Genomic DNA, 72089 nt, shown 5'->3' with positions numbered 1-72089 from the left:
AATAAAAGGATAGACTATTATTATTATTATTAAAATAAAAAATATTATTAATTGATAATTAGTTTAATAATATATTAAATATTGATTTGATATAATTAAACTGAAAATATTTTCCTAAAATAATATAATCATACATTATTCATAAACTAATTATAATGCAATTAAAGATATTATTATAGCATAATATCTACTTACTATATTTCTATTACATTTTGTATATATCATCAAAAGATATATGTTTCATTATTTTTTCTAGATAAAATCTGTAACACCCTACCATACAGAGACTTATGCTTAAGTCATAAGTCAGAGATGGCAAGGTATTACGACCTCTAAAACAAAAATTTAGTACGTATAGTAGTATGAATGATTGATTATAACTAGGAGCCTTGTAGAAAAAGGGGTAAACAAAAAACCGCAACTCGAAAGCGCAACACTCCGATCACTAACACAACGAGCAAAGGATAAGCTAACGCAAGATCATATATATAAAGAGTATCAAAGACAGGAATATCAAGACTCAAAATCCGGCTGCGAAGATAACCGGTCCGAGCATAATAATATATACATATAATAAAATAAGAAAACCCCAAAGGAAACCCAAAGGGACACAAATACAGAAAACCTATTCTCCAAAAATCACCTCTAGAAGGAGTCATCACAGTTTATATTATTTAATGGAGATAAAAGTATCTAAACAAGATATATAAACCAAAACAGAGTCCCAAGAACAAAGGATCTTCGCTAATCCAGAAGTCTCCAGCATGCCTCAACGAGAAGCCTCGCGTCCTGCATCTGAAAACCACAAAATCTGCATGGGTGAGAACCAGAGGTCCCCAGTACGGTAACAGCTTCCACATATATAATACATAATAATAGAGGAAAGCCGAAGGCAATCCTAGAACTTCCTCCAGAAAATATCAAAGCTTATAAACAAGCTAAACCGTAAGTGGCAACTAACTAAAGATCCTTCAGTCTAACTAATACTTCCTTTTCTACTTCCTTCAGACCTCCCAACAACCAGCAGGAGTATAATATAGCAAACACAGTTATATCAGACAAGAGATTTACAAATAGGAACAAATAAGGCATTTAGGCAATTAGCAAGTAATATGCAGTCAAATAGGCAATCTCAAACAATTCATGTAGTATGCTTATGATGAATGCCTGTCCCTAGTGGCTGATGATATCATCTGTCGGTTATAGAGCCAACCCGACAAGTCCTGGTAGCTAACCATTGGACTGTCCCTCTGTCGTGCATCCTCAATTCGAGTTATACTCATCATAAACTTGATCATAATCATGATCCATATCCATCACCCTCACTGGTGAATATTTATCCATCACCATCACTGGTGAATATTTACGGGGGCGAGCTCATCCGGGCCTTTCACAGTGCCCGGCCACACTTACGACATAGGGTCAAAAGAGCTTCGAGTCTCAACCTGGAGCACATGGTGGCTAGCCATTGCTACTACCCAGGGAAACCCTCATCTCCAATGGTGGAAGTGCAAACCTTCACAATTCAATCAACATCATATATGCATTTATACTTGGCCATAAACATGGCTCCGCCGTAACACGGCAATAATCTAGCCATCCGGCTCACGGTTAAATCCATAACCAGCCAATTCATTAACAATTACGGCCCTTCGGCCCATGGCACAACAAGCACTTCCACCGCCATTCTCCGCATCTCACATAATCATCTTTGATCCTCAATGATCATTCATTTTTTCCCTTGCTTCACTCGCAAGTTACCACATTCACTAGCCCTTTTTCTCATGCTAGGCATATCATAATGATTTAAGACATAAGTGGTGAGATCGGAGGCTTAGAAGTATGAAATTTGGCTTTTAAAACTCAAAAATCAACTTTGGGATGAAAACAGGTCCACGCGTACGCGCACTCCACGCGCACGCGTGGATGGCGCTTTCTCGAAGAACGGCGCGTACGCACCAAGTGCGCCTATGCGCGAGGGGTCATTCTGCTAAAAATTTTCTAAGTTAAAAGCTGCAGAATTTACAGATTCAAACCCCAATCTTCCGACGGACATAACTTCCTCATTTTAAATCGTTTTTCACTCGTTCTTCGAACGGCATGGACATCCTGGATCCAATTTCATTTCTAAACAGATTTGGCACAAATCAGAGATCCGTAGTCCAAGTTATGTCCCGTCAAAGTATGCCCAAAAACCATGTTTTCATACAAAACCACAAGGTGCCATTTTCAAAACAAGCCACTTTCAACTCTTTTCAAAATCAATCAAACATGCCAATTTCAATCCTTCTCTTTGAAATCATTCAAAATGTACCAAAATCAACAACAAGCCATCCTCAACTCACACATTGACACTTTACCAAGGTTTCCAAAACCACATCCAACCATTTTAACACTTCTCAATCAAATGGCTAAAGGACAAACACAATATCATGTCATACATCCTTCCTCATCCCAATTTCCAATAATACCATTTCCAATTAACCATCATTATACATAATCAACATCATACTCACCATCAACATGGTACCACCCATCAATTCAACCTCAATCATCCATCAAGCATATATCACAACATGCATTTCTCATATTTCACACAATCAAGGCATCAATATTCATAATCACATATATGAACACATCATATATTTCAACCATTCAACAACACCAACAATTCAATGCCTATCTTAGGGCCTCTAGCCTAAGTATTTCCTACCACATTACATATTAGATACGGGAAACTAAAACCATACCTTAGCCGATTCCCCAAGCTCAACCGGAGCACTTCCAAACCACTTGTCCACAAGCTCTCAAGGTATCAACACCTCCAAGAACAGATTTTATCACACAAAACCCTCTTCCAAGCTTTCCAAAATCACCAATCAAGCTCCAATATTCACATATACACAACCTAAGCCACAATCATCATACCCATACACAACATCTCAAAACCCAAACATCATAGAACAACAAAATCACACTAGGGTTGAGAATCTTACCACACCCAAGGTCCAAGGAGACAATATTAACCTTCTCCTTCAAGAGAGTTGGGTCCTATAACATCAAAGAACCCAAAATCTCAACATTTTACCCATGAAACTCGAAAATAAGGGCTGGAATTTCGAACAGAAACACGTGGCTTACCTCAAGATTAGTTGTATGGGTTTTGTAGAGCTCTCCGCGGTGAACGCGTGGCCGCAAACGGAGCGGCAATCGGAGCTCTAGATCAAAAGTTATGGTGGTTTGAAGATCAAGTGAGAGAAAGAACTTGAGAGAGTGTTCTTCCTCCCCTCTCTTCAATTTCAGCGTGTTTGAGTGTGTTGTGAGGAGAGAGAGTGCTGAAAACTAGGGTTTTGGTTTAGTTATGTTGGACCAAGGGCCCACTTTGGATCCGGTTGGCCCGGTTTGGCCCGTTTGGTCCAATCTTGGTCCGATTTCTATAAAATTGGTACCGAAATTCTCGTCTCAATCTCCTCTATCACATTTAGCCATAAAAATAACATTTTTGGCTTTCTAGAATAAATTCTCATTTATGGGTTAATTAGCCGTTAATTAACTGGGTCTTACATTCTACCCACCTAATTGGGAATTTTGCCCACAAAATTCAAATGCAATTACCTGAGAATAAGTGCGGATAATCCATTCGCATCTCCGACTCAAGTTCCCAAGTGTGTTCCTCAACACCGCCTCGACTCCAAGCCACTTTGACTAATGAAACCTCTTTTCCACGCAGTCGTTTGATACTAGTATCATCAATTCTGACTGGAGCCACTGGAAGCGTCAAATCTTCCCTTAACTGAACCGATTCGGGTTCTAACACATGGCTAGCATCAGGGGTGTACTTCCGAAGCTGCGACACGTGAAACACGTCGTGCAGGTTCGAAGGATGAGGTGGTAGAGCCACGCGATACGCCACCGGCCCAATCCTCTCCAGGATCTGAAATGGACCAATGTATCGAGGATTCAACTTCTTTGCTTTAATCGCTCTACCTATTCCTGTGGTCGGAGTAACCTTAAGGAAAACATGATCTCCTTCCTCAAATTCCAAGGGCTTCCGCCTTTGATCGGCGTAACTCTTTTGGCGACTCTGCGCCGTAAGCATCCTATCTCGGATTTTCTTAACTTGTTCAGTAGTCTCAGCTATCATTTCCGGCCCCAACAAGCCTTTCTCTCCAGTTTCATACCAACATAGCGGAGATTGACATTTCCTCCCATACAATGCCTCATACGGAGCCATTCCGATGCTCATATGGTAACTATTATTGTATGCAAACTCCACTAACAGCATATACCAATCCCAACTTGCCGGTTGATCCAAAACACAAGCTCTCAACATATCCTCTAGTGTTTGGATCGTCTTCTCAGATTGACCATCTGTTTGAGGATGGTAAGCTGTACTCAAGCTTAATCGGGTTCCAAAAGCTTTCTGAAATGCACCCCAGAATCTCGAAGTGAAACGAGGATCTCTATCAGAGATTATAGTAGCAGGTACACCATGGAGTCTCACAATCTCCTTTATGTATAACCGAGCTAGCTCCTCAAGGGTGTAAGTCATCCGAATGGGCAAAAAGTGAGCTGACTTCGTCAGTCGGTCCACAATCACCCAGATAGCATCAAAACCAGTCCTAGTCCTTGGCAATCCCGACACAAAGTCCATTGCAATACTTTCCCACTTCCATTGCGGAATCTCTAAAGGTTGCAACATCCCGGAAGGTCTTTGATGTTCAATCTTTACCTTTTGACAAGTTAAGCTCTTTGAAACATATTCCGCCACATCATTCTTCATACCCGGCCACCAAAACATCGCCTTTAAATCATGGTACATCTTAGTACTTCCCAGGTGAATGGAGAATCCGCTTTTGTGTGCCTCCTTTAAGATATCTTGCCACAAAGTGCCAATATCCGGCACAATGATCCTACCCTTGAATCTCCATAACCCATCTTTTTCTTCCGACACTCTCCACTGTTTTCCTTGCTCGATAGCCGGTAACACCTTCCATAACGCTTCGTCATTTTCATGAGCCTTTAGGAGTTCAGACTTAAAGTCACTCGAGATTTCTAATCGGCTCAAACACAAGGTTCCAGATACTTCTCGAGCACCAATTTTTAGACTCTCGAATCCCTTGAGCAACTTCTCCTCTTGAAGCATCATCCAAGACGCATATAACGACTTTCGACTTAACGCATCCGCCACTATATTCGCCTTTCCAGGATGGTAATTTAACTCAAAGTCGTAGTCCTTCAACAATTCCATCCACCTTCTCTGCCTCATATTAAGCTCTTTCTGATCAAAGAGATACTTCAAGCTCTTATGATCAGAGAAAACTTGGAACTTAACCCCATAGAGATAATGCCTCCACACCTTCAAGGCAAACACAACCGCAGCGAGTTCCAAATCGTGCGTAGGGTAACTAACTTCATGAGGTTTCAACTGTCGTGAGGCATACGCCACCACATTATGGTGCTGCATCAGCACGCACCCTAGGCCCTTTAACGATGCATCACAGTACACCTCAAAAGGCTCGTTCGGCTCAGGTAACACTAACACAGGTGCAGTGGTCAACTTTTTCTTCAATGTCTGAAAGCTCTCCTCGCACTCAGGAGTCCAAACAAACGGAGTGTCTTTGCGAGTTAACTTTGTCAACGGCAAAGCTAATTGCGAAAAGCCTTTGATGAACCTTCGGTAATAGCCAGCTAAACCCAGAAAACTCCTTATCTCAGTTACTGTGGTTGGTTGCTTCCAATCCATCACAGCTTCTACCTTGGTTGGATCTACGGCTATTCCCTTCTTACTCACCACGTGACCCAAAAACTTCACCTTATCCTTCCAAAACTCACACTTAGACAGTTTCGCATAGAGTTTCTTCTCCTTTAGAATCTGCAACACGGTCCTCAGGTGTTCCGCATGCTCTTCTTCAGTCTTGGAGTAAATCAGTATGTCGTCAATGAAGACAACAACGAATTTATCCAAAAACGGACGGAATACTCTATTCATGTAATCCATGAATACTGCAGGAGCGTTTGTCAACCCAAAGGACATTACAGCGTACTCGTAATGACCATAACGAGTCCTGAAAGCGGTCTTAGGGATATCCTCACCCCTCACCCTTATCTGGTGATAACCGGATCGCAAATCGATCTTGGAGAAAACCCCAGCTCCTTGTAACTGATCCATGAGATCATCAATCCTCGGCAATGGGTACTTATTCTTTATGGTGACCTTGTTCAGCTGCCTGTAATCCACATAGAGTCGCATACTTCCATCTTTCTTCTTTACCAGTAACACTGGAGCACCCCACGGGGAAACACTTGGTCGGATAAAGTTCTTACCCAACAATTCCTCTAACTGAGACTTTAGCTCGGCCATCTCTAACGGTGACATCCTATAAGGAGCACTTGAGATTGGTCCCGCCCCAGGCACCAATTCAATAGCAAATTCGACCTCTCGGTTAGGTGGAAATTCCTCAATATCATCGGGAAACACTTCCGGAAACTCACACACTACCGGAATCTGATCCAACCTTTGATCATCACCCGAAACACCCGCGGTTAACAACAGGATACCCTGACATTCGATTCCAGAACAGTTCACCATCATCGAATTCAAGTAATAATTATTCACCACAACCGGCCCTTCTGTATCTTCCGGCATAAAGTACACCGACTTTGTAGAACAATCAAGCAGGACATGGTTCTCAGATAACCAGTCCAATCCCAAGATAAGATCAAGACTGATCATCGGTAAGCAGATTAAATTATGGACAAAATCACGCTGCTTGAACCTAAACGAAACTTTCGGGCATCTTAGCCTAGTTACCATGGCCTCATGGGTAGTATTATACACTTTTAAGTCATAACCTAAGGTTACGATCTTCAATCCTAACTCATGGGCTTTCTCAAATGCAATAAATGAATGCGATGCTCCCGAATCAAATAAAGCATTTAAAGTTTGACCAGCCATTTCACAGTTACCTCGAATGAGTGTCTCAGATCCCTCTGCACCCACAGCTGAGGTGGTGAACATCCGACCAGTCTGTTGTGCTTTTCCAGCACCTTGCTTTTGCTTCTCCGGACAACTTGTGGCTTTATGTCCCGCTTTTCCACAATTGTAGCACAAACCCCATCCGGCTTTGCATGGTGCTCCCGGATGGTGACTTCCACACCTAGTACAAGCTTGATCATTCTGAGGCTGCTTCCCAAACCTTTTCCATTGGGAGTTGTTGTTGTTGGGCCTCCTAAAAGAACCTCCCCTCTTGAAGGGCGGACCTCTAGGTGCAAAGCTCTTCCCTCGATTTTGTGAAAAAGATCCTTTGTGACTCCCTTTCTCAGTGGCTGCCCTCTTCACACACTCTTCAGCAACCCTACACTTGTTCACCAACTCGGAGAAAGTCCTAATCTCCATTGACCCCACCGAACCAAAAATATCACTCCGGAGTCCTCCTTCGTACTTAACACACTTCCATTCCTCATATTCCACCGGAGTCCCTTGACACATACGAGAGAATCTGAACAGCTCCTCAAACTTGTCAGTATACTCAGATACGGACATAGTACCCTGCTTCAGCTACAATAATTCAAGCTCCTTGGCCGTCCTAGCAGAAGTCGGAAAGTACTTCTTATAGAACTCCTCTTGGAAGACATCCCAGGTGATATAATCATCACCCTGCTGCAGAAGGCGTCGGATTCCTTGCCACCAATGCGACGCTTCCCCAGTGAGCAAATAGGTAGCGAACTCTACACGCTGCCTTTCAGGCACCACCTGCGCTTGCAATGCTCGTTCCATGGCCTGAAACCATGTATCGGCTTCAGTCGGGCTAGTAGTTCCCTTGAACTTCGGTGGATTAACCTTAAAAAAGTTGGCCAGTGTCATCGGACCCTAAACTCCACCTCCGTCATTACCATGGTTGTTCATCTGTTGACCAAGAGCCTCAGCAGTGGCTTGCATAGCAGCAGCCATGTTCTCTAACGCAGTCATAAAGTTCACCGGATAATTAGGGTTAGTCTCCGACACACGAGTATTAGTACGACCTCTCTCACGACCTCTACCGCGTCCACGAGGCGCCATTTGGTTCCTATACACACCAAACAATCGATATTAAGTTGATCAGTCTCAATATCGGAAGTTCAATGCTTCAAAGTCCCAAATGCATGCTCATGAACGTTTATGCCAATTATATCAAGCAGATATACTAGTAGCACATAACACACACACAGAGAATGCACAGAAGCATAGTCAGTCCATTCCTCAGGCTCTACAGGAACGAACTGCTCTGATACCATAATGTAACACCCTACCATACAGAGACTTATGCTTAAGTCATAAGTCAGAGATGGCAAGGTATTACGACCTCTAAAACAAAAATTTAGTACGTATAGTAGTATGAATGATTGATTATAACTAGGAGCCTTGTAGAAAAAGGGGTAAACAAAAAATCGCAACTCGAAAGCGCAACACTCCGATCACTAACACAACGAGCAAAGGATAAGCTAACGCAAGATCATATATATAAAGAGTATCAAAGACAGGAATATCAAGACTCAAAATCCGGCTGCGAAGATAACCGGTCCGAGCATAATAATATATACATATAATAAAATAAGAAAACCCCAAAGGAAACCCAAAGGGACACAAATACAGAAAACCTATTCTCCAAAAATCACCTCTAGAAGGAGTCATCACAGTTTATATTATTTAATGGAGATAAAAGTATCTAAACAAGATATATAAACCAAAACAGAGTCCCAAGAACAAAGGATCTTCGCTAATCCAGAAGTCTCCAGCATGCCTCAACGAGAAGCCTCGCGTCCTGCATCTGAAAACCACAAAATCTGCATGGGTGAGAACCAGAGGTCCCCAGTACGGTAACAGCTTCCACATATATAATACATAATAATAGAGGAAAGCCGAAGGCAATCCTAGAACTTCCTCCAGAAAATATCAAAGCTTATAAACAAGCTAAACCGTAAGTGGCAACTAACTAAAGATCCTTCAGTCTAACTAATACTTCCCTTTCTACTTCCTTCAGACCTCCCAACAACCAGCAGGAGTATAATATAGCAAACACAGTTATATCAGACAAGAGATTTACAAATAGGAACAAATAAGGCATTTAGGCAATTAGCAAGTAATATGCAGTCAAATAGGCAATCTCAAACAATTCATGTAGTATGCTTATGATGAATGCCTGTCCCTAGTGGCTGATGATATCATCTGTCGGTTATAGAGCCAACCCGACAAGTCCTGGTAGCTAACCATTGGACTGTCCCTCTGTCGTGCATCCCCAATTCGAGTTATACTCATCATAAACTTGATCATAATCATGATCCATATCCATCACCCTCACTGGTGAATATTTATCCATCACCATCACTGGTGAATATTTACGGGGGCGAGCTCATCCGGGCCTTTCACAGTGCCCGGCCACACTTACGACATAGGGTCAAAAGAGCTTCGAGTCTCAACCTGGAGCACATGGTGGCTAGCCATTGCTACTACCCAGGGAAACCCTCATCTCCAATGGTGGAAGTGCAAACCTTCACAATTCAATCAACATCATATATGCATTTATACTTGGCCATAAACATGGCTCCGCCGTAACACGGCAATAATCTAGCCATCCGGCTCACGGTTAAATCCATAACCAGCCAATTCATTAACAATTACGGCCCTTCGGCCCATGGCACAACAAGCACTTCCACCGCCATTCTCCGCATCTCACATAATCATCTTTGATCCTCAATGATCATTCATTTTTTCCCTTGCTTCACTCGCAAGTTACCACATTCACTAGCCCTTTTTCTCATGCTAGGCATATCATAATGATTTAAGACATAAGTGGTGAGATCGGAGGCTTAGAAGTATGAAATTTGGCTTTTAAAACTCAAAAATCAACTTTGGGATGAAAACAGGTCCACGCGTACGCGCACTCCACGCGCACGCGTGGATGGCGCTTTCTCGAAGAACGGCGCGTACGCACCAAGTGCGCCTATGCGCGAGGGGTCATTCTGCTAAAAATTTTCTAAGTTAAAAGCTGCAGAATTTACAGATTCAAACCCCAATCTTCCGACGGACATAACTTCCTCATTTTAAATCGTTTTTCACTCGTTCTTCGAACGGCATGGACATCCTGGATCCAATTTCATTTCTAAACAGATTTGGCACAAATCAGAGATCCGTAGTCCAAGTTATGTCCCGTCAAAGTATGCCCAAAAACCATGTTTTCATACAAAACCACAAGGTGCCATTTTCAAAACAAGCCACTTTCAACTCTTTTCAAAATCAATCAAACATGCCAATTTCAATCCTTCTCTTTGAAATCATTCAAAATGTACCAAAATCAACAACAAGCCATCCTCAACTCACACATTGACACTTTACCAAGGTTTCCAAAACCACATCCAACCATTTTAACACTTCTCAATCAAATGGCTAAAGGACAAACACAATATCATGTCATACATCCTTCCTCATCCCAATTTCCAATAATACCATTTCCAATTAACCATCATTATACATAATCAACATCATACTCACCATCAACATGGTACCACCCATCAATTCAACCTCAATCATCCATCAAGCATATATCACAACATGCATTTCTCATATTTCACACAATCAAGGCATCAATATTCATAATCACATATATGAACACATCATATATTTCAACCATTCAACAACACCAACAATTCAATGCCTATCTTAGGGCCTCTAGCCTAAGTATTTCCTACCACATTACATATTAGATACGGGAAACTAAAACCATACCTTAGCCGATTCCCCAAGCTCAACCGGAGCACTTCCAAACCACTTGTCCACAAGCTCTCAAGGTATCAACACCTCCAAGAACAGATTTTATCACACAAAACCCTCTTCCAAGCTTTCCAAAATCACCAATCAAGCTCCAATATTCACATATACACAACCTAAGCCACAATCATCATACCCATACACAACATCTCAAAACCCAAACATCATAGAACAACAAAATCACACTAGGGTTGAGAATCTTACCACACCCAAGGTCCAAGGAGACAACATAAACCTTCTCCTTCAAGAGAGTTGGGTCCTATAACATCAAAGAACCCAAAATCTCAATATTTTACCCATGAAACTCGAAAATAAGGGCTGGAATTTCGAACAGAAACACGTGGCTTACCTCAAGATTAGTTGTATGGGTTTTGTAGAGCTCTCCGCGGTGAACGCGTGGCCGCAAACGGAGCGGCAATCGGAGCTCTAGATCAAAAGTTATGGTGGTTTGAAGATCAAGTGAGAGAAAGAACTTGAGAGAGTGTTCTTCCTCCCCTCTCTTCAATTTCAGCGTGTTTGAGTGTGTTGTGAGGAGAGAGAGTGCTGAAAACTAGGGTTTTAGTTTAGTTATGTTGGACCAAGGGCCCACTTTGGGTCCGGTTGGCCCGGTTTGGCCCGTTTGGTCCAATCTTGGTCCGATTTCTATAAAATTGGTACCGAAATTCTCGTCTCAATCTCCTCTATCACATTTAGCCATAAAAATAACATTTTTGGCTTTCTAGAATAAATTCTCATTTATGGGTTAATTAGCCGTTAATTAACTGGGTCTTACAAAATCTATTTTCATCGACAAAGAAATTATGTTTAGGTCAACGATTTACTATATGTTTAGGTAGAAATTTTTTTCGAATATAATGAAAATACAAATAAAGAAATAAAGGATAAAAATAAACTTAAATATATCTGACACTACTTTATTTTATTAAAATATTTAAAAATAGTATATTCACGAAAAATATTTATAATATATAAATTGAAGCAATAATTTAAAATTCTCTAATACTAATTTAATCAAATACTAATATTAAAACCAAATTACTTAAACAATGTTGAATCTATTTTAGTCCTTAGTCACGTATAGAATAGAGTCATTCTCGTAACGACAATCAACTGAAACAACATCGTAAGTTTGAACATTTAGAATTCGTACAAATTCAAATCATCCTCTTGTTAAATAAGCTTCATCATCCGCTATCCATGCAATGCGACAAGGTATAGAATTGCTACACCGAGAAACCAAACTAACCCTTATTCTCCTCAATGGCATTGCATGCATGCAAAAGAAAGTCGGTAATTTCTGAAAAAAAAAATCACAATATGTTATAAAATTATTCTAATAACGAAAAGTTTAAAATAAGAAAATTTAAATATATTACCAATCGTTGAAATTACATATCCGAGTTTGTCACGAATTTAGTGTCACGAATTTAGCAAAACTGAACTTAAACTGAGGGAATTCAATCTCATTATGTGCTCCACTTCGAAGATTTTCGGGCAGACGTAAAAAACATGGAGGGGATGGAACTTGAACTTGGCCTATAAAGTTCCGTGGAAACAATTCCTCAATAAAAAATTGAGCTCCTCCTAAGAAAGCTAACTTTAACCACATTCCATTAGGTTGGTCATAATAGGTGAGTAGATCCAACCATCCTTCGGTAAAGTAGAGATTATTGCCCTTTCTTTGAACGCTTACATCCATGTAGTTGGAACCCGAATCAGTGAAGACAATTCGATGAGGTATTTCATGGATGTGATGCATTGTAAACGATTGTGGCAAAAGACAATCAAATTGGAACATTAGATGATAAGAATAACTTAGAGTAACAACAATTAATAAATTATCCAAAAAATAATATAATAGAATGAGTATATGGAAAATATTATAAAAAGTTATAAATTGTACCTTAAGAGGATCAACTTCAATAAAAAATGAAGAATACAATCTTATTCCATGAAGTAGTAAAAAAAATATAAAATTATGAGTTGACTCTCAAATTTAGATTCATGTACCACAGAAAAACACTATATATAGACTTTAGTAAAACGAAAATAAATATGTAAATTATTTATTATTAAGGTAATTTTTTATTGTATATAGTAATTACGCATCGTATATATTAATTTTGTTAAAATTATATAATTTTGTCATATTATGATTAGAATCATTATCTTCTATCATGATCGAAGAAATCTCGGTTAATGAATAAAAATATTATACTTAATATACACAAATTGAAATAAAAAGGGGGTAGAGATATATTATCATGCACAGGTCAACTAACTTAAAATGTTTGAAATAAATATCCTAAGAAAATAGAATTATAACGGGTTAAAGTAATAAAAAAATAACTTGTACAATTATTATATGCTAATGCTAAAAATAATTTTACGTAACCCTATTATAATTTTTACGATTACCCGTGATAAATTATTATAATTTTAAGTTGTTACTTTATCCACGTGATAATTTTAATTTTATTATTATTATTATTATTATTATTATTATTATTATTATTATTATTATTATTGAATAATGAATAAGAATTAGAATTATATCAATATTTTTAAAATTAATATAATTAAAATAACTAAAAATATTAAAATTAATGTGCGTTATTAATATCATACGATTTAATCATTTTATTATTAAAATCAAATATTTTTATCATGATTACTATAACCGGTGTCATTATCATATCATTATTATTATTATTATTATTATTATTATTATTATTATTATTATTATTATTATTATTATTATTATTATTATTAAAAGTATTTTTAATTGATAATTAATAAGTAGTTTAATAGTACATTAAATATTAATTTGATATAATTATAATGAAGATATGTTCCTAAATTAGTATAATTATATATTATTCATTAAATATTAATTATAATATAATTATAATAAAGATATAAATATATTTTTTATAAAATAATTTAGAATAAAAAATTTCATTCATTTTAGAGGAAAAAATGAGTCACGAGAAATCAACACGTCACCTTTATTAGACAGAAAAAAAATCTAATTTTAATATATTAAGTAGATAGATAGAATAGATGTCTAAATTTATAAAATATAATATTTTAATTTTTATTTAAACTACTAAAACTTAACATATTACTGCCTATTAATACAATAATACATAAACGATACAATCAAATAAATGAATTTAGATTTTTAAAATAAAAAAGTTGATAAAATAATAAAATAAAAAATTAATTATCATTAATTTTATAATTTTTATAAAATATGTATTTTATTATTTTAATTTTAAAATAATTAATTTTTTATTTTACTACTTTACCAACTTGTTCATTTTAAAAGATGTTATCAAAAACAATAATAGGATTCTTCGATTTCCACATTTTCCATTAGTTCAATTAGTTGTTATTATATACTTATAGTAATACTTATATTTCACAACAATTATTATTATTTTAGTATTAATTCTTATGAATATTTACATTTGTTTTACATGAGCTTAAAAGTTCTCAAGCCCGAAACCGCCAAAAGAATGACTGCACTGCAATTCAATAGGGACCCAATAGAATTCGACTCGGCCCAATTGGCCAGGTTAATTAGGTCAGGCTACGGGATCAATCCCCAACCCTAATCCTTCGATTTAGTAATTGTAATTTTTTACTTTTTAATTTTAATATATTAATAGTATAAAAAATTTTATATAATCATATAATTACATCTATTTTTTTAGATGATAATTCATACGGTCAATAAAAATAGTAATTATTTTTAAGGTAAAATATACTTTTTGTCCCTGAAGTTTGTTAAAAGTTTAAAAAATATCTCTAAGTTTTGATTTGTTTCAATTTTGTCCCTCAAGTTTTCGATTTGCATTAATTTTATCCTTATTACTAATTTTCTGATAATTAATATTTTTCTTTCCAAATATACCCCTCCCTTATACCTATCATCATCATCACAACCCTCTGTCTCTCTTTCTTTCTCTCTTTTCATCTTCACCGTTTTCTCCACCACCATCATCATCACAATCCTCTGTCTCTCTTCCTTTCTCTCTTTCTCCGACTCTCCATCTCCATCACCACCATCTCCGTTGAGCCCCAATCTTCGATGACCACCACCCTTTTTCTTCTTTGCGCAAACCCAGATATAACAAAGCCATCGCTCTTCCTCCTTCTCTGTTAGCAAACAGAGAATGAGATGTGGGATAGGTTCTATGGAACCGGTTTTTGGAGGAGCTCTTCTCGCAGGATCCCTCTAGCAATGCTCTTACCACTTTTCACTCTCAATATGTTCATTGAAATTTCAAAAAGCATGCATTTTTGCCCAACAATGAAGTTTTAAAAAAAAAACCCATACTTTTTGATGATGCAGGTGTTTAAAGACGTGGTCTTTTCTCTCATCATCCTCTTCTTATTTTCTCTCTTTTTTAATTTTTTAATTTTTTTTTTTTTGCGAGAGGGGAGGAGGTTGGAGTATGATTATGGTCATGATGATAAATTTGTTTGTTTTGGATGTTGACATTTTTAGAAATGAGAAAAAATGTGTTGAAATAGATCATGTTTGGTTCTTTGTCATTTATTTTTTGTGTTATTAATTTTCCAATGAGGTATAGTACGAGTAAAGTTGAAAGGAAGAAACTTTGTTGTTGGGGTCAAGGTTTCAGGTTGGTGTGGCAGCAAAAGGATTTTGCTTTGCTTTGTGTTAAATCTGGAAACAAAAAAAAAAAAGGAAGAAACTTTGTTGTTGGGGTCATAGTTTCAGGTTGGTATGGCAGCAAAAGGATTTTGCTTTGCTTTGTGTGAAATTTGGAAACAAAAAAAAAAGGTATTAACCCAACTAGTACTAATAATTAATGAGGCTGGGTTTGCTAACAGAGAAGGAGGAAGAGTGATGGCTTCGTTGTTGCTGGGTTTGTGCGAAGAAGAAGAAAAAGGGTGGTGGTCATCGAAGAAGTAAGGAGAAAGAAGGAGAATGAGGGGTTTGGTCGGTGACGATGAAGAGGTTGACAGTGGTTACTCAATAATGATGATGGTGGTGGAGATGACGATGAGGATGAAAAAAGAGAAAGAAAGAGAGACAGAGGGTTGTGATGATGATGACGATGATAGGTATAAGGGAAGGGTATATTTGGAAAGAAAAATATTAATTATCAAAAAATTAGTAATAAGGGTAAAATTGATGCAAATCGAAAACTTGAGGGACAAAATTGAAACAAATCAAAACTTAGGGATATTTTTGAAACTTTTAGCAAACTTCAGGGACAAAAAATATACTTTATCCTTATTTTTAATGATGTGACGTTACATGATTGAATGCATATGTAAAATTACTTTACATAAAGGGTAAATCATACTTTTTGTCCCTAAAATTTACTAAAAATTTTAAAATTACCCTTAAATTTCAATTTGCTTCAATTTTATCCCAAAATTTTTTATTTGCATCAATTCTACTCATCAATTCTACTCCTGAGCGTTAACAGCGTTGAAATCACAAACAAACGTTAGTGACGTGGCAAAAAAGGGATTCTGATGTGGCAACATTGTGTGTGAGTCATTTTTAAAATATTTTTTATTTTTTACTTAAAAATTTATATTACAAAAATAAAATGGCTAAAAATTCCAACCTGAAATCCTAAATTTACTTCTTCATTTTCATTTTCGTCTTCATCTTCTTCACTCTGTAAAAACAAGAAACCCTAACTAATGGCTTCTTAAGGCTCTGTATCATCATCACAAAAAAGCAGTCGACAATGACGAACGCTTACATGCAACTGTGGTGAACCCCCTGTACTGAGATGGTCAAAGACATCAGAAAATTCTGGCCAGAAATTTTGGGGCTGTGTATACTTTTATGTAAGTTTGAGTGCTTTTTATTTTGATGTCTTCATGAATTTCTTCAAGTTTTTTTTTTGTTTTTGCTGTAGATTGGGAAGGAGTGCACTTTTTTTTCCTGTGCAGATGGAGTTGCGGGAGATAGAAGAGGCTGAGGTTGCAAGATTGAAGATAAGAATTTCTACCTTGAAGGCTAAATTAGTTTATGCTAAATGCAAACTGTTGGTGGCTGTTATTTTTAGTTTATAGGTTGGTTTATGGTAATTTTAATGTTTTATTTGTGGGTGAAGAATGGAACCCATTTGAGATTAGAATATTAATGTGCTTGGGACTGCTGAAATTAGTAGAAGTAAGAATAGGGTAGCCATTTGTAATCAGTTACAAAAGTGTACTCAACTCGAAAACCTGCTAATGTAGTTGTTCTTGAAGTTTAAATTATGTTTCAAAAATACTCCTGAAAGGATTAAAATAGTTTAGATTTAAAATCGGCATTAAGAACCTGTTGTCACAAATTATCTTACATGATACAGACAAACTCAAGTAATGAGAGATAATTTCAGCAGTGCACTAATAAAAAAATTGCATGAATGAATCAATCACATTAGTCATTATCAAAATAACATAAGTTGTTATTTAAGATAATCTCCAATTAACATAAATCATAACCAAAATAAAATTTTAATTACATAAATCTTTAGTAAAATAATTCAGTAACAAAAGAAGAGTTGGTCCCACATAGTTTAATACAAAATACCAACATTTTTTATTTTTTCAAAAGAAACACCAAATACAAGATGTCTGCCAACTAAGATCCTGTGAGAGCACTTTGAGTTTGACTCCCTTGTGATGAGGGTTGTCCTTGTGCACTTAAAGTTGAGTTGCTCCTAAGCATTCTAGTTGGTTTTGGTGGCTAAAATTTTTTGTGTCCTTTTAGTTGGGTGTTAGGCCTTGCTGCAACATTGGCCAATCTGATCCTCTTATGTACTGACCGAGTAGATCTAGTGTTCCTAGCAGTGTTGTTCTGGGCTGGCAATGTTGTAACGGTTGCAGCAGTTCCAATATTGTTGTGCTGGATTGGCGATGCTAAGGATGTTGCACCAATTCCAGCATTGTTATTTTGGGCTGGCGATGCTGAGGATGTGGCAGCAGTTTCCTATGATGCATCAACAAAAAATAGCAACAATTACAGTTATAATGAGGTAAACAACACAAGAAACAATGTTAAATATGGAACCATAATTAATGGACAAGTACTCATGCTTGGCCTTTTAAGAGGGTAGCCTCGCTTGTTGTGACCCAATTTTAGACAACGAGAACATTTTTGTTGTAACCCGAGCCTAGATGTGCTTAGCCCTGTGGTTCTTCACCTTCCCCTCTTGCTCTTTTCTTCTTAGGCCTCTCACTTGGCACTCTGTGTGGTAGAGGCATCACATCTGGATGAGTAGTTCTCTCCCACATAGTGTATCCATTACAAGGGTTAATCATGGAGGTATAACAAGCCACAAAAGCAGCTTTAGTGAAACAGCTTGCAACATATTTTCTAATATCATCTTTAGCACAATTAATTATACTACTGCATGTGGACAAGATAAATCAGTCATCTAAAACTTTCTACAAGTACATTCTTTCTTCAGAAGGTCTACTACAAATTTCTCACTGCCTCTTATGACTTCAAACTTTGAAATTTCGACAGCTACCGAAAATCACCACCTAAAAGCACCTATTTCCTTTTGTAACTTAAGCTTAATCCTAGGAAGAATGCCATCTTTATACTTCTCAATTAGTACCCTATTTTCAGCCCATCTCTTCATCAAATAAACTCTAATATCTTCTAGCATTGTCAATATTAGTTTTTTCTTTGATTCAACAATTGCAGAGTTAAAACTTTCACACATACTATTAACAAGAGCGTCACATTTGGGATAAAATTCAAACATTGATTTAGTCCAATACTTTGGACGAATTCCTATCAAGTGTCGATAGGCACCTTCACTAATGGCTCGGATATCCATCAACTCTTTTTTCCATGCTGCTAGATATGTACATTTTGCAGCTCTCCACATTCTTTTCTTAAGGTTCAACCATAAATTTTTTTTTTGAAGTTGGCATAAAGATGTCTCACATAGAATTTGTGATCAACACCTGAAAGTAATTCATCAAAAGTTGACACCAAACCCTACATATAGAAGGTGCAGAATTTTAACCAAAAAATATATAGTGTCGAATTTTAAATAATACAAACTCATCACCACTACGCACTAGTTACAAGTATCACAAGAATAAGCAAAATATTGGTGTAAAATCTCATTAACACTAAACAATACTGTTTAAGCTAATAATTAATCAGCAAAAAGTGTACACTCATAAAAGAATTTGTGACCTATATAAGCTCAGAAGCCAAGCGTAATCATTAAGCTCATCATAGAAACTGCGGTGAAGCAAACATAATCATTTAATATAATGATTTAATACAACACCAAACATAATCTGATAGTCATTTAATATAATAATTAATCACCAAATAAGAGAGAAGCATCCTTTAATTTATAACAACTCAACACTCTGACGAGATCCAATTGGTCAACAAGAAAAAATAAAATTCCATCAACATTTGCTCTATTAACATCTCAACAGTGAAAAGATTAAAAGAATACAATCATTCATGAGGAAATTTCAAAATGATGTAAGCTCAATAGCAGAAGGCAAATTATTAAATTTACAGCATTTTTAACTACACATTAATATATAGTGCATAATTTTAAATACGCTAAAATTAAAAGAATATCAATATATAATGCAGAATCTTAATTACACTAAAAATACAAGTTATTAGATTATCTTTTGTTGGTCAGACATGAACGTGCTTTGTAATAATTTATCCTTTCCTATGTCATTAATTAAGTAATTAAGTTTGAGAGAAACCACTTCCATGAATCTTTTGTCTCAGCTTCTACGATTGCATATGCGATCGGTAGCATCTGGTCATTCGGATCCCACCTCATAGCAACCAATAGCTATCCTCTATACGGTGTCTTCAAAAAACAACCATGAATCCTATCATGGGCCTACACTTCATGAAGCTCTCTTTGCAAGCTTTTAAACAAATATAAATCCTATGAAATCGTGGACTTAAGTCCACTGATGTATCGGGGTGCTTAGTTTGGGCTGCTAGAGGTAATTGGACTTGCAACTTCATAGACCAGGATTGGTGCGTAGCAACTCATGGCAATAGTCGTAAAGTCTTCTATAATGTTCTTTAAAAGTTCCATTAATGTCAACCAGTGCAATCTGTTTGGCCTGAAATGCCTTTGCTCTTGAAATTTGCACATTCCACTTCCTTAAAGTCCTACTTTGTATGGTGCCCAGCTTTAATTTCGGATTCTCTTCCACTTTTCTCCTGAAAACCTTCGCCAGCCACTTCGACTTCATCACTTTTATGTCAAATATAGTGTTACAAGAATGATGATTATTAACAGTTCTTAGCTGCCAACTATCTTCATTGGCCATCTTCACTGCATATGCAAACCATTCACACCCTTCTCCACACTTTTATGTTTCTCCTAGTGTGAACAACATATGATGTCACGGCTTCCTTGAAATCCTTTCTTGTTGCATAGAGAGTGTTGGAAATAAGTAGTATGACCACAATCCAATCAATCACGTGTCAAATAATTTGTTATTGTTATTATATTAAAATGTTAATATAATAACGTCCTTGATTAAATTTAGAGATTTATCATTGTGATAGTGATCATAATATTGAGAGATAAATCTTTTATAATTTAATCTAAATTGTTCTTGGTCATAGGATTATTAAAAAGGACATTAATAATCCGGAAAGATCAATATATATATAATGGTCTTCATTGGATGAAGATTAATAGATCTCATTTATTAAATTATATATATAGATGGTGCATATAGAGATATGACCATTGAACTGACTCACTTTGAGAATTTCTAATGGTTATAATTACGGCATATTTGTCAATAGGATATTCTCAAGATGAACATGGTAATAGAGTTTCCTTTGACCTGCGACTGTCATAGCAATTAACAATGTAGTTATTATACTTTGATTCCGGACACCTAATACCCTAGAGTGCTAATTGAATGGATATTGGGTATAATTTAAATACTTGTAGAATTAATGATTAGTCAATAAGGAATCCGTCAACTCTCGATAAAGAGTTTGAGCTCTATGATTATAATGACTGAGATGAATAAAACCTTGGTCAAGGGGATTGAATGAATGAAGAAATGAGTTTCTTAGGTCATTCACAGTTCAATATAATAATGGTAACAAGTTAGAGTTTGACAATTATTATAATGAATTGTGAATGACCTAAGAAACTCATTTCTTCATTCATTCAATCCCCTTGACCAAGGTTTTATTCATCTCAATCATTATAATCATAGAGTTCAAACTCTTTACCGAGAGTTGACGGATTCCTTATTGACTAATAATTAATTCTACAAGTATTTAAATTATACCCAATATCCATTCAACTAGCACCCTAGGGTATTAGGTGTCCGGAATCAAAGTATAATAACTACATTGTTAATTGCTATGACAGTCGCAGGTCAAAGGAAACTCTATTACCATGTTCATCTTGAGAATATCCTATTGACAAATATGCGGTAATTATAACCATTAGGAATTCTCAAAGTGAGTCAGTTCAATGGTCATATCTCTATATGCACTATCTATATATATAATTTAATAAATGAGATCTATTAATCTTCATCCAATGAAGACCATTATATATATATTGATCTTTCCGGATTATTAATGTCCTTTTTAATAATCCTATGACCAAGAACAATTTAGATTAAATTATAAAAGATTTATCTCTCAATATTATGATCACTATCACAATGATAAATCTCTAAATTTAATCAAGGACGTTATTATATTAACATTTTAATATAATAACAATAACAAATTATTTGACACGTGATTGATTGGATTGTGGTCATACTACTTATTCCCAACAAAGAGTTCCAGCCTCCCACTTATAATTGCTCATATCCTTCAACTCCTTGTGAATGGAAAATTTCTTCTTGCTGACTTCATCATCCTCACTTGATAGCTCCTCTAATTCATCACTGTTCAATACTTCATCATCGCTTAAAGGAGAGCTCTTTCTCTTTTAAACAACCATCTTTTTAGTTTTCTTTAATTTCTCCACAGCACTCTTACTTTTCTTAGACTTTTTTATGTCTTGGTGCATCTCCCCAAGAGTTATATCAATATCCAATAGCCCATCATCACCACAATAATCATCTTCACTATCACTAAAATGAAGATCAAAATTAACCTCATAATCTGGGTCATCAGTGTCATCCTCTTCTTCACTATTGTCCCTATCACCAACACTTCAACATTTAAATGGACATCAATTAATCCCTGAATTTGGGCCTCCATATCCACCCCTCCACCTTGGGCCTCTACTTCAATATTTTGGGCATCTCTAATATTACTTGGCCCACTATCAGCATCCACACACTCTTCCTCAACAACCTTACTCCCACTCCCAACATCTAAATAACCAATGTCATAATAGAAATCATCAGGACTGAAGTCTTATGCACCACATATAAGTCAACCACCTTTTTTTCAACTTTTATATTTGCCATTTCCATTACTTCTTCATCACCTCTCAACAACTTCAACCCTTCTAATCCTAACTCAGTATCTTTATACCACGGTATCCTAATATTCTCTGTAATGTACCTAAGTTTTCCAACCACATCATATGTCTCTATGATACTTCACTTATCTTTGTCACACCAGTCAACTATTGTCACCTCATCATCAATATACTCAGTTTTACCCTTATCACTACAAAACCTACTACCCCTGTGATGAACCTTAACACTGAAATCATCCATCCTGCCATTATAAAAACATATTTAGAACAGAGAACAGAGTAACTAATCATTAAAAAATATAGACCACGTAAACATGATATTTTTCACGAAATCAGAACAAAAATTCCTCAATCTCTAAATGCAATAGAACCCTAACAGCAATCAAGAATGATAAAAAAAAGCCTAAACCCTAATTGTTCAAACAATGCAGTTTCAAAATTAAATGGTGGCCTACCTCGTCAGAAACCTTGATCAGAACAGCGCTATTCCAGACTTCCTTGTTGATGACTGAACCCTGTCCTAGACTCCTCCCTCGGCCTCGACGGCGTCGCCATCTGCGCTATCCTGCACGTCGTCGCGGTGGACTGGAGACAACGGCGCAACATCTGACCACCCACCAAGTTTCATCGTGCGACTCTGTTTCTCTGGCTATGTTCCTTCGTGCCAAAGGGAAGACAAATGGGTTACATTTGAAAAAGGAAGCCTATTGGTATACCTGGGTTACACACACATGGGTATTTTGGAGATTTTACTTTCTTTGCCACATCAGACACTCTATTTTGCCACGTCACTAACGTCTATGACTGATTTAAACGGGGTCAATTTAAAGGGTAGAATTGATGAAAAATCGAAAACTTTTAGGATAAAATTTAAACAAATTGAAACTTAGAAATAATTTTAAAATTTTTAGTAAACTTTAGGGACAAAATATCATCACACTTGAGGTAAAATATCCTTCACTTCTAACCCTATTTTACTAAAATACTTGATGATTTTGACATTGAGTTCTTTATAGGTACTCCGAAATCATCGTCCCAAAAATACACCAAGAAACAAATTTAAAATGGTTGACTGACCTAATCCTCATCTCGTTTCTGGTAACCCACCTCGGAATTTATTATGTATAACTCTTCCATGTGTCACAATCTTTTAATAAGTTAAAACTCTTTAACAAGTCACAACTCTATTAAGAGATGTAATTCTTTAAACATAACTATTTTCATATAATTTAAAAATATATCTCATATAATTTTGTAAATAGAATTGAATTAGTGTTATTTTATTTTTTCAATCCAATTAAAATTTGTTTATATTTGATTTGTTTATTCAATGTTGAAAAAAAATTATAACATTCAAAATAATAGTAAATTTAAGGTGATAAAATTAATTAAATCTCATTTCACATTCATAAAATGCTAATTAAATAGTAATAATATATTAATATAATAAAATCTTCTTAATATATAAATTAAACGTGAATAAGTGAATTTTCGCTCAAATTATTTGGAGTGATGTTTTAGTGACTTTTTTCTCTCCAAAATATTCATTTCTATCTCATTCATATTCTTTATGTTCCTCGATCCTTAATTAACTATTTTAATCCATCAACTTTAATTTTATTTAACAAATCTACAATTATTACATGAAATTATAAGAGGAATGCTAGGGGGCCAATAATTTTGATGTTTTGTAACCATCAATTGACCATCAATAGTGTTTTTATGGTGTGAGATTACATCTAATGGTGGGAGATCACTCACTTTTATTTTGATGGTTAAGTGCTGGCCAGAAAATACAAAAATTGCTGGTCTCCTAGACTTTTCCAAATTATAATCATGATGACTAATTTATGAAATAAATTATCAAAAATAATTTGAGTTATCACAGTCGTCCTTCAATAGAAGACACAAACCTTCTTTTCTCTTCAATCTTGACAAAACAACATAAAATTATCCATAAATGAATACTGGTCTGAGCAATTATATTCCAACTCTTAACAAAGTTTGACCATGCAATTTATTTATAGTCGTTGCAAAGGAAACAATTATTGAAGACTATCTCCTCTAAAATTTCAAGGCAATGTTCATTATTGGAAATATGATTCATATTTGGAACCCATCAATTTTATTGCCAATCAAGCTTAGTCATTCTATGATATGATTGCACAATCTCCTTACTTGCAACCTCATACCGTTATATAATTAATTGGACTGATCAATAGTAAGCAACATGACTGGAACACCAACTTTGAGGATTAGATTCACGCAATGGAAGACTAGAACAGTTAATCCGATCCCATTTAAATTTTGAGGAGAAAATGCATCAAATTCAACTTCCTTGTTTCCCTCTTCAACACATAATGAATCAGAGCTTAACTAGATTTTTTCTATAACAATTTTCTAAAATTGATCGTTGACGCATTGTTTTATCAAGATTTAGCTAGATTTATTCAAGATTATGAAAATCTTGACAAATTGCTTGTTAATCAAAGGTTCGCTTTTAAAAAATCTAGTTCTGGATATCAAAAGAAAAGCCAATTGATGTATTGTAAAACTGAAAAAGAAAAATGTAAAAATTTCGCAACCAAAAAACATAAAAGTAAAATTCTCATGCATGTAGCCTACCTATTTCAGCTAGAAGGAACATTTGCTATAAATACAAAAGACGTGGTCATGTTACGTGACGATGTTTCATTTTCAAAAAAATTAGTTCGTGATAAACTATACAAAATGTTAATGATTATAGGGTCAGTTTGAATTGAATTAAAAAAATATTTATTTGTTTTATTTAAATTTTTTAAAGAGTTTTTAAGTATTAAAAACATCTTTTATTTTTGTTTTTTTTTTTAAAAAGTAAGGTATTGCTAGTTTTTAGAAAAATAAATAATTTATTTTTTTTAATAAAAATATTTTTTTTAAAAGACGTATCCAAATAGATTTTAAATTAAATAAAAGAACTTTATTTAAAAAAAGTACTTTTTTCACTGAAAAAAAAAGTTAATCTAAACTAGCACATAATACACTTTGACAAAAGCAAGAAAAATTAACATAAAATGATCTAAATGGATTTAAATACCTAAGGGCACATAAAAGATTATGCAATTTTGTCTTAGTAAAAGAAAGAAGGATACATAGTATCTACATGGTAGATATTAGAAGATATCTCAAATTGAGTTTTGATAATTAACAGAATTATGTACTATTTAATATTTGCTCAAAATAAACTCCTTAAGTAATTATAAGTAAATTAGGTATCTTCTGAATTTAAAAAAGATGAAATTCACATAAAAACAACTTCAGAAAATAAGTTGAGTGATAAATTTCATTTTATCATTTTAAATTATGTTAAAAAGTATAGAATCTATCAATTAATTTATACAATTTTAGTTTAATTAATTAAAATTTTCGAATCTTACTTTTGATGAAGTTGTGTATGAAAAAAAAATTGTGTTCATAATTATTAATTTCTTAATATATTTTTATGCCATTTAATACCAATATGAAATTTCTTTAAGTATTTCAGGGTTAAGATAAATCAATAGCCTCAAAGGATCGAAAAGAATGGAGCGAAAAAGCGTATTCCAAAAGCAATTTGAAAGAGAAGTTGTCTGAAAACTTGCTTAAAAGAGATTTTCTAACCCAAAGGATATTCTTGCATGAGCAGCACTTTCTTACCTAAACGAGAATCTTGACCAAACGGCATTTCCTCACATGAGCGAGAATCCTGCGCTTTCCTGAATTTCAGCCTTTCCATTATTTATAGTTGCAATTGATTCAGTCCAACTCCTCCAGCCACTTTCTCAACATCCAAATTAAGACTCTAAACTCACTTAACAATTCTTCCTCCTGAATCAGCATCCAAGTAACACTCAGAGACTTCCTGCTTAGGATGTCCATCACCACATCATGATGTTGCATCCCCGCATATCCTAAGCCCTTCGATAATGCATCGCAGTAGTCCTCAATTAGTTCATTAGGTTCGGGTATTACGAATACCGGCATTGAGGTTTGTTTTTCTCCTAAGGTCCAAAAGCTTTATTTGCATTCAGGCATCCATACAATCGGTGCATCCTGGCACGTCAACTTAATCACAGGCAATACGGTCGACAAGAATTAAGGCTCCAAAACTCTCTTTAATGTTGCATACTTACACATTTCATCTCCCGCGTTCAGAAGTCTTTCCCTAAGGATCTAAACTCTTAATAGTTATATCTATGAATTTTAGAGATGCTAACTAAGCTCGAATTAATTTCCAGAAAGATATTAGGCTCAAAGGCGACCAAACAATATAAACGGTGTTTGCTAGAAAGCAGAAAGATGTCATGTATAGTGATCAAACTAAGTCTTAGAAAATAACGAAAGGCACAAGGATAAGAACTAAGGTGCATATCAATAAAGGAATTCAAATTAAAACATTGATAGAGAGAAAACGAAGTCTATCGAATTGAGTAAGTCGTGACTGTTGTCAAAAGGAATGCAAGGTTCGAAGAAGAGAAACCCCACTTACAACAGGTTCCCAAGATCAAAGATTACGTGATTATACTAAGATAAGCTCAGGCTCATCCTAAAAGAGACAAGATTCATGCAAGTACAGAATAAAATTGGAAAGATGGTCAAATCATTTAAGAAGAATTTTGGGATAGAATTCCAAAGCAGACTAGATTGAGTCGAGAAGATTCGTTGGCACACTCTCTTCCTTGCATAAACCTTCTTGTTGTTGTCTTTCTTCTTCACTGACATAACCGGCGCTCCCCACAGGGAAATACTTAGTCAAACGGATTTTTTTCCTATTACTCCCTTCAACTAACTCCCAAGTTATGCCGATTATAACAGTGTTACCTTACGTAATACAATTGAGACTAATCAGGCTTTCAACACTAAGTCTATCGCACACTCAAATTATCTCTAAGGTGAAAATTCTCTCGCAATAAGAATTCGGTCTCAACTTCGCTCTCTACTTAAATAATTATTTATTAATTTCCCGAGGTTTACACGGCAGAGGGCTTCGCCGCTTTGGCCAAGGCTGGGCAACGAATAGAAATAAACAAAGACAGGACAAGTTATACGGAATCAGAATAGTAATCCCGGCAGCCCTCTCCAACATCAACAACGCTGTTCCCGGCGACAGAGAGCCCCATGTTCTCTCCCATTCACGCTCCCCTCCACGGCGGACCCTGGTGACGATGACGGAGTAGCTCAACGGTGGCAGCGGCTTTCTTTGGTGGCGGCTCAATGGCAGCGGTGGCCATCAACGACGACAAAGCACGACCTTTTCCTCTCCTCCATTGCATTTCCTCTCTTCTTCTTCTCCCTCTCTTCTCCTCTCTTCTCCCTCTCTTGTTCTGTTAGGTTGAAAGGGGATAGGGGTGGTGGTTGGGTGAAGGAGCTAGTGTTAGTATGTGTTTTTGTGAAATTAGGGATTTTAGGATTAGAGTTAGGGATTTTATAAAGGGATAAGGGTAAAATAGGTATTTTGATCAAATTTGAAGGTAGAATAGTAGTTTAAGACCAAATATAATCCATTAAAATTACTTTAAATATTTATCAACTTAAAAATTGTTTTAAGATAAGTACTTGTAAACCCCGCTAAAATCGGTAATTAATTAGTTAATAAATTGCATTTTAATTAGGAAAGCTAAAAATGCAAAAATAATATTAAAATAAGATAGAGATCGTCAAAACAAGAATTTTAATATCAATTTCGAAAATTTGGCCCAAAATCGGACCGGAAGGGTCGAACCGGTTGAACCGGAGCCCAAACCGGTTCCGTGGGTTCAACCAGACCCATAATATAAAAGAAGCATCAGCTTCTTCTTCCTCACTTCATACACCACGCAGCAAACAGAAAGGGGAAGAGGAGGAGATCCGTAACCCTCATCCAATCTTCAAACCACCGTATCTTCCTCGTTTGAGCTCCGATCGCTGCACCGTTTGCGGCCACGCGTCCAGCGCGTCAAGCTCTACCTTTCTATCCGAACAATTTCTCTCGTAAGCTTCCCATTAGGTTCAGAATCTCTATCCCTCTTTCTTTGGTAAACTTGAAAACCTATGGTGAATCTTGTCCAATTTTTGTGTTCTAGGTTCAAAATAGCTTCCGGAACTTGTGAGCTCAAGCTATTGAGCATATGGGTATGGTAAGAGCATCCTAACCCTATCTCAATCTTGTATTTGTAATGGAAAACTAAATTGGAATATATATATATATTAGGTGTAGGTTAAGTGGGTGTTTATGTATTGGAATTGAATTGGGATTACTTGGAGGTTTGTTGGTGACCAAGGCTTGCTTTGGGGTTGTTTGATTGAGCTTGGAGGGGCTGTAATTTTGTATTGAGAGGCTGCCTTGGATGAATTAAGTGATCGGCCAAGGTATGGTTTAAGTTTCGCATGTTTAATATTTACAGTGTTGTAAAAACTTAGGTTAGAGGAACCATAGGATAAGTTGAATTGTTAATAGCATTTAATGAGTAGCTTTGTATTGTTGTTAGCGTAATAGTTGGTGAACATATATTGGGATTATGAGGCCTTGAGGTTATTAATTTTATGCCCTTGGACTTGCTTATGATGGGTTGTGTTGGTGTTGATATAGATTGATGATTATGGTTGATGTTTGTTATTGAAAAGTTGTTATGTGAGTTGATGGTTTAATGTATGTGTGAGGGTTGATGATGGCTCATTGGATTGGTTAAAAATAGCTTGAAATGGTTCTTGATGAGGTAGAAATGGATGTGTTAGCAAATGTACGTGTTATAGGTAAGGAATTGTGAATGTGGGGAAAATGAGGTTTTGAAAGTGTTTTTGTAAAAATGATTTTGGGTGAACTTTGAAGGTCCATAATTTACTCCACAAATTCTTGTTTGAATTGTGATTTGTTGCAAATAATAGATTGTTTTAAGAGCTTTTAATTGATATCAACTTTGTGGAAAATAGAATTTTGTAGACGAAGTTATGGACGTTGTAAGTTGAGTGTTTAAAACTGTGTTCAGAATGGCCAAAATTGGTTTGTTGCAAGCTTTCTGGGCATTCTGCCCATTTTGAAAAACGTCCACCCACGCATACGCGTGGTTCACGCGCACGCATGGCGTGGAATTTTGGCGACGCATGCACGAGAGGCATGCGTATGCGTGTGTGCATATTCACGCGTACGCATGATTCACGCATATGCGTGACTTGATGTATGCTCCACGCGTGCACGTGGCCTACGCGTACGCGTGGATGCTGCCTGTTGCAAAAATCGATTTTGGCTATTTTTAAACCAATTTTCCACTTCTAAATCTCCATTTTCTTTCCTTTAAGGCTTAAAGTATGGTTCTAGGTCCAGTAGATAAAAGAAGCTAGGAAAATAAGATAACTTGGAGGTGAAGTAAAGTAAAAAAGGTGGTGATTTAGGTGTGAGAAGGCAGGTGGTACAAATGTGTGTGTGTGTGTGTGTGTGTGTGTGTGTGTGTGTGTGTGTGTGTGTGTGTGTGTGTGTGTGTGTGTGTCATAAAAATGGCTAACGAAAGGAAATAATATCGCACGTGAGCACTCTTTCTTGAAAGTGCGACCCCAGGAGATGGTAGAAGGTGAGGATCCCCTTCTCTGTTTCTTCTGGTATTGTAAAATCGCCCCCAGCAAGATGGTGGGATGTTAGAATCCCCTCCTTTGTTCCTCCTGGGCATATGAGAACGTACCTCCTGGGTAAACGCAAGAGCTGTGGTTTCGCCCCACTTGCTCCAGGTTGGTTAGTATAGAGGCTCCCCAGATAGACGCAAGAACTGTGGTTTTGCCCCCACTTGCTCCGGGATATGATGAGTTATGTATTAAGGTGCAATGAAATGATGAGTAAGTAATGAATGATTATGAAATGTTAATGATAGTATCTGAGATACGAGTTTTCCTGGGTAAGAACCTTGGCTTGCCACCACGTGTTCCAGGTTGAATCTCGACACTCTGTTGATCCTACCTCGTAAGGGTAACCAGGCACGTATGAATTCCCGGGTATGGATAGCCCCATTGAGTGATTATATGATGATTGAATGTGAACTCTATGCATAGCTCCTGGGGATGCGCAACGGGGGACAGTCTAAGGATTTCGGACTTGTCGGGTTAGTTGGATAACTGACAGATGGGCTCCTCAGCCATAGGACAGGCATGCATCATATGCATTTGTTTGTATTGGTTGTTATGCATTTCTTGGGTTTTCCTAATTGATATATATACCACCTGCTATCTGTTATACTTGCTATTTGAACTATCTGCTCACTACTTGTGCGTGAACTTATTTGGTTGCTTGTTTCTGTTGCATTATGAATGATGGAGGAATGGAGGAAATAGAGAAATAGTTTGGCGTTAAGTTTAGAATTAAACTTGAGTAAGTTAGGTAGATTTAGAATACCTATCCCTGTTTATGGCTTCTGATTAGTACTTAAGCTGGTTAACTGAATAATGGAGTTCTAGAATTGCCTATGGCATTCTCAGGACCGTATTTCTTATATACGTGGCACTTTTACCATGTTGAGAACCTCCGGTTCTCATTCCATATTGTATTGTTGTTTTTCAGATGCAGGTCGAGAGGCTCCTTGCTAGGCGTCTGGATCCTAGGAAGCGAAGTAGTCCTTGGATGTGTTTTGGCTTTCTATTTGTATATATGTATATATGTATTTAGCTTACTCTCCAAGTAACTTATGTATGCTGCTTCTCTTAGAGGTTGAGGGAGAGATAGGAGTTTACTTTGATATTTTGGTGTATTTTGGGATATTTTGGGAACACTTATGTTTGTTTGTTTATATATATATATCCTCCGGCCAGCCTTAGTTTCGCAGGCTGAGTCAGGGGCTAGTTATGCTGCTTCCTTGGTTGTCCTTTACTCTTTTGCTTATCTTTATCATGATCCTTTAGTTTTCTTAACACGCAAGTAATCCTTTCCGTTGAGCGTTGCGCTTTTAACTTTTCGCGATTTTGTTTACCGTTCGTTTCAAGGCTCCTAGTATATTATCCACTTCTCTATTATGTATTTATTATGCTGTTTAGAGGTCCGTAACACCACACTACCTCTGCTCTATGACTTAAGCGTAAAATTCTGAGTAGTAGGGTGTTACAATACTCTAATTTAAAATTAGAGATAATCTAATTAATTTTTTTCAGTTCATAAAATTACACTAAAAATCTCAATTATTCAAATTAATTATCAAAACCTCATTATTTTTTAATTACTAAAACTTTAAATTTTAAATAAGGAAATACCCAATTCTTATGAAAATTACATATAATCCTAATTAATTTTAAACTCAAAATATCATAAAATTTTATTTAATTACTTTTAGTAAAATAATTTTTTTAAAATAAAATTCTCAACAAATATTATAAATTATAAATAACTCATTATTTAATTTTCAAAAACTCGGGTTGTTACATGAGTAGTAGCAATATCACGGTTGTGTCCGAGTGATTTTCTCCTTGTTTCAGCACAGTGTTTCCTCAGTAGTAGTAGTAGTTGCCCTCGATCGATCTGTATAGACTTTTAGAGGGCTAGTTCCTTTTGTAAATATCTATAGGGTAAAGTACTAAATTGGTCCCCTACGTTTGAGCGTAATCTTGTTTTGGTCCTTAAGGTTTAAAGTGTCTTATTTGAATCCAAAAAGTTTTATTTAACTTCAATGTAGTCCCACCGTGAGGTCAAAGTTAAATAATTAATGGAATGTCCTACATGACAGCAGTACAAGAACAATGTCGATAATCTGGAGAACAAGTACAAGCTCCAAAGGCACAAAATTAACCGTGGATGCATCAATACATTTATTTATCATTCTCCTTAATTCTATAGAAAATATTTCATTTAAATTGTAAGAAAAATAATAAATAAATGTATTGATGCATCCACGATTGATTTTATGCCTCTGGAGCTTGTATTTGTTCTTCAGATTATCGACTTTGTTCTTGTACTGCTGTCATGTAGGACATTTCGTTAATTATTTAACTTTAATCTCACGATGGGACTACATTGAAGCTAAATAAAACTTTTTTGGATTCAAATATGACACTTTAAACCTTAAGGACCAAAACAGGATAATGCCCAAACATAGGGGACTAATTTAATACTTTACTCATCTCTATATATGTAAGTTGGAACGGGCTGTAAGGTAAGCCGTGAAATAATGCTTGGCGAGACTAGCATTGATCATGACGTGTTAGAAGTTAGATCGTTACATTTCTTCGGCAGATTATTCCTGCGGTTTTGGTGACTGACTTGAATAAAGATGATATGGATAATGCAAAGTTAGTGACTGACTTGAATGAAGATGATCCTCTGAGAGGCAAGGATAGCCTTGTTTTGATAATTACTTAATTAGATTATCAGCACTCTCATAGACGAATCTCTCTTGTGTAACAACTCATATTATTGAAACTTCTATTATAGATTATATACGATTTATTTTATTAACCTAAATTTATTATCTTATCTTTAGAGGACTATTTCATTAAAAGTAATTACATTAATTTTATAATTATTAAAGTTTGAAATAATTATGATTTATTATATTAGTTTGAACTATTTATTAGAAACTATTTTAATAGGCAAAGTTAAATTAATTTTTATAATTATTATTATCATTTGAGTTTGGATTAATTAATATTATTATATAATTGTTCTATAATAAGATATTTTACGTGATTGATTTTATGCTAACTAGAGTTTAAATTAATTAGAATTTTTATATAATTTTTATTATAATGAGATATTTTAAAAAAGTTAAAATTATTATTATTATTATTATATTGATATTTTATTTTTACCCATTTTAATTAAAGTAAGGGTTTATTTAATAATATTATTATCGAGTTCAAAATCAGCTAGTATGAGTAAATATCGATACTCTTCGATGAACTTAGCTTTGCTAATACTTAATCATATATCTTTTATTCTTATAATCATTATGTTACTAATGTCATTTATATTAGTAACTCCTACCTATTCATCCCTATATATATTATTACTTGTGTTTTAATATATCCAACTTTTATAGTTTTTTGTTTAAGATATTTATAACTTGAATTGCTGACTCATCAGCTTTGTATTGCAACACACAACCCCCCTTAAGACACCTAATCATCATTATCCCATTAATCATCATCATTCAACCGTGCATGATCCGTTTTTGATGAAAAACAAGAGAAAGAGCTGAGAGAAAGAAGAGAGAAATTGTGAATCCTTCCATGAACTTCCAACTTCAATTTTTTGAGCTCTGTTACTTCAATAAAAAATTTTATCCGATTAAATTGTTTGTGTCTTCCTCCTCTTCATGTTGACGCCACTTTTGTTCGGGAGAAATCAACAGTATAACTTTTTCTAAGTTTGCATGGTTCGACCAAAGTGAGGAGAAGGTAGAGTTTGATCATTTTATAATAATTAAATGTATTCTTGATGTGTGATTGTTAGTTTGATGATTATTGCTTGAAATTGAATGGATTTATGCTTGATTTTTGTTGAAATATTGGTGATTTTATGAACTTTATGGTTTGGCCTTGAGGAGACAGTCGTGAACCGAACTATTTTGGATGTGTTTGGGGCTGATTTCAAGTTATAATTTGATAAGATTTAGTGGTTGCAAGATTAAGGTGAACTCCGTGAAAAAACGGTAACCAAAAAGCTCAAAAATTGATTAAAATTCAAACAAAAACCTTAAGGAGAGGTTCGGTTTTGGTATGGAAGAGTGAACACCAACACAAAATTTATTTTTGAAGGTAAGATTATATTTTGATAAAGGATTTTAGTTAAAAATAGTAATTTTATAAGTTAATGCGTATTTTTGGTAATGAGTAAAAGTTTAGGAGTAAAATGGATATTTTATAAAAGTATAAGGATATTTTTTGATAATTATAATGTATATAAATTATTTTAGTAAGTTCGTAGAGTACGTTGGTTCAAGATATAAATCTTTTTAAAAGTTCGAAATTAAAATATAATTCCTAAAAGTTTAACGATAAGACTTTTAATAAACAGGTTTTTATTATTGAAATAATAATGTTATTACCCTTTTATTATTAATATTAGTCTACTCATAATAATATAATTATTATCCTTTTATTAAAGATATTATTTAGTTTGAATAATTGTTAATGAAAAAGTGAAACGGTAATCTTTTCTAAAAGCTTTAGAAAGACAAAGCAAATCTTAGAACTTTTGGATCCTCTTCATAAAATATATAGGAAAAGGTATGAGAGAATACATAATAGTATGTAAGACATTGAAAGAGGTGAAAGATAAGGAAGAGTTTTAAATAACGAAAAAGGAATTTTTGCTCTAATCGAATATTTAAAGAAAATAGAAATAATTTGAAAGAATAATTGCCATAGAAAGTAGAGAAAGAAGGCTGAAATAATGTTTTACAAAAACAATATGAAAGAACAAATGACTGAGAATGAGAATGGCTAAAACTAACTGAGAACTCGAAATTGAGAAAGATATAAGGATCGGTAAATGAGAACTAAGTGATTGAAGGTTTGTCTAGCAAGGGCGAGGGTTTTGTCCTGCTTGTCCAGTCCACGTACTGATTGATTGTTGAATTCGGAAAAATCCACAGTATTAATTGATTGTTGAACTCGGAAAAACCCACGTATTGATTGATTGTTAAACTCAGGGACACCTACGTACTGTTGACTTATGTTTTCCATTGTGCATATATTATGGCATCTAGCTTTGCGACGATTGCTGGTGATCACGTTCTGATGGTGTTCTTAACCATATCGACCAATATGCACGTACAGCATGCAATGAAAAACCATATTTGAAACTGGTTCTTAGGTAATGTCGGGTTGCATGGTGTAAACCGACACATAAGCTCATGATCTGCATAGAACAGATATGCATCATATTTGGTTGCGCATATTTCTGTGTTGTGTATTTCTGTGAATGTATGTGTAGTTTTGGTTAATTGCTTTTCTATTCTTTGTTTGTTGAAGTTGTATCTGTTCTATTTCTTGTTTGCTGTGTAATAAAGAATAAAATGAACTTAACTACTACCCCGACCCTACTAAGGACTCCCTAGTTCTTACCCCCTCTTTCCAACCCTTTCAGCTACAGGTGTGAAGGGTTATTGCAAAGTTGCAGAAGCATAGAAGAATTTGTTTGCGAGTTAAGTTGTTGTTAGGATTTATTTTTCCATTGCCTTATTAGTTGGAGTTTTATTCAGAGGAGTAGGTTTTGTAATTGGTTTTTGTATGTAATACTATAATGTATTATTAATATTAAGTATGTGAATATGTGTTATCAGTTCTTGATGGAAAACTTTTAACTTTTTGAAAAAACTGTCAACAAATTAACGTGTAAAGGCTCAATATTAAATAAATAATAAAGGAATTATGTTAGTAATGCCTTACTTTTGGCATGATCATGACGTGCTAGAAGATGGGTCGTTACATCTTGCGGCGGCTAGAAGTGGCTGAGCTTCCTCCACTACTTGCCATTGGAACACGTCCAATTTTAGAATGTGAAAAATGTAGGATTTTCTATTTCCAAAGAACAAATACGAGGAAGGCAGCAAGAAATGGCATTGTTCTGCTGACAATGATAGAGACTTTTTTGTCCATCTACGTCACCCTAACATGTAACGGGTCACGTGGCATCTAAGCATGACACTTTTGATTTTGGTTTCTCCCACAGTTTTAAAAAATATCAAAAATAATAATTTTGAGGCATATAACTGTAACATCTTTACTATTAGAATGTTACGCTTCCGACTGTGCCACTCTAATAGCGAGGATATTACGACGACTTCTATATACTTAATAATAAAATAGGAGCTTTTAACTCAAAACCGTATGGTTGTTTTCTTTGACAAACCAAAAGTACTTTTTCTTTTACTCCACACATTCATACATACAATTATATGTATACACAACGCTATTACATTCACATTTAATATATGTACATATGTACAAAATCCTGTCATAAAACCACAACTCCTATTCCTCTATACAAAAATGTAAACATCGACAACAAGGGCGAGGGAACAAAAATCTAAGATAACACAACCATAAAGCACAACCAAAAAGCACAGAAATGTAAAATCTCGCAAAATAATAAATAAATAATTAACAACTAACAAATAAATTAAATAAGACCAAAAAAGGATTAGAGAATTAATATTTATAATTTGAAAAAATAAAAATATTTAGGATGCAAATTAAAATGTGTATCTTAAGGGGTTTTAGCCCAAAGTTGGGCCAGCAGACTAAGGAAATGAAATTGGGCTACACCGGGCCCAAGCCCAAGTATTACCCACACTTAACACACAATTCAGCACATTCCTCATTCATTTTGGAAGGGGACAACTAAAATTTAGAGAAGGGAGAAGAGAGGAGAAAACCTAATCCTAACTCCACCTTTAAAGTTCCATAACTTTTGCTACGGAGCTCCGATTATCGCACCATTTGCAGCCACGCGAAGCTTGTCTCTCCCTCTTCAATTCTATTTGAATAGTTTGGTGATTAAATTGAAATCCCAATCCCATATTCTCATTCAAAGCTAAAACATATTTTTGGTTTTGGTATTGAGGACTTTTGGTGATTTTGATGTTATAGGGACTCTCTAGCTTGTGTTCTTAGTGGTATTCATCACTAATTTTAGTGGGTAAAAGTAAAGAACTCTTTTTTCCTCTTGGTTAATCAATTTATGAAAATCCTAGTTTTTAATATTGTGCCAAATTATATAATATGGTGTTAAATAGAGTAATTGGAAGCTTGGCTTGGTGGAATTTTGGAAAGAAAAGCTTGAAAGCTTGGAATTGCGACATTAAGGTACGGGTGGTAGTTTTGAGTAGGAATTATGTAAGGTTATGTGAAAACCTAGGTTACTTGCCCCTAGAATAAGTTGAATGAAATTGATTGTTGATGTATTTGAACAATGGCTTGTATGAGTATCATGTTGGTTGATGTGTTTTGACATGAAACTGAGGAGTGTGATGTGATATTATTGCAAGTGGATATTGTAATATATGTTGGTATCATGTTGCATGAAAATGAGTATGCCTGTTGAAGTTTTAATTGAGAATTAGATGTATGAATATTACGATTTGTGATATTGGGCCAGAGGCCGTGATAGGGTGAGAAAATCTCCTATGTGATAAGTTGAGGTGAACAGTGTGAATTATTGTATGAGAATTAGAGGATTGATTATTGGTTGATTGAGAGTTTGAATATATGGATGTTGCATATTGTTGATGAATATGGATATAGTTAATTGAATGTGTTAAATAAGTTGGAAGTGGGTTATTTAGGATTGGAATGGTTGAGGACTGATGAATGAGTGTTTAGGATGGTAGAAATGGTTTTGAACTGGTTTAGGATTGAATTGAATTGAGAATGGATGGAATTAAGGGATTAGATGAAATTGGTAAAAATAATATTTTTAGCCAACTTCGACGAGCTATAACTTGGCGCTCGGAGTTTGGATTTCAATGAGATTTGTCTTAAATTAAAGCTAGTAGAAATATCTTTAAAATGATCAAAGAATGAAGGAAAACTGAATTTTGTAGAAAAATTTATGAGAGTTTAAAATTAAATTCTACATAAGTTGCAGAAAACTAAGGTCATGCATACGCATGACCCGTACATACGCATGAGGGGTGTAACAGAAGAGAATTGATTTCGTGCGAGTTTCATGTGTACGCACAAAAACGAAGTTGCGCATACGCACCAGGAATGCGTACGCACAACCCGCATTTCCAGAATTGAATGTTTTTCGTGCGTGTTCCGTGCGTACGCGCAAAGGGGGACTTGTGGGTCGCACGAGGCATGCGTACGCACAACTGTCATGTTTTTCTAAGATGATGATTTTTAACTATTTTTGCTTATCCAATCTGCTGTTTTACTTCTGTAACCCATATTTGAGATCCGATAACTAGTTTCTAGGATTTGGAATGAATCTTATGCCTTTAAAACATTTTCCTAACGTTCCAAAATTTCGTAAATCGTATAATGGGTATGAACCGGTGAATTAGAGGGTAGAAAGTATTGGAAAGGAAAATATTGAGTTGAGGTGAGTTGGAACTGATTGCAGGAATGATTTGATGTGATTGAATAATGAGAATGACATGATATGATTGAATGATGAAATTGAGTTGATTCGAGAGTATAATGAGATATGATTAAATGATGAGATTGAGTTAATTCGAGAGGATAATGAGAATGAATTTGATTGATAATTGAGCTTCTGGGGTAGATACAAGGATTGTGGTTTTGTCCAGCTTGCTCCCAGTCAGTATTTGAGCTTTCGGGATAATATGCAAGGATGGTGGCTTTATCCCGCTTGCACCCTGTCAGAATTGAGACTTTGTTAACCCTCTGTCGTAAAATGTGGCCGGACATTTATACATTTCCGGATGTTTCCCCATGGACATTGATCAATGAATATAAGTTTGAACTTGGGTATGCACACACCGAGGGATTATCCAGGGTTAGCTACCGGACATGTCGGGTTTGGCTGTATAACCGACAGATGAGCTCATTGACCATAGGACAGGCATACATTATTGGCATTTGTGTGTTTTGTTTGAGTGTGCATCTTGTATTGGACTTGCCCATTTGAATAATTGTACCTATATGCTAATTGTTTTATCTGTTTTCTCTATTTGTGTATTCATTATTGGCATTTGTGTATTTTGTTTGGGTGTGCATTTTGTATTGGACTTGCCCATTTGAATAATTGTACCTATATGCTAATTGTTTTATCTGTTTTCTCTATTTGTGTATTCTTTGTATTGTCTTATATGTGTTTGCAGAGCTAAGAGATCCTTTATACTGACGGTGGTGATGCTGAGGGTTGTTCTTAATGAAAGGTGATGATTGAGAATTGTGGAAAAAAGAAAATAAAAGAAAAACTAAGAATGAATTGATAATATTGAAATTAAATTTTAATATTGAATTATTAAATGAGTTAGGAATCTATGATATTGAGAGAGATGATGATTTATATAAGGGAAAATTGAGATTTAAAGATTACTAATATAGTTGAGATTTAGTTTGTCTACCTTGATCAAATTAGTAAGAACCCTAGGCTTGAACTTTATGTGATTAGAGATTGGGATTACCTAACGAGTTCATGTGGTTTTACATAGTCTTTATTTGAAATTATTGCCCTGCTGAGAATCCCGTAAAGGATGATGTTCTCACCTATTTTGAAAATTATTACTTTTCAAATGCAGGTCCCGACGCTTCTCAGTGAGCAGGAGATTTATCTGGAAGGACAGTGAAGAAGACCTTTTATTCTGCTTTAATCTTAGACACTCTCCTTCTTTTGGAAACATTTATATTATGCACTTGCTTTGAAGACTTTCCTTTAGAGGCTTATGATGTATTTTGGAGAGATAGGTTATGTCTATCCAACAGTTTTACTGTTGTAACTCTAGCCGGCATAATCTTCGTGGGTCGAGACTAGTTGATACTTATATATGTCTCTTTACTCTTATTCTTCCTTCGAGCTTTTAATTATCTACCTTTCTCCCGACATGCTTATATATATACGTTATCGAGTGTGAGCGATCGACGAATTTTCTCGAGTTTTAAATCCTTTCACAGGCTTCTAGTGTAATACTTCTTTCTATATATACATATTTATATCTTAACCTTGTGTCGTAGCACCAAACCATAATTGAATTATGACTTAAGCATAAGGCAATAAATGGTAGGGTGTTACAGAAAACTCTTCATATGCTTTCTCATCCGTTTCCTGAAAAAGATAAGGTTGTAGGGAGGTGAGAACCTAACCACATGGTCTCACCAGGAAGTTTAGAATTATTATAAGAGGATACTATAAAGAAATGAAGGGATTTCAAACGTAAATGATTATCACTCGTCCTATGAATTTTTTTGAAAACCAACAGCTAATCATCCAAAATCCGAATTCACATTTTAATTTATAAAAAGACTCAATCAAACATAATATCCAAAAGATTTTACCACATACCAACAAACCACTCTAACCAGACTTGTTGATAATTTAACTAATTATGGCCTCCGGCCCAAATCATAATCATACCACGGCCTCCGGCCCAACATATAAGCAAACCATGGCCTTTGACCCAAACTATAATCAATTAACCACCATAATTCCGAACCAACAGCCATAATCACAAGTAATGAAGTTCAAACACAATCAAGAGCAATTACAGCAAATATGACAATTAGCAGTTAAATAGAAATATTCATATAGGCAAACCAAATACAATATACACATCCAAACAATGTCACATAAATGCATATGATACATGCATGTCCTACTGGTCATGAGCTCACTTGTCGATTATAATGCCAAGCCCAACACACACCCGGTAGCTAAGCTGGATATGGAACACCACAATGCAGAGTAAATGGGACCAAATCGCAACCCTTACATCTTACTCGCTTAATCCGGAGCAAGTAGGACAAACCACAACCCTTGCATCTTATCCAGACGGTGTTTAAAGTCTCAACCTAGAGCAAGTTGGACAAAACCACAATCCTTGCATCAGGTGTTTCATCAATAATCATTAACTTTAATCAAATCGGAATCAAAACTGCAATTATATTTAATCATATTTCAATATCATAACCAAATCTACAATTTTATCTAATCGTGTTTTCAAGTAACCAAGTTCTCAAAACAATTTCAATTTCATTTTTGAATTTTGGGCCTTTCGAAAGTCTCAGAAAGCATTCTATTTCGCCAATCAAATCTAAATACTTCAAATTCACTAAATCTTTCAAAACATAATCTCTTTAATTAGAATTAATCAACCGACTCATTTTCAAATTAACCAAGTTTTTCAAAACTAACTTAAGCATGAAACTTTTTCTAAAAGACTCAAAAGTCATTTTATTCTTAAATACTCATTTTCATTACTTTATTTTTCATTAAAATCCTCAAAACATCACTCTTTAATTTAAATCAATTCAATAAAACTCGTTTCCATTCAAGAAAGTACTCAAAACATATTTCTTTTCATAGTTAGCCGAACCGAAATAAGTTGAATATCCAATTCACTTCTATTAGTTTCGTTTCCTCTAAAACTCTTTAAAATATAGTCCTTAAACCAAAGTTAATCAAACAAAAATCCATTTCGGTTCAATCAAATTCAAATGATTTAAAATCACTTATATACTTATAAAAATTTTGACAGTATCTCCTCTAAAACTCGGACTTTGCCACCCTTCAAGGGTCCCAACCAAACCAAACTAGACATCTCTCAACCATCCAAATCATTTCCAATAAATCATTATCACAACAATACCAACTCGACTCAAGGAAATTAACAAAATCCAGAATTCAAGCAGCCAATCCCATCAATCGCAATAATTCATCCGCAATTATCAAAACACGTTCAAATACTCGATAATCATTTTATCACAATCCAGAAACCAATTTCAAGAAACTAGTTTAATCATTAAACCCCGACTTCATCAATTACTCATCATATTTCAATCCCACAATAAACATAGTGTTATAGCAACCACTAACCAAACATTCTCATTCAATCAATAAATCAATCAAATAAACAATCACATTTATCAAAAACAACTCAGTTCAATCCATAAGACTCACGTAATCATAAAAATACATTTTTCGCATCAATATCGACTTGTAACAATTTTTGGAAGTAAAATAAGTTTAAGAAAAAGCCCATACCTCGAGTAGTCAAAATCCGAAAGCTATAAAACGCACAAAAAGTCCTTTTTCTCCCGGCCTGCAGCAGCGGCAACCGCAATCTTAGCTCCACTCTACTTTCGCAGCAACCATAGCAATTTTAATCGCACATGCAAGAATCGAAACTCAACTCCATGGCAATAAAGCCACAAAAATCTCAGCAACATATAACTAAAACTGATTTTCAAGGGTTCCAGAATGAAAACGCTTACTGTAACTAAAGAGGAATGACTAAATTGAACAGCAGCGGCTCAAGCAATGGTTCCAGCGCCCACAACCATGGTAGCGTAGCCTACAACAGCGGCAATGGCGAACGGCTCCCCTTCCATCTCGTTTCTCACCACGACAGATCCAACAGCAACGACGGAGCAACTCAAAACGACGAGCAGCGACAGCTCCCTTTCCTCCAGCTCGCGTGCAGTAGCACCGATGGAGGATGTGGCAGTGACGACGACGACATACAAAAGCCGGCGGCACTCTTCCAACTCCCTTAAGCTCGCACATCTCTCCCTCCTCGCATTTATCACCCTCAGCGAATGGTGACGACCCTCCAACGGCGGCGACAATGGTAGTAACGGCTGCGACAGCTCTCTCTGATCCTCGATGGCAACGACTGGACGAGACGCGGTGGCTCCACGACAGCTCCTCCCCTCAACGCCCTCTCATATTCGCGGGCACGTGCACATGCGTTGGGTTAAAGGGGCTGAGGGGTGACGGCTAGAGTATGGTGTGGGTGAGTGTATGTTGTATTATTATAGGGTTAGATTGGTGTGGATAGAAATTAAGGTTTAGTTCATTTTAGTAATTTTAATATAATTAAGGAGTAGAATATTAATTTAAAATTAATTTAATTCAACATAATTAGCTTTAAAAATACTAAATTATTTTTTAACTTATAAATTATTTTTAACTAAATTTTTTTTAAAATTATAAATAAATATCATAATCTAATTTTTAAAAATTCGGAGTCTTACAATGACTCATTTCACTTTCATAAAAATATTAACTGAGAAGATAATTAAATTCTAATTTATTTTTTAAAAATTTTGTTTTAATTTTTTTTAATTATTAGAGTAATAATTAATTTTATTTTTTTTATTATAAAATGATCTTTTGGTTACAATAATAAAATAAATTATTTAGGCTTTTAACAAAAAATATTAAAATAATCATAAAAATACACCCTATATATATATATATATATATTATTATATTTTTAAAAAAATATATATAATAAATAAAGACTAAAAAAATATAATTCACCTGTCGACTTCGTACTTGTTTATTTTCTTTAAAATATTGATCAAGGTAATCGTCTTATTATGGAAGCTAGTGGTGCACATGGCCCGACCCGACTCGAAGATTCGATCCAATTCTGAACACTTTAGGAGTTATTTTGGTGTGATTTCATCGGATCTAGGGTTGGATAAGGGTCTCAAAAATAGACCCGGTCATTATTTCGGGTCGGGTCCGGGCCATGGCTCGGGTCACCCGAAGTCGACCCGGTGGCCTAGTCATCATACACAATTAATATTTTGTGTTATTAATGATGGATGATGGCTATTCTTATATAGAATTTAAGTATTGTAAACTTTAATATTTTGTGTTATTAGTCATTATAAGACTATAAGTTAATATTTTATGTTTAAAATACATAAGATTTTAGACTAATGTATAATATTGTGTTATTTATATTGATTTAAATATTTAGTGTTATTAGATAATATTAGTATTGATTATGGTTATGCTTTAATTTTAGAGAATAGTTGGTTTTTGTTATATTTTTCTAAGTGAATTTTACCATGTCAAATAATGGTTGGAGTTTTGGAAATTTGGATATTTTCACATGCTAATTTATAAGAAGGTATCAAGGTAATGTAGTGTTAACGACCTGGTTTTCATCCGATTTTTACCCGATATAAACGGGCCCGGAAGTGTATAAGTTTTATCGGGTCTAGGACCAGGTTCGGATCTAATAAATAGATCCGATATATATTTCAGGTCGAATCTAAGTCACATCAAACCCGGTTTCACTCGACCCATGTGCACCCTAATGGAAGCAAGTACCAATAAAAAAAAATACCTAACTCAAATTTTAAATTTTTCTTAATCTCCTCAAATAAATCACTAACCGTCTGTCCCCTGACCTTCCCGCAGTCCCCCTTTACGATCACACCACTACCAAGGGCTCTCAATTCAACCACTGCTAACAATGAGCCTCCAGTCCCCTCTGAATCCCCAAACAGGATCAAACAGAAGGAGAAGGACTGCTCCGAGTTCCCCTTCCAACGATGTAATCGACGTTGACAATTTCGTCTTCACACCAGTCACTCACAAGGGCACAGACAAGACCACACCCATCTCCGTCGAACACTACGCCCTAGACAGGGACCTCCAGCTCGCAATCGCCGCCTCCCTCGCCGTCCCACTACCTCACCTCATCAACATATCCGACGACGACGACGACGACGACGACGACGTCAGCATCCTCGCTGCAAAACCCGAAAATACCCCTTTCGGGAAACGAAGAAAGAGGGACAACAATGAGAACGAGAAAGGCGAGTCCTCCAACAGCGCCCCACCATTCATCTGCGAAATCTGCACCGAAACAAAGTCATTAGTGGAGTCTTTCTGCGTCACCGGTTGCCATCACTCTTACTGCAACGACTGTGTGGTACTGTATGTTGGGTCGAAGCTTCAGGAGAATGTGATTAACATTCGGTGTCCGGTGCCAGGATGCAAGGGACTTTTAGAGCTGGAAGATTGTCGTGAGATTCTCCCGAAGGAGGTTTTCGATCGATGGGGGATGGCCATGTGTGAGGCTGTGGTTGTCGAGGGTGAGAGATTCTATTGCCCTTTCAAGGACTGCTCAGCGCTTATGATCAACGACGGCGGAGAGTTGGTGAGGCAATCAGAGTGCCCTAACTGTCGGAGGCTGTTCTGTGCCCAGTGCAAGGTTGCTTGGCATGATAGGATTGGCTGCGACGAGTTTCAGACCCTGAATAAGGATGAGAGGGAGAAGGAGGATATTATGCTGATGAATCTGGCTAAAACCAAGAAGTGGAGGAGGTGCCCCATGTGCAAGTATTATGTTGAGAAATCTCAGGGCTGCATGTACATGAAATGCAGGTTAGATGTTCGATTGATATTTGATTGACTTGTGGTTATTAATATTATTATATCATAACTCTCATATTCTTGCCCTTTAATCTAGGGTGTTTGACAAGACAAAATTACGTGCTTAACTATCCATATTCATCTTCATGTAATCTTAGAAGATTAAAACCATTGATGATGCTGCTACATCATACCGTATTGCTACATATTCCCTAGTTAATATTTTTCCTGTGTTTTTGGGTGACAGATGTGGATATGCCTTCTGTTACAGCTGTGGAGCCCTTTCCAACAATAATACCCACTATTGCAGCAGCTGCAAGCGTTAAGTGCATAGTTCTTAGAGCTAAGAATTACTTGGCTTGAGACTTAGAGCTAACTGCAGACCACCAAAACCCTTAACTAGTGGTTCATCCTTTAACTACTTGTATAGATGTTAATGCCTATGGATCTTTGTTAGTTTATTTGCTCAAATCATAATATTTAAGAAAGGCTTGAATATAGTTTATCCCATAATTCCGTTTTATCTAATACTGAATTTGGCACTTATATGTTTGTTAATTCAGCCATATTATTTTTCCCTTTTTCTGTTTATAACTCTGCACAAGATTGCAACTTTTATATAAAATGACAGCTCAGTGCAAAAACATTTCTCATTCACGCGAGGTCCAGGAAAAACCACGTCCAAATGACGTAATATACATCACTGGCTGTTTTCACAGTTTAAACCGGTGGCTTTGAGGTCACACAGAGATAACTCAACCATTGTTCCAAGACTCTCTTTAAGATTGCAACTTTTGTATGGGATAACATATTTTCAATGAGATTCAAATGCAAGCAATAACAATAGAGTATATAGACACATCAAGCAAAAAGAGGGTCAAAATTGTCATGTCGCATATAGATCATGGCAATGATGGATTATATACTATAGCCAACTGTACCATTAAGAAAATATATTAGTGATGCGGAAAATTTTAATGGCCCTTTTGGGGAGCATAATATGTTTATGTTGAAGGTTCAAAATCAATTACACGAGCGAAAGAACAACAATTTTCAGAACCTACCCTTACAATTAAACGGTTTAGGACCCTTGCCATTTACATTTTTCCTAGTCAAATGAGAGAGTTTTTTGAGATTTTTTTCTGTAAGTTGAAATGCTGCAGTGAGGACAAACGTATTCCAGCCCATCAGTTTTAGCATAGTCCTGCCATCATAAACAAATCAGAGACAAAGATGAAAAGTTTTCTATTCACTTCTTTAAAGTTTGTGCACAGTGACACTTGCTGCCCAGATGCGAAAATCGCATTTCAATTTGGTATTCACTTGTATACACATCCCAATTGTGACTAAGCCACAAGCAAGACCATAACTTAATAATTACAATCCAACCCAAAATAAAGACGATTGAAATTTCAAATCCAACTTCACTTCCCCTTGAAATTTTTTCACCCACCAAAATGGCAACAAAGACAATTGTCATTAAGCCTTAAATTGCAACATATTTGACAAAAAAAAGGTGGTAAATCTTTTAAGGCTTTTACTAACCATGAAATTGTTAGTTGTTAAGAATTTAGATCAATAAGGCATTGAGACTTAAGAGTCAAAGTTCCATAATACCTTAAATGCCCCAAGTCCCTGCCGCTTATCACATCCAAAGTGAGCCCACTCACCACATATACCACAGTTCACCCAGTCCCCTGCTGCACTACTGTTGAGCCAACATGAAAAGTTAAAGATAGTAAATAAGACATAATTTGTCAAATTTCAGTTATATAATAGAGAGGAGACAGACCTGTGACACAACAAGCAGCACTCCCCATCTACGTCATCGTGAGCTAATTCATATTCTAAAAGATAAGTCTCATAATGTCTCTTCAATGTATTGCCAACACCCTGATAACAGAAAGAAACTGTCAATGCTTCTAAGATTGCACATATTCTTAAGTTAAAAGTCCTGAGAATAGCAATAAGCACGAATGCAATCGTTTGCAAACCACAAATACACGCAAAATGTTTCCAATTTATTCACAAAGTTCTAAGAACGATTAAACAGATATTGCGCACAAAAATATTTCTTGTTTTCCTTTTCCATTTTGTAGAACTTGTTATGAAAAGAACAGACAGTATTTCATGTGAAGGAAAATAGAATCTCTGACAAAGCTGACACAATGGATAATGTAACTAGAATATCAGATAATTATAGCACAATGAGCAATTGACTTAGGTACGCCACGTCTAAGTCAGCATTTGCATATACAATTTAACATTTTGGTGTTCACTAGAGCTCACAATAATTGCACTTCAGGGAACACCTGATTATCAGAATCAATCATAAGTACAAAACATGCAAATCAGCTTGACATCGTGCCAATGGAATTTACTAAAATTAGCAGCAACAAAAGAAGCACCAAGTATAGACAAGTTACTCACCTCCCAAGCCCAGAACAAGTTATGTTCAAACTTCAATGCAAAAAGTAGGAGAGGGAAATGATAAGAACACGAACTCCTAATACTTAAACAAGGGAATAAGCAATGCATATACTACAATGAATGCTTAACTATGTAAGAGAGTACTAAAAAAAAGGGAAAAGTATGCATACCATGCTGTTGTAAACTAAAACAAACTACTGAATGCTTGATATGGACAAGAACAACATAGGAAAACAGAGGTAAAAAAAAAAAACCACACTGATCTCAAATTTAAGATGCTTGATAAAACTGTCAATAAAAAAAAAAGGATTATTTAGGAAAGGGGAATGACGTGAAATGTAAGGAAACATTCGGTAACAGTGTTTAGCAGGGGGGGAATGACTTGTAATGAGGAAAACAGAGATAACATTACAATCCATACCGTCATTCTATTTGTCAAAGTGTGATTGCGCATCTTTGAGAAAACTTGCCCTTTCCAGTTGATACCATTCCCAACATGAAAGCCTCCTCTTGAAACCACCTGAAATGCTAATGTGTTAGTCACAAATTCTAGAATATCATGCAACTAGCTTTACATAGTCAAATGTTCGTACCTCTCTATACAGGTTGAAAAGATCAAGGCGTTTTGCATTGAGAATGGCATCAGGAAACTCCGCTATCCCACCCGGTGGGACTAGGCGATTATGCCCTCGATGGATCAGAAACTGCATCACATCCCTCAAGAATTCCTCCTGCCAGACAATTTATGAGAAACCCAGTCAAAGATTAAACAAAAATTGCATTGATAATATCATATCTGACACAAGGATAAGGTCAAACATGGCATGATATCAATGAGGATAGCAAAGAGCACCAAGCAAAAATCAAGTAAACACCTCTGAGCAAACTCGTATCGGAGCTCTGTCACAACCATGCTTTTTCATAGGTAGCGGATTTAAAGAAATAACCTGAAGAGCTTGAAATGTGTTTAATGCAGATTTCCTCTTTGGTACAGAATTTATGCCTACAACATTATGCCTAATAGGAGCAAGTAACTGATTTGACTTTCCATGTTCCCCATGCCTTTCACCCTCAGATAATCCCGAAAAGGGAAGAGTCTTATGATAATTAGAATGAGGAATTGGTCTCATTGCAGCAAAATCTAATTTATGTCTATCACTACGAAAATCCTCTGACTTTTTCCTAGAGCATGGTTCAAATCTTTTTCGACTAGGTGCTGGAGGCATCAGCCATGTAGGATGCCCAGAGAAAACAGGATCATTACTAGAGTTTTCTTTCCCCTTCCTAGTACAAAAGAAAAGGAGACGTTCAGCATCATCTTTATGAAATGATGCAACCGGCAATCCTTGAATACTAGCAACTCCCAAAATCACTAGGCTACGGTATGATACATTAGGAGCCAGCTGTCTCAGAATCTGTGAACAAATAACAAAACACCCAAGTCAAAAGATAAGGTCCTGCACTAAATTGAAACTTAAGTAAATGAGAATTCAACAAAGATCATGCTGTCACAACTGCTTAAAAGATCAAGCCAATTCATTGGAGAGGATAATAAATAACTTCATATGTTCTGCCAAAATAATATTTAGCTGTTCAAAATATAGAAAAGCCAAGAAGCTAACAATGTAATATAGACCTAATACAACAACAACGCCATTCATTGGAGAGGATTATAAATAACTTCATATGTTCTGCCAAAATAATATTTAGCTGTTCAAAATATAGAAAAGACGAGAAGCTCACAATGTAATATTACAGACCTAATACAACGACGCCAGTGGGGTCAGCTACATAGATCAAATGACGTCATTATGCCATATCATATATCATATTTATAGCAACACTATTTACGCATAGATCACCTTTCACCACCTCGTGTATAGTCCATTTAGGTCTTTCTCTATCTTTCAGCACTTGTCTCACCCTTCTAACTAGATGCTCTGCCAATCTTCTTCCCACATGTCCAAATCACCTAAGACAAAATTCTACTATCATTTCAACAAAAGATTCTACACCAACTTTCTCTCTTACATCCTCATTCCATATTCTATCTATACGTGTTTGGCCGCTCATCCATCTAAACATCCACATCTCTGCTAAACTAAACTTGTGTTCACACTTACCCTTTTATGGTCCAATACTCCGTTCCATATAACATAGCTGATCTAATTATAGTGCAATAAAATTTACCCTTAAATTTTGTAGGTACTTTTTTGTCACATTAAAACTAGACACACTTCAACACTAACCAGCCCGCTTGAATCCTGTACAATAAGATGCTTTCCCAGTTTTCACTTCTATGTTAGTGTTTCCCCTCCTCTTTTCGAACTTACATTCCATATATTCAGCCTTACTATGGGTTATGCACAAAGAATTCATCTTTAAAGCTTCTCTAAACAAATCTAATATATAATTTAAATCTTCCCTTAATTCTCCCATAAAGATGATGTCATCGACAAAAAGCATGTACCACGGAAGTTTGATTATGATAGATAAACTTCAATTTTTTTTTTTTTTATTTCTGTCACAAACACCAAAAATAACTAAAAGATGGCATTCAAACAATTTCAGCTATTCCTTCTATTTCTCGAATGAAATCATGCCTGCTTTAAAAAGTCTGAGAGACCAGTATAAGGACCTTTAAAGCATAAGTTAAAAGACAACAACATTTTATGTGACCTTATACTGGAAATGAAGGACCATCAACCATGTAAGGCTTCATAAACAAAGTTTATAATAATCATATATAACACAATAGAGAAATCCTGTCTTGCAAATCCTCCTATATTGGCTAGCATTGCTTAATCTTCTCACCAACTAACAAAATGGAATTATTTACTTGAGCAGTGTATACCACTTTATTTATTAAATCTACATATAGCATCTCATAAATCCATACATCTTGTTAATATAACTAGTGCATCCAAGTAACCAAGTTATTCATCATCATAACAGAAGCAAGAACTTCCATATAAAAAAGACACCATCAAAGTTGATCATTAACCTGTGAAGCCCATGCAGGAACACGCATGCAAACTTCAAAGACGCTTGATCCACAGGCTACTGAGGATGATCTTCGAGGCTCAGAGTAAGACAATTTGCTTCGTACGTGATTAGGAACTGCTTGAACAAGCTGACTCTTCTCAATGAGCTCTTTTTTAATATGATTCTCCAAAAGCTGAGGAAATCCCAAAGAAAGTAGAAAAATAGTACGAGTAAATAAGAAGTTAAAAGAGTACAGATGTTGAAGGTCATGAAAACATAATTCACCCTTGCCTGATCATTAAAACAAGTATCTGCACTACCAGACACCAAAAGTGATATATGAGCAGAGCTACAAGTGGATATATCACAACGCATGGTCACCACACCACGTGAGAATGTTGCTGCCTGGAGAGGTGGCAGTGGAGCACTATAAAATACGTTCAATGGGAAAAATAATCAAATAATGACAGAATAAGATGCTGAAAAGAAAAAAAGAAAGAAAAAGAAGAGAAGAAACTAGAGAATAAAAACTCATAGTCCTAGTATGGCCAACTCTTTGCCTATTCCACAAATTCTTGTGTTATTTACACTAGATGTTATGATGTTATTTAATCAATATAACTGACCCCACCTATGAGGATAATATTTGAGTTATTGTTGTTAAACAAGTCATATCAGTTCAAAAGTTAAATATTATTGCTCCTAAAAAATACACGCGTGGATTTGTTTGACAGTCACTTATAAAATATCCCAGTCAACCAAAATAATCCTATATTCCTATTTTCAACAGAATAATATATAATTAAACATCACAGGAATATAAATGTGTCATCTACCACAAACATCAAATACCTTGTTCGGTTGTAAAGTTTACATCCACGTATCTGCAGAAAGGCCAGAACAAAGTGAAAACAGAAATACTAGACATCAGCAATTAAAAGAACTTCCCAGTAAGGAGAGTACAAATAGTAGACCAGATGGATTTGAGGTCAACAGTTAAAAGGTAGAATAAAACCACTCTATATTTAAATTGTGTTAACAAACAAATTTTACATGATAATATCATTATGTCCTTTGACCCCCATATATTGGGAAAAAGCTTGGTGTTGTTACACTTATATGGTCACTAATTAGACCAGATTTTCATTATTCCAGTGATTTAAGGAAAAACCACTGCATCATTCGGCACTTATCCTCGATGTGATCTTGATATTGGATAAACAGTTTACTTTGGGTGTGTTATTGATGAAACATAACAACCTTTAAGAATAAAAAAGGTTAGGAACAAGTACCAAACTGATCCATCCATATTCCTCTATCGTATTATGTTCATGTAGATTGATTGTCCAGACAATTTGAAAAATGCAATAAGTTTTTCTTCAAATAATGACAGATCTTTTTAAGGTCCAAATTTAGTACAACAGCTGATCAAAGGAAAGCAAGCAATTTCAAGGAAAAAGCATACAAAGATGCAGCAAATCCTTTTATTCAGAGCACATATTACAAGTTGTTAAGCATTTGAAATGCCGTACATCCAACACCCAAAAAGGAACAAAAGATAACCCAAGAACTGCAAACAATCATATACAGGCCACTTACTTCTGTACATAGGAGAGCATTAAGTCCATCCTCTAATGACCCCAATAAAAAAGCATCCTTTTTCAAGGAAAGAAAGAAAGAAGCAAAAAAAATTAGTTTGTAACAGGTAGGTATTAAGGGGAGTTACAATAACAACCTTCTCAAAAGCCAAATAGCTAAGTCATGCATGCCTACCGAAGTGCAATTAACTCCACAAACAAGAAATCTCATGTTCACATCAGTATCATATATTGTTATAGCAGAAATGCTCTCAGGTTCAGTCTCCTCCTGTTCTATATCATGTTCACTTGTACCAACATCAATATTGGGAGGGTCACCAAGAATTTGTGGCCCAAGCTTGCCACCACCTTTATTATTGTTAGGAGGAAAGACATTGTTTCGTACACAGTATAGTCTGAAAGTTGCAAGAGCAAGCTGGAAAGCATCCCATGTGTGACTCGATGTGCTGCAGTGCATAATATCAATCATCAGAAACAAAATATTATTTCATATACATGCTATATATATATTGATTAATATATGTATATACATAAGAAACAATCCATAGCAAAACTGCATCCAATTTCTGCAACTTGCTAAAGGCAATTAAAAGGAGCAAAAATATCTCATCTCATTGCTTCATCACTAGAAGCCAAAGTTAATTAGTGAAGTGTGATGACAATCTGATAGAAACAAGTTGTTTGTTCCTTTTAAGCTAGTTTAGCAGGTTTAGTAGCAGTAGGGCTAGGCCTAGCTGCTGCTCATAAATACTAGGGATTAGTTAGTTTTATGTCAGTTAGAGAAAAAGAAAAATCTGTTCAGTTTGTTAGTTCAGGAGAGGAAAATTCTCCCAGAGAGTTGGTTAGTTCCAACAGTATACTTCAATAAGGGGATTGTGATTCACAATCCCCAGTTCATCAATAAAATCCCTAATTCTGCTAGATCTCAGTTCCTATCACAATCATAAACCCATTGCCACCCAGGAAAGAACAGAAATGAGTATACACAATGATAAAAGTAAAGCTCAACAGCCAAGCTGGTAAATGACCATACCTCTGTGCCACTGAGAACAAAGCTTGATGAAAATGAGAAGCTGCATACTTTGAAAAGTCATTTTCCCAATATATGGTGTAAGGAATTCCCTGCCAAACAGAACCTTAATTAAATTGCTTTTCACTGGAAATGGGAGTTAGGAAAAATATAATCACATTTACTAATTTTCATTAGAAAAAAGCCCATATCTTGTACTGTCACGTCTTTAAGGGCCATTTCGAGTAGATAAGTTATTTAAGCACTTCTATGAAAGGAACTACTAAAAAATAGCTAATGCATAAGTTATATTATAGAAGGTATATGGTAAGATTAACATAAGTGTTTCTTTTGAGTATTTCTGAAAAAATGCAGATTAAGAAGCTAGATATTTTAGATTCTCAAAAAGCACTAAAAATGACTTTTTGGGATGTTATAAGCTTTATGGCTAAATGTGACCAAAAAATATTAAAATTGTCACTTTTAACTTCCATAGAATTAAAATAAAATGATACGCGGGTTTATCAGAACAGGTGGTAAGTCCTGCTTTAGCACCCAAATTTAACAATGATCTCTTTAAATTCTTTCAGACCAATCTAACTTTTCAGATAAAAAAATTACTATAGATTGCCTGCTATCAATGTGACCTTAGAGTGGAGTGCCTCTGCCAAGTTTTCTCCCTTAGGAGTTTCCAAATAAACCTACAAAATCACCGGAAAATAGGTTGGAAACAAAACACCACGCCATCCATGTCAAACAATCATGAAAGAAAATCACTATTCATATGACACTCACAGTATTAGGTAATTTTGAACAAAACAATGCACATAATGCTTCTGGACTAGACAGGTCAAAATCTTCCCATATAAGAGATCCAATTTCTCCACTTTCTTCTAGCTGTCTACCTTGTAGGTAAACAAAATCTGGCTGCAGTTGCTCAATTACTCGACCGAGTTCATCCACAGTAGGTTTAGTTAATACCGTCACCTAAAGAATTCTCATACAAGTTCAACATGCCATTCCATCAGAATTCTTCTAAATGCAAATCAAACAAAACAAAAAAAAAAATAAAACAAAAGGAACGAACTCAGTGGTCACCTCAAGACGACCAGAGGAAGAAAGCTCCGGAAAGGGGTATTGTGATTGATTCTCAGAAGCAGAAGCTTCCTCTTGCTTCTCTTTTTGCTTATCCTCACATGATTTACCACCATTCAGGACAGCAAGAAGACTAGAATGCCTTGAAGAACCCTGAGAATGGAACATCATTTTTTATGCATGCCAGAGGCACAACTTCTCCAGTTAAATATCAGTAAAAAAAAGGCACATTAACAATTCTCACTAAAAGAACTAAAAACCCAAAACTACTACAATAACTTCTTCAATGTTCCCCAACTGGTCTATCTGTCTATCTATCTATCTATCTATCTATCAACCCAACGCCTCTAACCATTGCAAAACCACCAAAACAAAAGAAATCATAGAACACCAAATTAACTCCTCAAGATGGCAAATCCACCAAGAAATAAGCAAGTATGAAGAAGGTTCTGGCTTGCAAAAACCCAGCAATTTGGCGAATAAAATAAAGGAACTTTGAGAAAGAAGAGAAGGCAGCGAGCAAGATCAAGGGGAGGCAAGAATTCTGCGAACCAAATTGGTCAAAACGAGGTAAAATCCTCAATCCACAGCTAGGCTAAAACGAAGAAATCAGAAGGAAAATCCAAACCCCTAAATCGAAGAAACGCTGCCTAATAGGTCTGAAAAGGAAGCAAATTGTTTAACCCCCAATTCACCACCAAACTAAAAGACCCGTTAGTAAATTAGAAAGAAAAATAAATGGAATAAAAAAATAACAAATTACTTATGCGCCTTAAAACAAAAACAAAATGAATAAAGAAAGAAAGAAAGAAAGAAAAACTGAGAGACCTTTTTGTGTTTGTGTGTATTGAGGGCACAGTCCCTAAAACATTCTTACTCTTGAAAGCACAAGTGATTGGGGTCAGTCAAAGTAACCAACATCACCACACAAAAAGCATTAAAAATCCTGCCCACGTTGTTGTTGTTGTTTGGCCAGCGATTTCCTAAATCCATATACGTACGATTCTGATTAGATTTAACCTTTTGACGAAACAATATATATAATGAGATCAAATCCGAAAGAAATAGATTAAAATAATAGAAGGGGAGAATGAAAATGAAAATGATAATTGTATATAGATAGCTAGACAGATAAATTCCTGTTCTTATTTTATATAGTATTAAATTAAATGAGAGGCATGAGAATTGAGAAATCTCTTTCACACTTGATTCGGTAATTTTTAGAAAGGAAGAATAAATTAATAACTTTGCGCCCAATCCCAACAACGAGAACACCACCAACACCAACCTCAGCATGTTTTCTGGTGTTCGATAGTTCCCAAGGATAGACCAACTGGTTCTCTTTGTTGTTGTACCTCATGAGGTTCTTCTGACTTACGAGAGCTTATAATCTGTAACGTTCATAAAATTCATACAGGCCAAATCAAATAAAATAGTAATGGAGACCAAAAAAAATAATGGATACTAATTATATTTGTGTGAATAAAGTAGCCATTAGATTTTCGAGAATTTTGATATAAGACTAAGCACTTCTTTAAGGTCAATAGTTTGACGGTTAACTCTTTACGGAGGCAAGTATGTATGTAGTAAGACTGGTTTCGTTGTGAAGACAACTCTCATGCTAGGAGAGAGGTCTTCAGTTGGGACTTTTTTGTCCTTTCAGCCTTTAAGTACTTTCTTCTTAGTACATTTGTACTTAGAGTTTGTTGATGGCTACCAAACACCAAACTTAGAATTGATGTTTGGAGGCTTTGTAAAACTCTGTACAGAAAGAGAGGGATAGAACACTAGGTGTTGCACAGTTATCTCTCTTTTATTTGAGGGAGAATTGGGATGAGTGACGAACGAAACTCTTACGCGATCTAGAATTTTCACAAATGAATTTCCGTTGCAAGTATAACTTCTAGACCGACAAGAATTCCTTTCGTACAAACGTTTGGTTGTCACAAATAACAAACCCAATAAAATTTATAAACCGAAGTATTCAAACATCGGGGTCGTCTCTCAAGAAATTGCAGGGAGGTGTATTTATTATTGGTTATGGAAAATTGTGTATTTTTGGATTTTTGAAATAGGGAACAAGTAATTTAAATGACAAGAAAAATAAATCAATAGCTAATAAAACTCTAGGCAAGGTATGAGAATTTGGAAGTCCTATCCCTGTTATCCTTATCGATGGTGATGAGAATTGAGTTTTGATCCCACTTAGTTAACCTTTACTAAAGCAAAGGAAAGTCAAGTGGACTAATTAGTTTGATCTTCAGGTCCTAGCCAATTCCTAAGAAAGGACTAGAGTTATTGGAATTCAATTCAATTAGCAAAAATAACAATTATCAATCACGATGAGTTTGATAACTCGAGTCTCCAATTAATCAATTAAAGCCAAGAATATAAAAAGTTAAATAAGAATCATAAATCTGAAATACCTCAGTTTATATTAAATAAAGAAAATCCTAACATGAATGGTTCATAAGCCAATTTGGCAACATAAGTAATTAACAAATAAAAGCATTAAAGTATGAAAGTAGAAGAAAAATATAAAGTAAAGGAATATTGAACCTGTGACTGAAGATGAAATGAACTAAACTAATAGAAATCCTAAAAATCCTAAATCCTAAGAGAGAGGAGAGAACCTCTCTCTCTAAAAACTACATCTAATCCTAAAATTATGAATTATGAATGAATGATCCCCTTTTGCTCCTTGATTTCTCCATTCTCTTGCTTATATTCTGTGTTTCTGGATTCAGAATTGGGCCGAAAAAGGGTCCAGAAATTGCTAGGGCGTTTTCTGCAGATTCTAGTGCGTGGCGTCTGTCACGCGTTCGCGTAGGTCACGCGTTCGCGTCATCTGAGAGTTTTCCTTGTCACGCGTTCGCTTGGGTCACGCGTATGCGTCATTTACGTTCTGCTCAAGGCATGCGTCCGCGTCAGTCACGCGTTCGCGTCGATGCCTTTTCGTGCTAGGCACGCGGCCTGTTGTCCATGCGTTCACGTCGCTTCCCTTTTCTTCAAAACTCCATTTTTGTGCTTTCCTTCCATTTTTGTATGTTTCCTTTCTGTCCTCTAAGCCATTCCTGCCTTAGGAGATCTGAAAATACTTAACACACAAATCACGGCATCGAATGGTAATAAAGGGTAATTAAAATTAACATTTTTAAAGCATAGGAAACATGTTTTTCACATATATCACATAATAAGGAAGGGAAAGTAAAACCATGCCATTTACATGAATAAGTAGGTGAAGGATTGAATAAATCACTTAAATTGAGCACAAAATACATCATAAAATATGGGTTTATCAACCTCCCCACACTTAAACAATAGCATGTCCTCATGCTAAATCCAAGAGAAAGGGTAAAGTTAGAATGGTGGAATCTCATGCAATGCATTCTATTCTAAATGCAAACTACCTACATGAATCATGCAACTTTAGTTATTATCCACCTATATATATAAAGCTTACATGTGGTTAATTTGTTTCATACTTTCAAGGAATCATATATACATAGCCAGACCCTAGATAATGTTAAAGCACTTTTACAATTGAGATGGGTAAAAGTATTTCACAAACCTGCAAGATAATTAACAATTAAGCAGAGATATATGGTGATGAGCTATTGAACCCTCACTGGATTTTTGTGTTTACTCTCTAGTCACTCAGTGTTTATTGGGTTAATCACTCTATTCTTTTTCTATCCTTGCTTTCTAAAACTTTTTTCTTCATCTAATCAATCAACACTTACGGAATACAGACATACAAAAATCATGAGGTCTTTTTCAAGGTTGTAATGAGGTCAAGGTAAAGGTAAGGGTATATGTATAAGGCTAAGTGAGCTAACAAAGTGAATCCTTGATTAGTCTAAGATCTCACCTAACATACATACTTTATATAATTTAAAGTTCCTTTACCTATTTACCCAAATTTTCCCACTTTGTATTACAAGCTCATGTATTAAATTTAATTTTAAAATTTTGTCCCATGTGCATTGATTCTTTTTATTTTGCAATTGGAGAATTTTTGTATCCCCTTATTTAAATACTGAAAATATATATATATATTGATGCACATGGTAATTTAGTTATTTTGATTTCACACGAGCATGCTTCCCAAATTTCTGAAATAACTTATTCAATTTACATCCCTACTTTGTTTCTATCATCCCATGATCCCATAAAATTTTCCACACTTAAATAATACACAATATCTATCTTAAGCTAACCAAGGATTCAACTTGGGATTTTTATTTTGTTTTTTTGCTTAAGGCTAGTAATGTGGTTATAGAACAAGAGGGGATTAAAAAGCTCAAGGGGGCTAACAAGGGTGATGTAAAAGGTAGGCTAATTTGGGATAAGTGAGGAAAAATTCAAATGATGGCCTCAATCATCTCTTGGTATGTATCTATATTCTATATTGGACATATAGATTAAAACAAAGTAAAGAACACTAGAATGAAAAAGAAGGGTAAAACACACAGGAATGAAATTTATGGTTTGAATGTAACCATACAATTAAGCTCAAAACTCACAGGCTATGTGTTCTTTTGACTCAAAAACCATATATCAGTTATGTATGTCATGCAAGTAGAAATCAAGAGTTCCCATTATTCTCAATGTAAATCTTAGGGTGGCCCTTAAAATCTTAGTGTTCCTCCTTGAAGAAATGTTGTTAACTAACTAACATGTAATGCTATATATACAAGGTGTGTGGATGTTTGATTATGTTAAAGTCTCTAGTTTACTTTTTTTTATTTTTAATTAAATCAAACTATTATATGCTAAAGGGTAAACTATACTAATTAATCCACATATTCTATAGCTAATAAGTTTAGAATTGCAAACTAAACTAAATGTCTAAGATATAAACTAAAGTGCAAAATGCGGAAATAAAGTAAAAATACAGCAAAAGAACAATGTGCAAGTACTGAAAAATAGAAATAAAAATAAAAATAGAGAAAAATAAACAAAATAAGATAGAAGAGTCTGTAGTGGTTCACCAAAAAGATAAGCCATAGATGGCGACCTCCCCACACTTAAAATATAGCATCGTCCTCGATGCTCACTCAAGCTGGGTGTGAAGAAGTATCATCACCGGAAGGATGGGCTGCTGGAGTCTCTGTGGTGGCCTGAAAGTCTGCAGACTGGATAAGTGTAGGAGGATCTGTCTGCTGCAGTGGAGGCTCTGACTGTAGAGGAATCTCTGGGTCTGCGGCCTGGATCTGGTGTGACTCCTCATGCTGTGGCGCAGCCTGCTCTGGTCCTGCTTGCTCAGCCTGGGCATGTGTCTCCTCCTCATGATCATCCGCCTCCACCTCAGATGTATCAGAAGGGGTGTCGGGCTCGGAGGGGATGTCGCTGCCGGAACGGATCATCAACTTAAGGTGCTCATAGCGCCGCTTGTGGCGGCGTTCCATCTGATCCAGGCGGGCAAAGAGTCGATGCACTAAATGATAAACGGGCTCAAGAGCAGGTGGAGGTGCAGTGGATGGGGATGGGGCAGTGGATGCAGAAGAGGCAGCCAAAGAGGTGGCTGCCTCAGCAGAATCAGGGAGGAAAGGTGGCCTGTAACCAAATGCCAGAAACTTCCTGCTGTGAGGAATGATATTCTTGCAATCTGCAGTAGTCGGCTTCACATCGGCCAGCTCCCAAGGCACGTCAGCTCGGCGGCCTAGCTAGGTGATCAGATAAGGGAAAGGGAGAGTGCTTTTGACATGGGCCCTGGCCATATAATATCGGATGAAACGTGGAAGATACAGGTCCTTACCCTCCATCACACACCAGATGAGGGTGATCATAGCAGCGGGCAGCTCTGTCTCATGAGTGCTCGGCATCACATAGTTGCTCAGAATCTGGTGCCAGAGCCGAGCCTCATCATTCAAATATAATAGCTTGATTCACTTAGGCATCACTGTATTCTTTTCCATGACCCATGGGACAGTAGGATCAAGGGTTATTCTCTGCTTGACAGCATCCCAGTCAAATCTCATATCCTCTTCAGCCTTTTGGTAACTGTCAGGCTGATCTGATTTAGGCTGAAGGTGGAGGATGTCCTCAATAGCTTCCTCAGTGACTAAAATCAGTTTCTCTCTGAGGTGCACTGCATCCAGGGAAGTCTTGAAATAGTTACAGTAAAATTTTCTGACCCAGGAGGCATTGACCTCTGTCAAGTTTCATTCCAAAAAGAACCAGCCTCTCTGTTTTATCTGTTCGGAGGTGTACTGCTGTAGTTCTTCTGGAATTTTTAGAGTTCTTTCCAGGTACAGGTTCCTGGAAGTGGCAAACACTGGATACTTGAGCTCACAGTATCTATTTACAAATTTAGCTGGATCTGTTGCAGTGAGGAGCTGATCAGCCTTCTCCTGCGGGGTAAAGTACTTTTCCCACCAGGAATCATCATGCAAAATGTCGAGGATGGTCATAGAGGATTCGCCTCTTTTCCTTTTGCCAGTGGTTGCTTTGCCCTTTCCTTTGCGTTGAGGGTCAGACATCCTGAAAAGCAGAAATTTCAGGAGATAATTGAAGAACAAAAGCAGAAAAATAAGTAGGCAAGTAAAATAATAGCAATATAAGCATAGAGTGACAAAAGAGCAAGAGAAGCATGAAATGAGTTAAATATATGTGCAATTTGGATTGTATTCGAGTGAAAAAGTCTGAAAAGAAAAAGTGCAATCCAAAATATAGGATAAGTGGAATTCAAGTTAATTAGGAAAAACAGTAATCATGCCTTGAGTTAGAAGGTTAAAGTAGTTAGTTAAAAACCGAAAAGAGAAGTTTGAAAGTTAAAATGGTTAGGGGTGAAAAAGGAAGTTAGAAAGTTAAAGTAGTTAGTTAGTAGAAAGAAGGTTAAAGTAAGTGGCATGATAATCGGTTTCCTCGGTAACAAGAGATTCACAAATTTAAAGATCAGTCAACTCATATTCAAGCAAGGATATCAGGTTATTGATGATAATTCATATAGATACAGGAGTAGCTAAAATTAAAACGAAATCATCAATAATGCAATTTATTAACCAGGGAATCGAAAGGAATAAGAATGCTAGCCCATGCATTCATGAATTGGTTTGGTTGTAGCTAAGTAGTGCAAAATTCAAAATTGCCAAAACCAATACATGAATGTAAAAATGAAACAATTTGCAGAAAATTGGGCAGCATTCCGGCTAAAATTGGATGTACCCAGGAAATAAATAGTAGGAAAAATCAGTTCATTTAAAATTAAAGAAAGCTGCAAAGAGACACAAATGACATGAATATGAAAGAGCAGTGTACAACAGCAAGAAACAAGGAAGAACAATACATGAACAATATGATCATCACAGCAAAATCAGAATTGCGAAATAGATAAAACAAGTAGCAAGAACGGCGCAATTATCAGGCCTAAATCCACTAACCACATCCTAGCTACCTAACCACCTAGAATCCACTATAAACATGCATCTCTAACTATCCTATTCTGAACAAAAATTGAAAAACCAACTAAGTAATCGAAAAGAGGAATCGTAGTATGGCGGAACCTGGTGTGTAAAAGAACAAATGTATGGAACAGAGAGATGGTGGAAATGTGGTGGTGGTAGGAGGGTGGCGCGGAGGCGTTGTGCGGTGGCGGCAAGGGTGGTTCGGTGGTGCTGGGTGGATGAGGGTTAAGGTTGGAAAAGGGGATGGATTGATACAAGAGGGTAGGGTTGGAGGGGGGTTAGCTGGCGGTTCTGTGTGGGTGGCGCGGTGGTGGCGGCTCAGTGATGGGGGTGGCGGTGGGTGAGAGGGGTGGAGGGAGAAGGGAAAGAAGAGAAGGAGAGAGGGTGGGTTTCAGCGAGGGTGGTGCAGCGGTCGGGATGGCAGCGCGGTGGTCGGAATGTAGGCTGGGAATGGTGGTGGTTGGGTGGGGAGAAGAGAGAGTGTAGAGGGGGGTTGGGAGGGAAAAATGGTGACGCGGGAGGGGGGTAGGGTTTCACGTGGTTGGGTTAAGTGAATTCAAATCCACGCGAACGCGTGGTTTAAGTGGCAGCGTGGGTGATGTGAAAACGCAACGACACGGAAGCATCATTGACGCGATCGCGTGAATGGGGATAATGAAATTGACGCATTCGCATGAAGCACACGTACGCGTCGCTAAGAATTGTGCTAAACGCATGATTCCAGCGTCGTTTTGGCGCAACTCTCTGTTCAATTTAAAGGGGCAAAGATTTTCACGTGACGCGTACGCGTCGCCCACGCTTTCGTGTGGTGTGTGTGAATTGTAAGTGACGCGTCTGCGTCGTTGATGCGGACGCGTGGGCTCACTTGTGCTAAACACACACCAGCCGCACGATTCCAGCCCAATTTTTTGGGCGTTGGATCATTACGCCGATTTCCAATCGACGCCCACGCGTGGCCTGCGCGCTCGCGTGTTTTTTTTTTTTTGTATGTTATGCAATTATGCAATATGCAGTGCTAATGTATATGCTATGAATACTTCCAGGTTCAGTGAAAATAAAATAAAATAAAAACAAACAACACGAAATAAAATTGAAAAAGAAACGATCATACCATGGTGGGTTGTCTCCCACCTAGCACTTTTAGTTAAAGTCCTTAAGTTGGACATGTAATGAGCTTCTTGTTATGGTGGCTTGTGCTTAAATTCATCCAGAAATTTCCACCAATGTTTGGAATGCCAACAGCCTCCGGGGTCCCAAACAAGGCACGTAAGGCCTTTGAGCAGCTTCAAACAGATTCTCAGGCTCCCGGGGTGTTGAATGTCATAATAGATTCTAGGATCCCAAACCTTGCTTTTACACCCGCCTTTGTCTGGAATTGTATTTTTTCAGCCGGGCGGTTTGGAAGTTGTATTCTTACCAAGATGACCAAACGCCTTCCGAGACCCATTCAATTGAACTTGATACCAATCCGTGCACTTCGAATTGAAGCGTGGAACCTTATTGAATCTTGCACACCAGCTCTGAGTACGAGCCATTTTCCTCTTACTCTTAAAGCCGCAGAGAGCTCTAAGCTGGCCATCTGTTTCAAGCAGACCATATTCAAGTGGAAAAGTAAAGATAAAGGTTAAGAATTGTACCCACTTGAAGTTTGTATTAGGTGGTAATGGAGTTGGGATAGGTGTTTCCAGTGGTTCTGTAAGTTCTACTCCCTTGTATTCTTCTGTGAATTCCTCCACTTCTTTGCAAAGTTCTTCAACTGCAACTGCGTCTTGATCAAAGTCTTCTATGTCTTCCTCGCCACTCAAGTCATAAGTTGGAGGTTGAGAGAAATCTACCTCGACATCATCTTCATATTCACTTGGATAAGGTTCTTCAGGTTCAAGGAGTTCAGTTGCGGATGCAAGTTCATGACTAGGAGAGCTTGATTCATGATCATCACTGCCTATGGAATCAACTTCTTGGTCTGTTCCGTCCAATTTTTCACAAGGTATATGCTTTGGAGGTTGTGCACTATCCTCCTTGGCATCAAATTCGAACTTCTCGGCGGAATCCTTTACAGTTCTCGATTCCCATGGAGGTTCAGCATCTCCTAAATCTTCGACCACTTCTTCCTCTACAACTATTATGGCTTCCTCCACTTGTTCCAATATAAATCCATGCTCCTCATTGTCCACTGAAGTTTCTAGTGTCTCCTTCATGCTTCGCTCTTCTTTTGATTCCCCACATGTAGCCATGGGTGTACTTTGAGTGCTCAGATATTGGGAAGCTAATTTATTTACTACCCCGGTTAAGACAGTAGCGAGTTCCAGTACGTCCCTTTGCATCTTCGCTTGCCCTTGAAGAAGATCACGAAGGGTGTCATCCATTGGAGATTGGGGTGGATATGAGGGTTCATTGGTTGGGAGAGAGGGCTCATAATACAGAGGTGGTTCTTCTTGATAAGGATATGGAGATGGTGAATATTGCGGTGGTGGTTCTTGGGAGTAATTGGATTGGAATTGTGGTGGATAAGAGTCATACGGTGGTGAATGGTGAAAAAAAACTTGTGAGTGTGGTGGTTCAAAGCTATGTTGAGAGGATGGTCTATAAGCACAGGGTCGGGCTTGTTGGTAATTACAAGGGGATCCACCATATCTTTTAGCTTGGTATGCATTGTAGAGTGGTCCTTGCCCATGATATCTTGTTGCCTAAAGGGTTGATCAGATCCTCTTGGTTCCATCCATCTTTGATTGCTCAGACCTTGATGCATATTCCTGTTATAGCTTCCATTCCTTTCAACAAATTTAGAACCAAACTCAAAGCGAGAGGGGTGAGAATTCATAGTAGCTAATAGAAATAAAAGGGAAAAACAAAAACAAATAAATAAGTAAAAGAAAAATATCTACAATAACCAATAATAAGGCACACGTTTGCAACTCCCCGGCAACGGTACCATTTTGACGAACGAAACTCTCACGTGATCTAGAATTTTCACAGATGAATTTCCATTGCAAGTATAGCTTCTAGACCGACAAGAATTCCTTTCGTACAAACGTTTGGTTGTCACAAATAACAAACCCAATAAAATTTATAAACCGAAGTATTCAAACCTCGGGTCATCTCTCAAGGAATTTCAGGGAGGTGTATTTATTATTGGTTATGGAAAATTGTGTATTTTTGGATTTTTGAAATAGGGAACAAGTAATTTAAATGACAAGAAAAATAAATCAATAGCTAATAAAACTCTAGGCAAGGTATGAGAATTCGAAAGTCCTATCCCAGTTATCTTTATCGATGGTGATGAGAATTGAGTTTTAATCCCACTTAGTTAACCTTTACTAAAGTAAAGGAAAGTCAAGTGGACTAATTAGTTTGATCTTCAGGTCCTAGCCAATTCCTAAGAAAGGACTAGAGTTATTGGAATTCAATTCAATTAGCAAAAATAACAATTATCAATCACGATGAGTTTGATAACTCAAGAGTCTCCAATTAATCAATTAAAGCCAAGAATATAAAAAGCTAAATAAGAATCATAAATCTGAAATATCTCAGTTTATATTAAATAAAGAAAATCCTAACATGAATTGTTCATAAGCCAATTTGGCAACATAAGTAATTAATAAATAAAAGCATTAAAGTATTTGAAAGTAGAAGAGAAATATAAAGTAAAAGGAATATTGAACTTGTGACTGAAGATGAAATGAACTAAACTAATAGAAATCCTAAAAATCCTAAATCCTAAGAGAGAGGAGAGAACCTCTCTCTCTAAAAACTACATCTAATCCTAAAATTATGAATTATGAATGAATGATCCCCTTTTGCTCCTTGCTTCTTCCATTCTCTGGCTTATATTCTGTGTTTCTGGATTCAGAATTGGGCCGAAAAAGGGTCCAGAAATCGATGGGGGCATTTTCTGCAGATTCTGGTGCGTGGCGTCTGTCACGCGTTTGCGTAGGTCACGTGTCCACGTCATCTGAGAGTTTTCCTTGTCACGCGTTCGCTTCGGTAACGCGTACGTGTCATTTACGTTCTGCTCAAGGCACGCGTCCGCGTCAGTCACGCGTTCGCGTCGATGCCTTTTCGCGCTAGGCATGCGGCCGTGTCGTCCATGCGTTCGCGTCGCTTCCCTTTTCTTCAAAACTCCATTTTTGTGCTTTCCTTCCATTTTTGTATATTTCCTTTCTGTCCTCTAAGTCATTCCTGCCTTAGGAGATCTGAAAATACTTAACACACAAATCACGACATTGAATGGTAATATAGGGTAATTAAAATTATCATTTTTAAAGCATAGGAAACATGTTTTTCACATATATCACATAATAAGGAAGGGAAAGTAAAACCATGCAATTTACATGAATAAGTGGGTGAAGGATTGAATAAATCACTTAAATTGAGTACAAAATACATCATAAAATATGGGTTTATCAATGAGGCATCTTGAACAAGATGTGGTCCTCCCCTAATTATAGAGTCAATTCTCCGTTAGTCACATCAATGATAGCATCAGTAGTGGTTAGGAAAGGTCTTTCAAGGATGACCGAGTCATCCTCATCCTCTCTAATATCCAAGACTATGAAGTTTTGCAGGGATATAGTGGTTTTCAACTTTTACCAAGACATCCTCTACTAAGCCATATGGCTTCTTCATTATCTTGTCTGTCATCTCTAATGAGATGTTTGCAGCTTGTACCTCAAGGATTCCCAACTTCTCCATTACAGAGAGTGGCATTAGGTTTATGCTTGACCCTAGGTCAAACAAAGCCTTTTCAAAGGTCATGGTGCCTATAGTGCAAGGAATCAGGAAGCGTCCAGGAGCTGGAAGCTTCTGAGATAGCTTCAGCTTAACCAAAGCATTGAGTTCATTGGAAAGCAATGAGGTTCTTCCTCCAAAGGCTTTGTACCAAGTAACTTGGCATTCAGCTTCATGAGAGCTCCTAGGTACCGAGCAACTTGCTCTTCCCTAGTGTCTTCATCCTCATCAGAGGATGAGTAATCATCAGAACTCATGCATTGCATAAATGCATGCAAAGGAACCTCTATGGTCTTTTTATGAGCCTTGGCTTCCTTTGGTTCTGAGATAGGGGTTTCCTGAGTGAGAATTGAACACTCAAAAGGTGTGCTTTCACTGGCGTTTAATGCCAGCTCTGTTAGCTCTTTGGGCGTTGAATGCCCATGTTGTGCACCCTTACTGGCGTTAAACGCCAATTCCTCTATCCTTTTGGGCGTTGAACACCCAGCAGGGATATCCTTGCTGGCGTTCAACGCCAGCTTCCCTGGCTGTGTGGGCGTTGAACGCCTAGTGAGGGGTTCCTCACTGGTGTTCAGCGCCAGAATGCCTGCATGTTTGGGTGCTGAACCCCCAGCCAGTGCTCCCTGGCTGGCGTTCAACGCCAGCTCTACTGCAAGGATGGGCGTTGAATGCCCAGTGAGGGGTTCCTCACTGGCGTTCAACGCCAGGTTTGCTGCCAGCTTGGGCGTTGAATGCCCGGTGATATGCTATTCACTGGCGTTCAACGCCACCCCATTCTATTCAGATTCGGCCTTAGCCTCAGAGGCGATGGCCTTGCACTCTTCTCTTGGATTCACCTCAGTGTTACTTGGAAGAGTGTCAGGAGGAGTCTCAGGGATCCTCTTGCTCAATTGACCAACTTGTACCTCCAAATTTCTAATAGAGGATCTTGTTTCATTCATGAAACTATGAGTGGTCTTAGAGAGGTTGAAAACCAGAGTAACTAAGTCAGAGAAACTCTGCTTAGAGGTTTTAATATTCCCTTGAGAATATGGGAATCGTGGTCTGTTGTTGAACCTATTCTGGTTCCTTCCACCTTGATTGTCATTGAAACCTTGCTGAGGTTTCTGTTGATCCTTCCATGAAAGGTTAGGATGATTCCTCCATGAATGGTTGTAGGTGTTTCCATAGGGTTCTCCCATGTAATTCACCTTCTCCATGGTGGGTTAATCAGGATTATAAGCATCTACATTAGGAGATACTTCTTGGTTACTGCTAGCTACAGTTGGCATTCCAGTCAAATGCTGAGAGATCATGTTGACCTATTGGGTCAAGATCTTATTCTGAGCCAATATGGCATTCAGAGTGTCAACTTCAAGAACTTCTTTCTTCTGAGGGATCCTATGGTTTATAGGATCCCTTTCAGAGGTGTACATAAATTGGTTATTTGCAACTATTTCAATGAGTTCTCTTGCTTCTGCAGGTATTTTCTTCAAGTGGAGTGATCCACCTGTAGAGCTGTCTAATAAGATTTTGGACATCTCAGACAGACCATCATAGAACACGTCTATGATTGACCATTCTGAGAGCATGTCAGGAGGACATCTCCTGATCAATTGCTTGTATCTTTCCCAAACTTCATAGAGGGATTCACCTTCTCTTTGTTTGAGGGTTTGAACTTCCACTCTAATTTTGCTCATCCTTTGAGGGAGACAGAATTTAGCTAGAAAAGCATTAACCAGTTTTTTCCAAGAGTCTAAGATCTCTTTTGGTTGAGAATTCAACCATATCTTAGCTCTGTCTCTTACAACAAAGGGAAAGAGCATAAGCTTGTAGACTTCAGGATTAACTCCATTGGTCTTAACAGTATCACAGATCTACAAGAATTCAGCTAAGAATTGATGTGGATCTTCTATTGGAAGTCCATGGAACTTGCAGTTCTATTGCAGAAGAGAGACTAACTAAGACTTAAGCTCAAAATTATTAGCTTCAATGGCAGGTACAGAGATACTTCTGCCATAAAAGTCAGATGTAGGCATGGTAAAGTCACCAAGAACCTCTCTGACATCTCCTCCAGGTTCGGCCATGTCTCCAATTTCTTGTTCAAGATTTTTTGAAAGGTTTCTTCTGGAATGTTGTGCTCTAGCTTATTGTAAGCTTTTCTTTAAAGTCCTTTCAGGTCCAGGATCAAGATCAAAGAGGGGTTCTTTATCCTTGTTCTTGGTTATAAACAAGAAGAGATGAAAAGAAAGAAAGGAAGCTTCTATGTCTGATTTGAGTATAGAAAGCTTCTATCTTTGTCTTTCTTCCAGTGAGATGTGAAGAAAGAAGAAGATAGAAGAATGAAGATGGAAGAAGAAGAATACTTTGAAAATAGGAGAAGAGGAGTTCGAATAAATAGAAGTAGAAAAGAGAAGAATTAGAAATAGAAGAGATAAATAAGAATTAAAATATTTTTATTTTTGTTTTACTTATTAATTATTTTCAAAAATTAAGGTTAATAATTTAAAAAATAATTGAAAATTAGTTAGTGAAATTCGAAAATAGAAGAGAGAGAAGAAGAAGAGAATTTTCAAAAATTAGAAGAGAGAAGAGTTATTTAGGAAGTTTTGAAAAAGAAGAGAGAGAAGATAAGCAATTAATTAAGAAAGATTTGAATTTAAAATAAGATAAGAGATAAGATAAGAAAATATTTGAATTTAAAAATGTGAAATAAAAAATAAGATAAGAAAAAATAAGATAAAAAAATTAAAAAGATTTGAAAAAGATTTTATTTTAAAATTTGAAGTTAGAAAAGATAAGATAAGAATTTGAAAAGATTTGAAAAAGATTTGAAATTTGATTTTAAAAAAAAATTAATTTTAAGATTTGAAATTTGAATTCTTAAATTTTAAATTTGAAAAAGATAAGATAAGACTTTTGAAGAAAGATAAGATAAGATTTTTGAAAAAGATAAGATTTTTAATTTTGAAAATATTGGAATTTTGAATTTTGAAAACTAAGATAAGATAAAAATTTTGAAATTAAAATCTGAATTTTTAATTAAAAATTTCGAAAATAATTAAAAGATAAGATAGAAAAGATATTTTTTTTATTTTTTGAATTTAATAATGAAAGAGATAAATAAGTAAAAGACACAATTTAAAATTTTTAGATTTAGGACCCTAAATTTTGGAAAATTTGAAGGAAAAACACAAAGGGATACCAAACTTAAAAATTTTAAGATCAAAACATAAAGAAAACATAAGAACACTTTGAAGATTAAAAAAAACACTAAGAACAAAACTCAAGAAATTTAAAGAACACAAAAACATGTAAAAGACACCAAACTTAAAATTTTTAGAAAATCAAACACAACTTTTCGAAAAATTAAAAGAAAGACACAAGAAAACACCAAACTTGGAGATTTGACACAAGATTGAAAACAAAGAAACTATTTTTAAAAATTTTTTGAAAGAAAGACTCAAGATTTTCAAAAATTTAACCAAGAACAAACACAAAAGACTCAAACTAAGAACAAAGATTAAACAAAGAAAAGAAATTTTTTTTAAAATATATTTTTTTATTTTTCGAAAATAAAGAAGAAGAAAATAAAAATAAAAGACTTAAATAAAATAAATAAAAAAAATTACCTGATCTAAGGAACAAGATAATTCGTCAGTTGTCTAAACTCGAAGAATCCCCGGCAACGGCGCCAAAAACTTGGTGCACGAATCCCCACACTTTCGTACAACTGTACCAGCAAGTGCACTGGGTCGTCCATGTAATATCTGAGAGTGTTAAGGTCGATCCCACGAGAATTGTAGTTTGAAGCAAGCTATGGTTACCTTACAGGTCTTAGTTAGGCAAAATCAAGAAGTTGTTGGATATGGATTTGTATTTGTGAGATCTAAACTAAGTTGACATGTAAATAAAGAAAAAAAAAGGGTATAAAATACTTTTTAAATTAGAATGGAATAAGTAATAGGAATATGGTTACGGATTAGAGTTGTTTTGTCTTTCTGAATTAACTCTGGTATTACTGTCTTCTTTACTTGTGAATAATTTCTTCTATGGCAGGCTGTATGTGATCAACGCCATTGGTCGTATCCATCAATCTCCTCTATTTTAGATCAAACGCCATTGGCCATGGTCATCCAATCTGAACGAGGGTGAAGCTCTAGCAGTTCATTCTCTTGGCGATCCTACTCAAAACGCCACAGACAAGGTCAAATCTTCCGGATTAGAGAATGCTGCTCCTTTGGGTTCTAGCCTCTACCACAGAGACCCTAATCTTTCCAAAAATCGGCTGAACTGGTGTCTCAAGAAGTCCCCAACGAAGTCGTGGATTAGCCATCTAAGAGATGTATAATCAAGCTGGCGGTTCGCACTTTTCAGTCACGTATTCACACGAACCTAAGTAAACACGGGTGGTTGTTAGGGACGCGGTCTTAATATGATGAACAGAGCTGATTGTCACTGATCATCCTATTCACCATGTTGAAGAACGAGTATACATCTTAGAATTAAATCAAACACGGATCGAAGAGTAACAGTAATACTTTTATTAATTCATAGGACTCAATAGGGCTCCTCCCCTCAACTTAGGAGGTTTAGAAACTCATATTGATGGAGAATACAAAGATAAAAACGAAATATGGTGTAAAAATCTTGAAAGGTATATCAAGATCATAAATCTAATCCCTTAAATACAAAACTAATGACTAGTAATGGTAAAATATTTTTTTAGTGTTAAAATCCACTTCTGGGGCTCACTTGGTGAGTGTTTGGGCTAAGCTTTGACGAGATCCACATGCTAGGAGGTCTCTAGGGCGTTGAACACTGGCTAGGGAGTCCTCTTCGGACGTTTGGACGTTGGTCTCTTCTCCTTGGGTGCTGGATACCTGGAAGGGGGCAGGAGGCTGGTGTTGGACGCCAGTTTGGGGCCTTCTAATCTGAAGAAAAGTATAAACTATTATACATTTTTGGAAATCTATGGAAGTCAGATTTCCATAGCCATTGAGAACGCTCCATTTGGACTTCTGTAACTCCAAAAAAGCTCTTCTGTATGCAAGGATGTCAGATTTGGACAACATCTGCAGTGCTTTCTCTGTCTCTGAATCAGACTTTTGCTTCAGCTCCTCAATTTCAGCCAGAAAATACCTAAAATTTCTCAAAAACACAAAAACTCATAGTAGAATCCAAAAATGTGAATTTAACACTAAAACCTATAAAAACTTAATAAAAACTAAACAAAATATACTAAAAACTATATGAAAATGATGCCAAAAAGCGTATAAAATATCTGCTCATCAGTGGCTTGGGAGAGTTTCTCCATGGAAAGTTCAAAATTGGATAGTCTTTGAGAGTCTTGAGATGGTTGGGTGAGGAGTGGTTGTCGTTGGTGAGGGTTAAAGGTATTATGTTGGGAGTTGAAGTGGTTTTGAGGATGGTTGTTGTTAAAATGATTGGGCCTCTGACCATGATTTTTCCATCCAAAGTTTGGATGATTTCTCCATCCTGGATTATAGATCTTAGAGAATGGATCATTTTAAGGTGGCCTTGAAGGATTACTCATGTAATTCACTTGCTCCAGGGAGGATTGTCCATACTCCAAACCTTCACTTTGAAGCAGTCCACTACTCATTCCATGAGAATTCTCTTGGGTATTTATAGCTAAAACTTGCATGCCTTCCAAGTGTTGAGTAATTGCATTGATTTATTGGGACATGGCTCTATTATGAGCCAAAATAGTATCCAAAGAATCTAATTCCATGACTCCTTTCCTCATTGATCTTTCGGAGGAATAGAGGTATTGATTC

General features: G+C 36.1%; 2 protein-coding genes and 2 long non-coding RNA genes across 5 annotated transcripts; 2 read left to right on the top strand and 2 right to left on the bottom strand.

Annotated features, from left to right (window-relative positions):
* The first annotated feature begins 28105 nt into the window (after positions 1-28105).
* LOC112735930 (uncharacterized) lies at positions 28106-31111 on the top strand. Its single transcript, XR_003168625.3, has 4 exons — positions 28106-28269; positions 28362-28415; positions 28490-28647; positions 30821-31111. It is a non-coding gene; the product is annotated as an uncharacterized lncRNA (long non-coding RNA).
* An 8678-nt stretch (positions 31112-39789) lies between these two features.
* On the bottom strand, positions 39790-42708 carry LOC112738393 (uncharacterized). Of its 2 annotated transcripts, XR_003813072.2 has the most exons (4): positions 42151-42684; positions 41921-42012; positions 40552-40728; positions 39790-39985 (listed from the first exon to the last, which is right to left on the bottom strand). It is a non-coding gene; the product is annotated as an uncharacterized lncRNA (long non-coding RNA). The 2 variants fall into 2 exon arrangements; XR_003169369.3 differs by lacking the exon at positions 39790-39985 and having other exon boundaries at positions 40332-40728; positions 42151-42708.
* Positions 42709-43790: 1082 nt separating this feature from the next.
* Positions 43791-45583, top strand: LOC112738392 (E3 ubiquitin-protein ligase RSL1). The gene is made up of 2 exons (XM_025788837.3): positions 43791-45067; positions 45303-45583. Exons 1-2 carry the CDS (start codon positions 44151-44153, stop codon positions 45379-45381), a joined length of 996 nt encoding a protein of 331 aa, XP_025644622.1. The 5' UTR covers positions 43791-44150; the 3' UTR covers positions 45382-45583.
* A 346-nt stretch (positions 45584-45929) lies between these two features.
* On the bottom strand, positions 45930-54917 carry LOC112738391 (AT-rich interactive domain-containing protein 4). Its single transcript, XM_025788836.2, has 15 exons — positions 54176-54917; positions 53873-54064; positions 53725-53778; positions 53102-53190; positions 52244-52514; positions 52070-52126; positions 51323-51354; positions 50762-50897; positions 50490-50663; positions 48361-48900; positions 48079-48216; positions 47907-48005; positions 46848-46948; positions 46673-46763; positions 45930-46259 (listed from the first exon to the last, which is right to left on the bottom strand). The coding sequence occupies exons 1-15, from the start codon at positions 54341-54343 to the stop codon at positions 46164-46166; spliced, it is 2238 nt and encodes a 745-aa protein (XP_025644621.1). The 5' UTR covers positions 54344-54917; the 3' UTR covers positions 45930-46163.
* Between the last annotated feature and the right edge of the window lie 17172 nt (positions 54918-72089).

The sequence above is a fragment of the Arachis hypogaea genome, chromosome 13 (genome assembly GCF_003086295.3).
Source record: "Arachis hypogaea cultivar Tifrunner chromosome 13, arahy.Tifrunner.gnm2.J5K5, whole genome shotgun sequence".
NCBI lineage: Eukaryota > Viridiplantae > Streptophyta > Magnoliopsida > Fabales > Fabaceae > Arachis > Arachis hypogaea.
Note: the sequence above shows the minus strand (reverse complement) of the source record. Positions and strands in the feature narration are given on the sequence as shown.

Bases quoted from the DNA above. Each gene is read 5' to 3' on its own strand.
- LOC112738392 (XM_025788837.3), top strand. From the start codon at position 44,151: ATGAGCCTCCAGTCCCCTCTGAATCCCCAAACAGGATCAAACAGAAGG. The intron at 45,068-45,302 runs GTTAGATGTTCG...TTTGGGTGACAG, and splicing joins TGCATGTACATGAAATGCAG to ATGTGGATATGCCTTCTGTT.
- LOC112738391 (XM_025788836.2), bottom strand. From the start codon at position 54,343: ATGATGTTCCATTCTCAGGGTTCTTCAAGGCATTCTAGTCTTCTTGCT. The intron at 50,898-51,322 runs GTATTTGATGTT...CGTATTTTATAG, and splicing joins AAACTTTACAACCGAACAAG to TGCTCCACTGCCACCTCTCC. The intron at 48,217-48,360 runs GTGTTTACTTGA...ATTGTCTGGCAG, and splicing joins CGATACGAGTTTGCTCAGAG to GAGGAATTCTTGAGGGATGT.